This window comes from Phragmites australis, chromosome 8 (genome assembly GCF_958298935.1).
Source record: "Phragmites australis chromosome 8, lpPhrAust1.1, whole genome shotgun sequence".
Classification (NCBI taxonomy): domain Eukaryota; kingdom Viridiplantae; phylum Streptophyta; class Magnoliopsida; order Poales; family Poaceae; genus Phragmites; species Phragmites australis.
The window spans coordinates 8,618,392-8,678,215 of NC_084928.1; the positions used below are offsets into that span (position 1 = coordinate 8,618,392).

General features: G+C 44.0%; 4 protein-coding genes and 1 pseudogene across 5 annotated transcripts; 1 reads left to right on the top strand and 4 right to left on the bottom strand.

Moving 5' to 3' along the window:
- Positions 1 to 5,996: 5,996 nt before the first annotated feature.
- On the bottom strand, positions 5,997 to 7,256 carry LOC133925826 (uncharacterized; annotated as a pseudogene).
- Positions 7,257 to 9,366: 2,110 nt separating this feature from the next.
- LOC133926530 (transcription termination factor MTERF4, chloroplastic-like) lies at positions 9,367 to 10,876 on the bottom strand. The gene has a single exon (XM_062372511.1). The coding sequence runs from the start codon at positions 10,780 to 10,782 to the stop codon at positions 9,568 to 9,570; it is 1,215 nt and encodes a 404-aa protein (XP_062228495.1). The 5' UTR covers positions 10,783 to 10,876; the 3' UTR covers positions 9,367 to 9,567.
- An 18,864-nt stretch (positions 10,877 to 29,740) lies between these two features.
- Positions 29,741 to 32,632, bottom strand: LOC133926531 (uncharacterized). The gene has a single exon (XM_062372512.1). The coding sequence runs from the start codon at positions 32,515 to 32,517 to the stop codon at positions 31,384 to 31,386; it is 1,134 nt and encodes a 377-aa protein (XP_062228496.1). The 5' UTR covers positions 32,518 to 32,632; the 3' UTR covers positions 29,741 to 31,383.
- A 2,785-nt stretch (positions 32,633 to 35,417) lies between these two features.
- On the top strand, positions 35,418 to 36,269 carry LOC133927577 (uncharacterized). The gene has a single exon (XM_062374036.1). The coding sequence runs from the start codon at positions 35,418 to 35,420 to the stop codon at positions 36,267 to 36,269; it is 852 nt and encodes a 283-aa protein (XP_062230020.1).
- A 19,596-nt stretch (positions 36,270 to 55,865) lies between these two features.
- On the bottom strand, positions 55,866 to 58,104 carry LOC133926532 (uncharacterized). 2 transcript variants are annotated; one of them, XM_062372514.1, is made up of 6 exons: positions 57,780 to 58,104; positions 57,206 to 57,264; positions 57,078 to 57,128; positions 56,863 to 56,996; positions 56,282 to 56,373; positions 55,866 to 56,203 (listed from the first exon to the last, which is right to left on the bottom strand). In XM_062372514.1, the coding sequence occupies exons 1-6, from the start codon at positions 57,982 to 57,984 to the stop codon at positions 56,019 to 56,021; spliced, it is 726 nt and encodes a 241-aa protein (XP_062228498.1). In that variant the 5' UTR covers positions 57,985 to 58,104; the 3' UTR covers positions 55,866 to 56,018. The 2 variants fall into 2 exon arrangements, with proteins under 2 accessions (XP_062228498.1, XP_062228497.1); XM_062372513.1 differs by lacking the exon at positions 57,206 to 57,264.
- Between the last annotated feature and the right edge of the window lie 1,720 nt (positions 58,105 to 59,824).

Consider the following 59,824-nt stretch of genomic DNA (forward strand, 5'->3'; position numbering starts at 1 on the left):
AGGACCCTTTCGGTTATGAAGTTGTCCGGCTAGCCGAAGGTAACAAACAACTTGATTTTCCCTAGAGGATTAGCCAAGGAGCCTAGGGTGATCCCAAAGAAGGGTGGAGATGGCCTCAATGAGCTCCTCAAAATCTGTAGGGCGTCCAACGTATTGGCGAAGAGGAGGTTGATTGAGCTCCTCCCGTCGACGAGTACTCGGCCCAGTCGTATGTTCTGCACCATGGGTTCGATCATGATAGGGTAGCAACCAGGGCGTCTGATGCACGCAGGATGGTCGACCTGGATGAAAGTGAGCGGAACCTCCGACCACTTCAGGTGTGGGCTCGGGTCCGATGCGGTCGCCCACACCTACCGGACCATCGATTTGTATTCCCTGTTAGAGGAATATATCACAATGCCTCTAAAGATGTGGTGGACCATGTGATCGGCCTGCTGGTATCCCAGTGCCAACTGGTCGAGGGTGGCCCCGTCCTCATAGTCCTTGTCGTGCTTGTGCTTGCGCTCCCTGAGCTCCTGGTCGATGATACCTCGAACGACCTTGCACTCGGTCAGGTCATCGGTGTTTTGTATGGTGGATCAGGCAGTAGCTCTGACCCTTTTTCCCATCTTTCTTCTTGAAGTGCCAGCGTGTTAGGCCGGTTTGCTCGACCACCAAGACCTCGAGACGTCCGACCTTGTGCTTGCTCTTCTTGTCCTTCCGCCGACCTCTTTGGAAGAGGCGAGCTGGTCGGAATCAGGTCGCGACCTAGCATCAATCTATCGCTCTCGGGTCTCGGTGGCCTATGCACACTTGTTCGTGAGCTCGAAGAGGTCAGTTGTACTTTGGATTACCTAGGTGGTAAGCTTCTGAACTATTTTCTGGTCTTTGACCCCCCGCTTGAATGCTATGATCATAGGTTCTCCCACGATCCTTGGAATGGTGTTCCAGCGTTCGGTGAAATATCGTATAAAGTCTCGCAGTGACTCTCCTTATCAATGTCAGACCTGATATAGGTCATCCTTGACCCCTGGTCGGGCGTAGATCCCCTAGAAGTTGATGACAAACTAGTTGCACAGGTCCTCCTAGGAGTGAACTAACCCGTGGGGGAGGTTTATCAGCCAGGACTAGGAGGAACCGGTCAAGAAGGTAGTGAAGTAGTTGGCCATGACCTTCACATGCCCTCCCGCAGCCTGCACCATGGTGGTGTAGATTTGCAGGAACTCCTACGGGTTAGTCGAGCCATCATACTTCTTGGCTAGGACTGGACGGAACTTGTCTGCACAATGCACCTCCCATAACCGGGTGGATAGGGCGTTGCACCCTGTCCCATAACGGGGAGTCACTAGTTGTTGGGTGGCGGCACGCGTTGGTGTAGAGAGTTGCGTGGGTCGGAAGGTTGGCTGTCCTGACGTGGTGGTGGTCCATGAGTATCCCCTGTGGTTGAGAGAGCATAGGACTTATTCCACCACGGGCCCTGTCGTGACCCTTGGCAACTATGATCCTCACTGGTCTTTGTGATGGGCGCAGTGCATGTTGACACGATCTGGCATCGGGCGGTCTCAGCCAGGAGGGTGAGATCACGCAGCCATGGTGCCACAGGTGAGCCCTCCAGCATAAGTACCAGTGGGTGGCTAAGAAGCACTCGCAGGGTCTGTAAGTTCTGCGCCAGCGCCATGGTCTCGTAGTCGAGACGTTGGGCGCGGAGCGGCGATAAGTCACAAAGGGGGAGCACCCGATGCTTGGGCAGCGCGATGGCCTAGGCGACGATGCCACCGTAGACTACGCCGTGTGTAGTGGCTCCTTGGGACGACGCTGGTGATGTGGGGGCTGTCTCGAAGCACCTGCCTGTCCGGCACTAGACTGGTTTCCCTCTGGGCGTATAGCTAGGGGTTCACTACCAGCACTTAGGACGTGAGGGCCTCCAGCGCCCCCTCCTGCATGATCTGTCATGCAGACCTCACGTTGGGTCTCAGAGCTCTCGGAGTCCGTCTCAATGTCCCATGTCTGGAGCACACTAGGTTCATCCGGGTGGTACCCCATGACAAATACCTCACAACGGTCGGGGTCCTCGAAACAGGACTCAGCGGTTGTCGTGGACCCAGCCATGGGTAACCTAATCAAGTTTTTCAAACTTGATTAAACGATGAAAACACGCCCCCTACCTGGCACGCCAAATGTCGAGGGTTAGTCCCTAACAATAATTTCGGGGTATGCTGGACAGCGGGTGCGTGAACGACGTTTCAAGAATCGATGTGCGCGCATACAATGGACTCAGGGACATAGTGAGTTATACAGGTTCAAACCACCCGGAGGATAATAGCCTTACGTCTTGTGTGTGTTGTGTTATAGAGGATCTCAATTGGTTACAGAGGTTGTCCTAACTGGCTACCAGACTTGATCTCCCTCTTTACAAATGGGGTCATCATCCCTTTATATAGTAGGGAGGAGGAGAACTTACGTATGGGGGCAAACAGAAGACTCTGCTTATACAAATATCTAATCCAAGCTATCATTACGGAGGACCATCCTCGACCACTTGTCTGATCGGCCTGCTAACAACGTCCCATCCATCGTGCGGTGTCACGTCGACCTGCAAAAGTCCCACTCCATAGCATTTAATGCTACGAGATGGGACAAGGCCCCTCTATGCCATCCATTACTTCGTCCACTGGAGTTGGCGCTTGGGGAAGGAAAACACTTGAGTGGATCTCAATAAATACGATTGGATAGGTTGTGTCAGATCCAGCACTGAGATGAGGTGAGGCCGGTCGTGGGTTTATGTGATGGTGCAGAGACACTGGTCATGTATGCCTCGTACTGGTCGTGGGAACTATACCCTGATCGCACGACCGACCAGTTTTAGGAAATATACGCATTCGGCCGTTATATCCCTTGCGGGGCCCGTTTGCGAGGGTACCCTTTTACCTAATACACTGACAATAATATAGATTTTGTAATATACGTAATATAATATGATAAATTATGTAGCTCTTTATACACACAAATGAAAAACGGCTATGGATGCTTATATAGGTTACGAGCATAAATGCATGCATATGAGTAGATGAGTATAACAAGTTTTTTTAAGTGGATCCACGATTTTTTAATAGAAAGTCAATGTATCTAACCAATTATTTCACAAGAATACTACCTGCTGAAGGTGATTTTAGAATAAAAAAATGTGAAGTCAAAATTATTTAGCTTATCCTCTCAATTTAAATTAATCACTGCTTGATTTAGTATATCTAATATGAATTGGCGATCATAATACATATGGATAGAACTTCTAAAAGGTTCTCGAAAAAAGAGATGATTTTTTCTAGGCTTGTATTCTTTTTCTAGGTTCATTAGTATTCTTAGCGGTTGGGGCTTCTAGTTATCTTGGTAAGAATATGATATCCGTAGTTTCATCTCAACAAATTCTATTTTTTCGCAGGGAATCGTGATGTCTTTCTACGGAATCGCATGACTATTCATCAGCTCCTATCTATTGATATTTCATCTCTCAAGTGATTCCATTTTCCTTTTACTAATTTTTTCGTTAATCGAATTTGCAGTCGAGGTATGCCTATTTTGTTGAATCCGTTAGTAATAGACTAGGATACAAGTACTCCTAAGGGAATATGCTTAAGTTATAGATCTAAGCAAAATTTGGTTTTACCTGAATATTTCATCTCAAAATCTACCTTAAGATGATTGCAACCTTATTATGTATTTCCAATGATAATGAGATCATCTACATATACTGAGATGATACAAAATTCAGTTGAGGATTTCTTTATAAACATATATGAGCAAGCATCATTATTTAAGTAATCCTTCTGCATAAGGAACTCATTCAGTCAGCTTGTACCATATTCTTTCTACTATTTTAAGCTATGGAGTGACTTTACACAATACCTGATGCGATTTACTTTGGAATTCAGAATTTCAAGTCAATCAGGGACTTTCGTATAGATTTTCGAATCAAGCAACCAGATTCCGCCAATAATATTAAATCATTGGAACACTGCTCCACTCATAACTAGATGTTATGTTACATCAAAATCGATGTTGAGTCTCTGCGTGAACCCTTGTGTGCTACAAGTCTTGTTTTGTATCTCATCACCTTATTGTTTTCATTCCGTTTACGGATGAAAAACCATTTTGATCCCATTAGGAAGGTATCTTGGGCAGTAGGTATTACTTATAAATACCCCTCTTTTCTTAAGCGAAAATAATTCAGCATCAATTGCATCCTTTCATTTGATCCAGTCTGAGTGCTTCAGGCACTCTACCATGGTCTTTTGTTCTAGATCCACCTTGAGATTTTTGGCTATTTTGAGGAGAAATAAATATCAACAATTATAGTATTTCTCTTGAATAAATATAATTTATAGATATTTTATTTACCCCTTTTAACTCCTTATGATTTCCTACAACAATAGAGTTAAAGTATTCCAATGTTCCAACACTTAAAATAGTGTGCACATTTATGCTGGGTCTTGGATGTAGAGCATCCGTAGGCCTTAGATATTGAGTATTCATAAGGTATCTATCAACTTCAGGTTGATTTGCATTTACTGTTTTGGAAGTTAACTTTCTTTATGTCCGTGTATACTTTTAACAAGCAATATCCCTTGTAACCGTATTTCTCTCCCTCTTATTTTTATTTGAGAGTTAAGTTGTTTTATTAGGTATCTCCATTCCTTCTGGCACATTGAGTGCGGATATATGATTTAGTGACACCTTTATTATTAGTAAATACATCTAGCTGATTATATGAAATGTGTTGCAAATATATGAATCTATGAACTTCTTGTTCAGATTATTTAATACATGGATCTAAGGACTAATTGCCTTTTATGTAAAGACTGAATGTATGTGACATTGCAATCCATTTCCTGGTATTTTTGTGGTACTTATGATCTCCCCATAATGCTTGGAAATTGACCTCATCAGCATACTAGGCTGTGAATAAGTCCCTTGATATAGGCTCGAGGTATTTTATGATTGACTGATAATTATACCTCATATAGATCCCAAATTTCCTGTAAGGGCTCATTGATGTACGATGCGGTGATGATATCGGTACGTATATAGTGTAACCGTTTTTTCACAGATAGAAAATACTTATTTGATTTCCATATACTAACTACAACGGGAAAGCTGTATGATGTGTGCAATTGATCTTATTTGAAGTAAATCTATGTTGTGTAAGACTGCATAACTTCCAACATGAACTAGGTTGGTAAATTACAATTCTAGAGTAATGGTCATACAATTAATTTAATTTTCTTGATGGGAGATTCAACTATACCATTTTGGGCATGTAAACATAAGATATTTAATTCTCCAAATTAATGCCTAAGGACATAAAATATTCATTGAAGGCCCTTGAAGTAAATTCAGTGGCATTGTCCTTTGTAATGTATTTTATCCTATGTCCAGGATAATTTGCTCATAATTTGATAATTTGAGAAATAAATTTGTAGATGCTTCTGTAAGTATCATAAAGTACCTTAATAGTCCATATAATGGTTGAATATGACCGCATATATCTCCTTGAATGCGTTTAAGGAAAATGAGTGGCTCATATTTAATTTTAAGGTAAGAGAGACTTAAAATTAATTTTCTTATGGCACATGTGGTGTGCACAAATCTGATAATTTTGAGAATTTTTGCAACATTGATATTGTGAATAATAGAATTGCTGATAATTTTTCTTACCATCCCTTATTGCGGATGACCAAAGCAATTATGGCAAGTCTTGAATTTATCAAGATTCTGAAAAATTGTCTTAAACGCAACATGTAAAACGGGTTTGATGTATATATAGTACAATCCAGAGGTCAAAGAAGGAATTCGCTCAAGCACTTCCTTGTTATATCCGTTATTTTTTGTGATGAAGAGATATTCATCATTATTGTCATGGGAATGAAATGAAATGAATATGGTTAGGGATAGTCTTAGATGGAATGACACATCATAGAGCACTGCTCTTTGTCACTTCGTAATGATAAGTTAACCACCTGTAGATAAAATGTAAAAACAATGCAAGAATGAACCATGAGGATGACAAACCTTAAAACCATCCTTCAAATACAGTGTCGGTTTTTTCTCTTTTCTTCTGCTGTCTCTCATAGCAGCTCCAACTGGGATTTTCCAGCACAGCAAGAAGCATAACCGGCAGTAAGGCCTCAAACACTCTGCTCATAAGGATGCACGAAACTATGCAGAAATTTCTACTCGCCCATTACAGCAATAGAATATAAGCTATACTCGGCATTCAGCAGCCCCCTTTCCTTGAGAAAATTCATCAACCAATGCCGCGGCAATAACCGACGCTCAACACTACACATCATCAACACCGACCTTTGTGCAATGTACGGTATCTCCAACCGAACCTCCCCCATCAGGAACTCCAAACTTCTTCGAACCCTTCCCTCAGTCAAACCCAGGATATGAGGTGTCCGGTTCACGGCTGATGATATATCATCCCTTGACCATCCAAGCTTCTCAAAAAGTTGCATATTCTTGGTGAGCTTATCACGGCTGAGGATTGCAAATGTTGCAAGCGCACGAGGGCATACCGAAGAGTTCTGCTCAATTCCAAACTCACCAACACGTGCCAAAGCTTCCTGCAGATGGTTAGTGCTCACGGCGACCATCCGAGACATGAACGCGTTGGGAATTTCAGAAATATTTATCCCACATCCCTGAAGGAGTGCCAGATTGAGCTTGGCCACCTTCTCGAGGTCCATGCTGAGGAGACCGTTGCTGACCTTGAGGACATGCAGGAGCTTATCAAGGGAGCCAAAACCTGGAGCCAGAAGTCAACATTGCGGCGGAGCGAGCTGGTGCGGAAGTGCTTTTGAGCGGTCAGGACGAAGCGCGCGATCTCAGGACGCGACAGGCCGAGGTCGCTGAGCACGATGATGCGGGGTGCCATGGTTTTCTCGACGTCGGCGCAGAGTAAGAGCGGGTCGTTGGAGACGACGGTGGCGACGTCGGCGCGGGAGAGGCCGAGGCCGCTGAGGAAGGCGAGGACGGCGTCGGGCTTCGAGGGGGACTTGAGGTGGGAGATCTTCTTGGAGGCCTTGAGGGCCTGCGCCGGGGAGAGGTAGCAGTTGGCGGCGAGGTAATCCTCGGCGGCCAAGGGGTTCCCGGTGGCGGAGAGGAGGCGGTGGAGTGTGCTGAGGGGGTGGAGGGTGGTGGCGGAGGGATGGCATGGGGAGAGGAGATGCGAAATGATGCATTTTCGGAGGCAGAGCATAGTGCTGGCCGGCGGCCGGCAGGGCTGCGGTGGGTAGGAAATACGAACCGGAGCCCCTGTAGGGTTTCTCCCTCCCGCACTCCGTTTTCTCCCGAAGACCGATTACCGGGCCCCGCGATTTCTTCGATATTCACGGTTTTACATAGTAATTTAGTGAAATTCAATAAAAATCGATCAAATTTTGTCAAATTTTTAAATTTTTTGAATTTTGAATTTACATTTAATCAAAAATTGGTCAATTTCTGAATGCGAACCGCAGCGAATTGATCAATAACTGTGAATATCTAGTGGTTACCGACATATTTTAAAACCCTAAGCCCAAGTGGCCTAGCGTGTTACCTCACTGCTGGGTGGGCTCAGCTCGTCCTAGAAATTTACAGATATTTCCACCCATTTATTTTTTTAAAATCCTCTGATTCTGCCCAAAAGAGGTAAATGTTGATAAAATGGAACAAATGGCAAATCCACAAATTGTTTGACCAGCAAACCCTAAAATGCTGGGATCCTGTCAAAATTAACATCTGGAGTGCCACGGAGCTTAAAATTTCATCAAACACACTGAAAATCCAAAATGAGATGGATAATTCTGGATAAAGGGGATGTATGAGATTTACCACGTTCTGTGAGATGTTACAACGATGCACTTCGCATGAATAAATAATTTCATACCGGGTCTAAAAGGCCTCATAATAAAAAAAAAATTCCAACCGAGTATTAACCATTTTCCATCATTCATAACAAAAGTAGTTCAGAGCACATGGATACAGAATAAGAATAGCAAAACCCTGAAGCCCTCTGCCGCCTGGAACCAACAAAGCCAGGAAGAAGACGGCATAAGTATAAACACAAACTGTTACAAACCAGCATAACAAGCATACAACATAAAGAAAGAAGATCAAGCCAAGGTCTCCAGGTATCTTCAGCAGCTGATCCATCTTCATCAGGTGCTGGGAGAGACCCAGTGGAGCAGCAAGAGTGCCCTTAGCTGCTTGCGTTTCCGTCTGGAGGCACTGGATCACCCCTTCACCAAGAATTACTGAGCGGGGTACTTTTTTAGTCCAGCACAAAAGCAAAGAAATCTGCAAGTCAATGATGATGTATCCGTTGAATTCACAATATATCCTGCACAAAAGCGAAGAGAACTGCAAGTTTGGAAGATGAGCTCAAACAGATGCCTATCAGTTTGTTCTCAGAACAGGCTTTGCACTTGCAAATTACCCAACAAATGGCAGTAAGGCCCATATAGTAATCCTCACAATATATTTGTTGAATTAAAAAAGAAAAAGAAAAAAGAAAAGCCTCATACCTCTACAGATGGAAAGACGGTGGATTGATTATTGTGTTAAATCAAATGCTTCCTTATATTTTCTTTTCGAACCAAGGATTGCGAACCCTAGCCACATTGGACGAAATTGGCATCAAAGCGGAACATAGCAAAACTGTTAATGGAAAATAACATAATACTGTTCTTTCTGCTTTGTTCTTTCTTGTTTTACACTGTTCTCGTTTCATCAGCGAATTGCATTACACAAGCCTCCAATCTCTAGTGATCTTAAGCAGAAGCACTCATCTATTCACCGGGAGTGCTCATCTTCTGAGATTTCTGAAAGAAATGAAGCATCAGAGGATGGCAGTGCAAGTGCACAGGGAGAACTCCATATGCCCTCACTCTGTGTCATGATTCATGACATGTCTTTAGCATCATTCTGAAAACTGAGTAAAGTTTATTCTAACTAGGCCCAAAAAGATGGAAACTTCCGAGAAGGCGGCGGCGGCGGCGGCTCTGCATATGCGCCCAACAAACATATCTCAACAACTTTTCAGATTTCAAACACTTATCGGCAGCAGCTCTGTTTCAGAACGGGTGCATGACTGCAAGACCGATAGGCAGGGAGTATGTACACCTAGGAGTATATAAACAATATATATATATATATATATATATATATATATATATATATATATATATATATAGACACACACACACACACGGGATCAACTATAGATCGAGTCATGAGTATATATATAAACTTAAAAATTATAACCAGTACATACTTGTGAAATTGTTAGCAATAATAAAGATGATGAAGGTTTGAGTCAACTTGATTAATACAGAGCACAGAAAAATCTAGTCATGGTCATAACTATGCCAATCTTCTTTACCAGAAGACAAGTCTACAATCAGGATTCAGGAATCAAAAAACCAGTTCCATTGGGTGTTAGCCACAACTGAACCAGCATTTAGCAAACACACTATATTTAGGCAAGAAGACTGAAACATAAGTACCAGCTTACTGCTCAGTGTCAAAACATTGCTGTGCACTAAACAGTTAAACACTTGACAAGCCGAGCATGCTCGATTCCTGAAACATGAATAGAGTGGGCACTTCCCCACTGCAAGCTGCAGCATAGTCTTCAGCGAGGCTTGGTGCAGCTTCCTTGTAAGGACATATGAACTTTTCCATGAAGACATTTTCGCTCACTTGGACAGCGGTATAGTAGCTCCGGTCGTGCTCCAACAATCCATTTGCCTTAAGGAACTTCACAACATAGTGGCGGGGCATGAGACGGCGCTCTAAGCTATATGTAAGCAATGCCGGCCTGTGAGCTATGTACTCTGGCTCCAACCCGACCTGGGTGATCAGGAAATCCGACATGCGGCGCAGCCGGTCCTTGGAGTGCTTCAGCACCAACGGCAGCTTGGAAACCGCAATGCCCACCTCGGCATCCGACCACCGGAATGTCTTCTTCAAGAACTCCACCTTCGCGGCGATCTTCTCCTCGCTGAGGAACGCGACGGCCAGCAGCGCGTGCCTGAACATCCCAGAGCCACGGGGCACACCAACAGCCTCGGCGCGCACTACCATCGCCCGGACGCGTTCCGGATTGGTGGTGAGCAGCCTCGGCACGGGGAGGGACAGCTTGGCAATATCACAAGCATCTAGCCCGCACTCCATCAGGAACGTGACGTTGGGCTTGACCACCCGCTCGAGGTCGGAACTGAGGAGGTAGGAGTTGCTCTTGAGGGCCTGAAGCAGGTTCTCGAAGGAGCCGAAGAGGGGGACGTAGTACTGCAGCTTGGAGACGACGGTGGGGCGGCGGAAGCGGGCGGGGTCGACCAGGACGAGGCGAGCAATCTGGGACGGGGAGAGGCCGAGGTCCCGGAGCTCAGCGAGACGCGGGGCTAGCGTCCGCTCTACCTCGGAGCAGAGGAGTTTCGGGTCGTAGGCGATGGTGGCGGCGATGTCGGTGTCGGAGAGGCCGAGGCCGGAGAGGAAGGCGAGCACGGCGTCGGGCCTGGAGGGGGACTTGAGGTGGGAGAGGACCTTGGACGCCTTGAGGGCCTGCGCCGGGGTGAGGTGGCAGGTGGCGACGAGGTAGTCCTCGACGGCGAAGGGGGCGCGGTTAGCCGAGCTGCCAGCGGCGGCGGTGGTGGTGGAGAGTCGGGTCGTGGGGAGACGGCATTGTTGTCGCAACGAGAGGAGCGCGACCGTCGCACGGGGTGGGACGGAGAGGGGGACGTGTTGTTTCTGGACCAGGAGCATGGCTACCGGCGCCGGCGCCGCCAGGGAAGGGCGCGGCGGGGGCAGCGAGGATGGGACACTGGGAGCGGAGGGCTATGGTCTAGCGGTTACCGCACAAAATGCACACATTTTCATTTTGGATTATAAAAGGAAAAAAGAAGAAAAAACATTTTTTTTCTGGACTAAGAATAACCAGGTTATTGGAAACTTAGGGTAAAATTAGTGATGATAAGAGTAAGATGGGTATGAGTAGTACTTATTCATACTTTGCTCCAGTCGTGAGTATACCCGTAAACACTCGCGGGTGAAGAGAGTGGACCGAGCCTGTTGCCCAATGATATACTTATTTACTCGTCGGCGGTGGGGCGGGGAAGGGCTGGGCGGTGGAGGCAACGCAGGGCGGGGCTCGCAACGGCGATGTGGCTCGGGGTGGGGAGAGACGGGGCTCGACGCTCGGACGACAACTCATGGCCCAATGGGGCTGGGCGCCCGGCAGGGCGGCTCAGGGCAGGGAGGTGCGGCGCTTGGCGGAGCGACTCGGGGTGGGGAGGTGAAAGGATCGAATGGCCTAAGAGGGGGGGTGAATTGGGCGCTAATTAAAATTTCTACTGCTTTCTAAAACAAATAACAACCTTAGCCTATATAAAAGTGAATGCAACTACGTGATTTAAACTAGGACAAAGCAACTAAACAAACAAAATAACTAAGAGAGAGAACGGTAAAGAAAGACTAGCAAGAACAAAGATACTCAAAGTAAAATACGGGAATGTAAATAGTTGGAGAAGAGAACACCAATTTTTTTCCCGAGATTTCGAGAAGTTGGCACTTCCCTCTAGTCCTCGTTGGAGCATCAACCAAGGATGTAGCTCCCCCTTAAGTCACCAAGACTCAAGTGCTCCCTCTTGATTGCCCCTTCTCCGTCTCCGGATTGGCAGGCATCAAACCAAGTACATCATCTCTTCCCGGGGCTCCCACAAGTCCTCCAAAAGCTCACCGAGAACACCTCCGATCACCAAGACCGTCTAGGTGTTGCCAACACCAAGAGTAACAAGCTTCAAGCTTCACTTAACAAAGACCAAGCCTAGACAATAGCTAGCTGCACACTTGTTACTCTCCAAACACTAAAGATGTCCTTAATCTTCAACTAAGAACTTGGAATTAACACAAGTGTTCTCTCTTGCTTCTAAATGACACACCAAGTGTATGAGCTGCTACAGGGTCGCAAGAGCATCATATAAGACTAAATGAGTAGGTATTTATAGGCTAAGGATCAAGAATTAGCTGTTGCCTAACAACCCAGAATTTTTCTTAACGCCGGAAGGTCCGGAGTGAATAACTCTCTCCACGTCGGAATATCCGGTGCTAATACCCCTGACAAAATATCCGTTAACTGTTCCATTAGCCGTTAAAGCTCCGGCGTTTCATCCGGACTAACGCCGGATCATCCGGCGCATTGAAATCGGCCAGATCATAGTTTGCAACCTTTCTGTATAAAATCATCCGGCGTTTATCCTTCAGTACGCCGGACCATCCGGCGTGTAGAATCAAGCCGAGACTGCACTGCAAAGATTGCTCCGACGATCTCACCACTCGAACGCCGGACCATCCGGCGCGGACTTCAACATTTTTTCAACTAAGAACTCTTAGGAAAATGCTACGGTGCTAACAACAATTTTGGCGCCGGACCATCCTGATCAAGCTAAAGAATTCTGCTGACCTCGGCCAAAATAAACTCTGGTGAGTACACTCTTCATACAGAGGATCATCCGGTGTGTTGAATTTTCGCTGAATTTATCCAATTCAAACAATGTTGAGTTCTAACTTCTTGGACACTCAACCAAAAGCTTGTATGAGCTACCTAGCTCTAGAAATTCACAAGTGTGCATCAACTATGTCTAGACTCACCTAGGTCAAGCTACAACTCTTAACCCCCCTTTATAGTACGGTCAAAAGACTAAAAAGAAATAGAACCTATACTACTCTAAGTGTCCTTCATCTTCTTGTGACACTTAGAACTAGAAGATCCTTAATCTTCATGCACTTGTCCTTTGATTGTCCATATAAGCGCTTAAAGGGTCAAGAGAATCAAAGCATCATTGTGAACTAAGTTTTTCTTTTTCTTTGATACCGTTCAAAACACATATGTTAGTCACAATGATACGGTTGTCATTAATCACCGAAACTCTTACCACTTACCTAGGGACCTAGATGCTACAATCTCCCCTTTTTTGGTGATTGATGACAACACATACGAGAAGTAGAGATATGAAATTGAAGAGCACCCTACCAAACTATGCAATTATCGGCATATATCAATTAAGCAAGAGAAAGTGTAGAGCTACAACGACCTGTCATGCTAGTATAAATAAGAATTATGCGCGCATGAAATTAAACATAATGTAATGACAAGCGAAACACATCCAAATACAGAACCAAACAGCCTGTCATTACATCAAAAACCATAAGATCAAACAATCTGAACCTAACTACCCAAAAACCTAAGCTCCCCCTGAATCAAAACCTTACTAGACTCTCCAGCTACTCTCTCTCTACCAACTCCCCCTATCACTAGACTCTCCCCCTTTGGCATCGAAGCACCAAAAAGAGGAAACTAGGACACGACTAAGCATCCGGAGCTAGAGGAGACTGAGGACCCGATGCTGCCGAAGAAGGTGCCACGACGAACTGAGAGCCGTCAACCTCAGAGTCTGAGCTGGACGGACTGTGACCCACAACTGCTGTCACCTCATCAATCTGATGCTGCACTGACTGAAGAGTAGCATCGGGCTCATCAAGTGCAGGCTCAGCGACTGGAGGAGGCACGACTGGCTGCTGCTGCTCGGTAACTGTCGGCTGTGGAGTATCCTCGAAGCGCAGAGGACCAGTGGGCAGAGGTGAAGTCAATGACGGTAACACTGGCCTCTGAGATGTCCCGACAGGCTCTGAGAGAACTCCGGTGGCCAAAAGAGCTGAGAGTGGAAAGCTGGACTCCGGAGTATTGAGCAGACTAGTGCTGCTGCCAGGGAGGGGACTGGGGACTGGAGCTGGTGCTGGAGCTAGTGCTGGCAACTGCTGCCCTAGCTGCTGGAGCAAAAATGAGAATAACCAAGTGTTATTCTCCCTGTCGGCCAACAGAGCCTGCTGCTGCTGCTGCTGAAGGGCTGCAAGCATGGCCTGCTGCTACTGCTGGAGAGACTGGATAATCAGTGTCTGCTGCTCCTAGTGGCGAACGAAATCAGTCTGATACTTCAACTGTCTCTCCTCCTGGGTTGCCTGCTGCTGAAGGATCATCTGCTGCTGCTGTACCAACATCTGCTGCTGCTGCTGCATCTACTGCAAAAACTGAGAAAACTCTGAAGACTGTGCAGCAGGTGGTGGCACTGGGGGGGTCGTCTCAGGAGCTGAAGGAAGAGACACTGAAGGCTGTGCACCCTGAGTAGACCCGCTTGCCTCATGGTCGTGATGACGTGGGAGAGGTGGCAAGAACTCCTAGTCCTTAGAGTCTGAGTCACTGTCAGAGACTATGTCGAAGAATGCCTGTGGTAACTCAGCCACAGCCTCTGCAAGGGCCTCATCCTCAGCAGCCACTCTCTCTCTCTCTCTCCTCAGGTGGGATCTGCTCCTGAGCGTGAGCCATTGCTCGCTGACCACGACACCTGTCAGTAGGAGGAGCTAGAGCATACACCTTGAAGGACCGAGAAGACTCGTAAGCCTCAAAGAACTCTGGGGGTCTGGTGGTTTGAGCAAGTAAGAAAGATATGATATGGGCATATGGCTGCTGTCTGACCATCGTCATCCCATCGGCGATCACATCCTCGATCTCACACATAATGAAGTCCACAATATCAAACGGCTGGTGAGTGAAGATGGATAGAATCAGCCACTGCTGAAGACTGGTGATCGACTCTGCGTTCCCAATCCTCGGTAGCAAGCTATGCCTTAGAGCATTGTGAATGACTCGCACCTCCGGTATTAGCATATCTGGCAGTCTCCGAGAACCGGGAGGGAACGGCGGTCTGAACAGAGGTCGGATCAGGTCATCCATCGGGAAGATCCCTCCAGTCAGACCACGACGAGGAGCGCTGGCTCCTGGATAGACAATCTCGTGCAAACTCCTGTCAGACTCCTGCAGCCTCAAAGCCTCGAGAATGTCGGTCCTGTACAGCCTCTGAAACTCTCCCTGGAACATGAACTGCACAAAGGATCTGTCCTCTGCGATCCAAGCTGTAGCATAGAAGACTCTCACCCAATTCTCAACATTGTGGTCTACATCTGTCAGCAAATCTGTAAGGCCTGGAATCGAGTCAAAGTGGCGCCTCACATCTGCTCCCCCTGCGGCTATCCCCATATACCTCCAGTTGAGCGTCTTGTGAACGCTCAAGCTGACCTTCAGCTTCTGATATGAAACAAAGAAGCTCTCCTGCAGGAGGGTATGGAACCTCGGGTCTGCTCTCTCTTCTCTCTCCTCAGGAAACCACTCGTCATTAGGTACAAACCGCAGCTTCTTGACCTTTCGTGACTTGTAGGAGGTCAAGTCACGCAAACGTCTCTCTGCCCGTGGCTGAGGCTCCCCTGACTGCTGCTGCTCCTCCTCCTCCTCCTCCTCGGGCTCCGGCTCCTGACGAGCCCTCTTCCGGCTGCCTAATTGGCCGGAAGGCGTCGAGCTCACCCCTCTAGCGGAACGGGAGCGGGTGGATCGACGCATAGGAGTAGTGGTGTCTCTGATCTCAAACCCCTGCCCCTGCTGCTGCCTATTGTAGGCATCCATTGCTGCATTTGCTCTCTCCCACTCCTTCTCAGTCGGAGTCCTCTTAGCCTTCTCAACAACCTTGCCCTTGCCCTTGTCAGTGCGCTCACGACCCATCTGAATAGATGAAAGATAATGACGAGATGAGCGAATGCATTGGGTTTATGAAATTTTCAAGAAAAGAGACCCAAACATACCCTAAGCATGTAAAAGATGTGAAAATCAACAAACATGCTAGGATTAGGATTACGACACAAGGGAATTGATCAATTTCTAGAGTATTTGAACCAAATTTGAGCAAATTGATCAAAAAGACAAGAATTTAAGGCAATATTGGATGAACTTGACGAATTTAGCAATTGAAGCTCAAAAATTATGAACATGTCCTCAATTTATGATAATTGAAAGTCAATTGTCACAAATTGCAAGAATTTGACTCGGATTTGCATGAATATAGATGAGATTTCCATGAATTTGCTTGGATTTGCAAGAATTTGACCAAATTTAGCACAAATCGATGAACATGTACTCAATTCATGACAATGAGTGGGAATACAAGCTAATGAAACAAAGTTTGCCTCAGATTGATCAAGATTTGAAAGAAATTTGAGCAAATTTAGACAAAATTGAATTGAATTGATCTAGGGTTTGGCACATTTGAGAAATTTTGATTGAAATTTGTGTTCACCACTACTAAATGGATGTAGAGGCCAGCGGTGAGGAAGGAGCTCGTCGGAGAAGTCGGCCGGCGGAGCTGGACCACGGCGGCGCGGAGAGGAAGGCGGCGCTGGAGCACGGGGGCGCGGCGGCGCCGGAGAGGAAAGCAGCGCTGGAGCACGGCGGCGCGGAGAGGAAGGCGGCGCTGGAGCTCAGCTCATCGGCGAGTCGGCGAGAACGAGCGGCAGCGAGGGAGAAAACAGAGGAGAGGCCGATGGAACGCTCATATGATAGACGGGGCCCGCTCAAATTTGTGAACACCGGAAGATCCGCTGATTTAGGAACTGAACGTTGGAAAGACACCGGATCAAAAATTCCCGAGAGCATTCAACCCTGGTTGTGAACGCCGAATAGTCCGGTGACGAGGGCACTGAACACCGGATAAACGCCAAAACAAATTTTTCAGAGAGCACTCCATACTGCCCAAAAACATCTTCTGCACGCTGGAAGTTCCTCTGAGGCATGTACTGAATGCCGGACCTTCCGGTGCATATCCTTTTGAGCTCGTTTTCATTAAACTGACCGGAAGATCCGGTGATAACTTCAAGCAGACACCGGATCATACGGTGATAAAAAAAAACTGAGCTGAACTAAAATCTCTCACTGCGTCCAAATTTCAAATAACCACTCAACAAAAACACATATTTGGACCAGTTTGAGTGAAAACTTTACCCTCTCAAACACTCATTTGCAAATATATGCCAAAAGGCTTTACCATATATAATTTTTTTTGAAATAGGCAACTAAGGACCAAAGAAAGAGGGAGAAAATTCCAAAGGAAATGTTTGAGTCACATTACCTATGAACTTAAAGATTAAGGCTTTAAATTCATTAGGTCATGACTCAATAGGCATTAAATACTTATATCAATTTAAGCACACTTATAGAGTTGTATGTTCACATCAAGAATGAACAACAAACTCAAAGAGTGATATTTTCCTTTGTGATCTCTCTACCGCCAATGCTTATGCAATGCAAGACATATGCATGAAAGTAAGCATGAGTGTATATTATGTGAATGCGAGGCATAAAATTAATCTATCTTGTCATATTACTTCCCTTCTCAAGCTTCTTCATGGTGAATCCAACAACATACCTTGAGAAAAAACTAGAGAACCATCATCTCAAGCAAAACCCGCGTTCACCACTATCTTGAGAAGGTCAGACAAGCTCCTATCATGAATGCATCTACATGACAAGGCATCACATGACATTCGAAGCATCGATCACATTTAGTTCATTTCGCAATCTACTAAAAGTGGCTTCATCTAGAGGTTTAGTGAAGATATCCGCCAATTGATCTTCCGATCGAACACTACTAAGAGAGATATCATTATTAGCCACATGGTCTCTTAGGAAGTGATGACGGATATCAATGTGCTTTGTGTGAGAGTGTTGAACGGGATTGTTAGCAATTTTTATGGCACTCTCATTGTCACAAAGGAGTGGAACCTTTTCTAGACTAACACCAAAGTCTAACAAGGTTTGCTTCATATAGAGGATTTGAGCACAACATGCTCTGGCGGCAATGTATTCCGCTTCCGCTGTGGACAAGGCTACCGAGTTTTGCTTTTTAGAACTCCAAGAGACTAGGGATCGCCCTAGCAAGTGGCACCCACCCGAAGTACTCTTGCGATCCACACGGCATCCGGCAAAGTCCGAATCCGAGTATCCCAGGAGTAGGAAACTAGCGCCTTTCGGGTACCACAAGCCTATGCTAGGTGTATGCTTTAGGTATCTAAGGATTCTTTTTACCGCCCTAAGATGTGATTCCTTAGGATTAGCTTGAAAGCAAGCGCACATGCATACACTAAACATAATATCGGGCCTAGATGCGGTAAAGTAAAGGAGTGACCCAATCATAGAACGATAGAGTTTTTGGTCAATCGATTTACCCGTTTCATCCAAGTCGAGATGTCCATTTGTAGGCATGGGGGTCTTGATTGGCTTGCAATCATCCATCTTAAACTTCTTGAGGATGTCCCTTGTATACTTCTCCTGATGGATGAATGTCCCTTCCTTCAATTGCTTGATTTGAAATCCAAGGAAGTAATTTAGCTCGCCAATCATCGACATCTTGAACTCCCTAGACATCATGTCACCAAATTCCTTGCAAAACTCTTTGTTAGTTGAACCAAATATTATATCATCAACATAAATTTGACACAAGAAAAGCTCATTGTCGATGAACAATATGGTGTTCACCCTCCCGATCTTGAATCCTTGGTTAATGAGGAAGTCACGTAGGCGTTCATACCAAGCTCGTGGGGCTTGCTTGAGTCCATAAAGCGCCTTGACCAACCTATAAACATGATTAGGATATCTAGGATCTTCGAAACCGGGGGGTTGTTCAACATAAACGAGTTCATTAATAAAGCCATTTAAGAATGCACTCTTCATATCCATTTGATAAAGCTTAATGTTATGATGTGAAGCAAATGCAAGAAGGATACGGATGGCTTCAAACCTTGCCACGGGAGCGAATATTTCGCCAAAATTCAAACCTTCAACTTGTGCAAAACCTTGTGCGACAAGTCTTGCCTTGTTGCGTACCACCACACCATGTTCATCTTACTTGTTGCGGAAGACCCATTTGGTTCCAATCACATTCTTGTCTTGAGGCCTCTCTTTAAGTACCCATACCTCATTGCGGGTGAAGTTGTTAAGTTTTTCTTGCATTGCCAACATCCAATCGGGATCCTTGAGAGCCTCATCTACATGTGTGGGTTCTGAACAAGAGACAAACGAGTAATGTTCACAAAATGAAGCACACTAACGAGAGCGAGTTTGTACTCCCCTAGATGGACTCCCAATGATCAAGTCAATCGGGTGATCCTTGGAAATGTGTGTATGCTTCACTTGTGGTTGTTGAGGTGTATCTTGTAGTGGTCCAACATCTTGAGCTTGAGCTTGAGCTTCCTCTTGAGAGATATAGACGTCATGTGAAGGAAGTGGTTGATCATCCTTATCTTCATTTTTATCAACTTGGGGTGCCATGGAGGTGTGCGAAATTGAAGTAAAGGGTACATCTTCATCATCCTCCTTAGGCTTGATATCCCTAATTGCCATATTCTTCATTGCATCTCTCAAGGGTTCATCACCTACATCATCACAAGAAATACCTTCTCCTTGGGAGCCATTAGATTCATCAAACTCTACATCACAAGTTTCTTCAACAAAACCGGTGGCATTGTTGAATACTCGATATGCTTTGGAGTTCGATGCATAACCAACAAGAAAACCAACATCACAACGTTTTTCAAACTTTCCTAGGCGTTCCTTTTTCTTGTAGATGAAGCACTTACACCCGAACACCCGGAAGTAGGAGACATTGGGTTTTCTCCCAATGAGAAGCTCGTATGGCGTCTTCTTCAATAGTCGGTGGAGGTATACTCGGTTAGATGCATGACACGCCGTATTGATTGCTTCCGCCCAAAACTTCTCCGGTATACCATACTCATCTAACATTGCTCTTGCAAGCGTGATCAAGGTCTTGTTCTTCCTTTCCACCACGCCATTTTGTTGAGGAGTGTAGGTGGATGAAAACTCATGCTTGATGCCTCTATCATCGCAAAAATCTTCAATTTGAGTGTTCTTGAACTCCGTGCCATTGTCACTCCGGATCTTCATAAGTGTGGACTCAAACTCATTTTGAGCCCTCTTTGCGAATTTCTTGAAGATCCCAACGGTCTTGCCCTTATCATCTAGAAAGAAAGTCCAAGTGTATCTTATATAATCATCAACAATGACAAGACAATATAGATTACCACCAAGACTTTTATAGGTAGTTGGTCCGAAGAGGTCCATGTGTAGAAGCTCCAAGGGTCTTGAGACATCATGAACTTGTATGGATGAGAACTTGCAATTTGTTTTCCCGCTTGGCAAGCACTACACAACTTGTCCTTCTCAAAAACCCCGTCCTTCAAACCAACCACCATTCTATTCTTGAATACCTTCTTGAGTTGGCTCATCCCAATGTGTGCAAGTCGACGATGCCAAAGCCAACCTATAGATATCTTGGTGAAGAGGCACGTAGTCAAGCTAGCTTCATTAAAGGAAAAATCCACAAGATATAGATATGCCCATGTCTAAAACCTTTAATGATTAGATCATTATGCTTCTTGCTAGTTATGACAATATCAACATTACTAAATAAGCATGTGAAGCCTAGATCACATAGTTGAGCTACGGAAAGCAAATTGAAGCTAAGCGACTCTACTAAAAGAACATTAGAAATAGAGAGATCATTTGAGATAGCCACCTTACCCAAACCTACCACATTTGCCTTAGAGTTATCACCAAATGTGACTTTATCATGATCAGCCACTTCATCTTCTAGAGAGGTGAACATCGTTACATTGCCGGTCATATGTTGTGTACATCCGCTATCAAGCACCCAATATTTTCCACCGGCTTTGTAGTTCACCTACACACATGGGATCAAGCTTTTTGTTTAGGTACCCAATCAAGTTTGGTACCTTTCATGTGAGACACAAGAGATTTAAGCACCCAAAGTTGCCTAGGAAGTTTAACCTTAGCTTGAGTTCCAATGAATTTTACCATGATTTTACCACTTTTAAGCTTATGCATTAGAAAATGATGATCATTAAACGTGGACTTGTATTTAGAAGGCAAAATAGGAAGGGGTTTAGTAGGAATTGGACACTCCCTCGTGTGGTGTCCGGTGACTTGACAATGTTGGCAATATAAACCAACTTCCTTGATGAAACAATTTTTGATCTCCGGTGTCTTCATGACCCTTTTTACCGGGTTAGGGAAGTATCAAAGTCCTTTCTTGTTGTAGTATAAAGTATTCTTCATGAGAATTTTCTTGTGCTGGTACTCCCCCTTAGTCAACCAGGCCACACAAGACTTGAGACTTGCAACCTCACTCTCAAGCTCTTGCTCCCTTGCATGGTTAGTCTTAGAGGATGATGTAACATCACATGAACAGGAGCATGGTATATCAAGAAGGTCATCACAAGAGGTAGATGCATTGACCTTAACTACATCAATATCAACCAATTCATTCAAGCTACGATCAATGGCATCATAAGCATACTCAAGTTCTTGGTGTTTATATATCAAGCCATTATGCTCAAGTTTTAGCTTGTAGTTACTAGCCTCAAGAGACTTGCTAGATGCAACTACTTCATCATGTTTCTTAAGCAAATTGTTGTATTTAGCTAGCAACTTATTATGACTAGAACTAAGCATAGAATTAGCATTTTCAAGAGACTTGATTTTAAACTTTTGCCTTTTGATAATAGTAGCATAGTCATTCATTAGTTTAGATAGATCATTAGGAGAAAGACCATCATCATCGCTACTATCATCTTCCTCACTACTCACCTTGTTGTTACCTTTTGCCATGAGGCACATAGGTGGTGGAGGTAGAGGTGGATCATCATTGACGATGGCGAGGCCCACGAAGTTGTTATCTTTATTATCACTTGAATCATCACTTGAGCTTTCACCGGAGATCCATTCACCAACAATGTAGGCCTTGCGTCCTCCACCCTTCTTGTTGAAGAGCTTCTTCTTCCTCTTGTCTTGATCATTCTTCTTGTGCTTGTCCTCATCCTCAATTGCATCAAACTTCTTGGACTTGTTCTTGTTTCTCCTGTCGGGATGAGGGAAATCATATGATATGTGGCCAAGGTTACCACAATTGTAGCACTTCTTCTTGTCTCCGCCACCGAACTTGTCAAATTTCTTTGAGCGGAATTTATTCTTCTTGGGATCATAGTTGTAGCCCTTCTTTTGAAACTTAGAGATCATCCTTGTGGTTCTTCTCATGAGAAAAGCAAGCTCGGTGTCGGAGTCATCATTATCATCTTCATCATTATCATCATCTTCATAGCTTTCACTTGATGATGGAAGCTTCATCTTCTTCTTGCTGTTGTCAACCATCTTTGCTTTAAGAGCAAGATTTTTCTTGGATAATGACTCATGATCTCCAAACAAGAACATCTCATGAGCACATATCTTTCCCACGGCATCAGTGATGGTCATGTCATTGATGTCCCTTTCATGAAGAAGAGAGATGACAATGTTGTATTGTGGCTTGGGAAGCACCATCAAGATCCTACGAATAATGTTTCCATCAGACAATTGGGTGAGTTCAAGGGAATTGATTTCTTCCACAAGCATGTTCATACGAGAATACATGTCATTGCATAATTCATTTGGAAACATCTTGAATTGATTAAGAGCATTCATAAGCACATGATATCTTTCCTCACGAATTCTCCTAGAACCCTCATGAATTTCACAAAGAGCGGTCTAAATGTCATGAACGAATTCTTTGCTTCTAACTCTAGAGAAAACTTCTTCACTAATTCCCTCAAATATAGCATTCTTTGCCTTAGCATTCCACCTAACTTCTTGTTCGATAAAAAGGTTGATCAAACACAACAGAGGTGGCTTGCCAACACTCGGGGGAAATAGCCTCAAGATAGCTAGCCATGCGAACTTTCCAATAGGCAAAGTTCTTTCCCTTGAACCTTGGCACGCTACTTCCGCTCCCCGGGGCTATTTATCTAGGATTTTAAGCCTATCAAGAGCACGATACTCTGATACCAATTGAAAGGATCGAATGGCCCAAGAGGGGGGTGAATTGGGCGCTAATTAAAACTTCTACCGCTTTTTAAAACAAATAACAACCTTAGCCTATATAAAAGTGAATGCAACTGCGTGATTTAAACTAGGACAAGACAACTAAACAAACAAAATAACTAAGAGAGAGAATGGTAAAGAAAGACTAGCAAGAACAAAGATACTCAAAGTAAAATACGGGAATGTAAATAGTTGGAGAAGAGAACACCAATTTTTTTCCCGAGGTTTCGAGAAGTTGGCACTTCCCTCTAGTCCTCGTTGGAGCATCCACCAAGGATGTAGCTCCCCCTTGAGTCACCAAGACTCAAGTGCTCCCTCTTGATTGCCTCTTCTCCATCTCCGGATTGGCGGACATCAAACCAAGTACATCATCTCTTCCCGGAGCTCCCACAAATCCTCCAAGAGCTCACCGAGAACACCTCCGATCACCAAGACCGTCTAGGTGTTATCAACACCAAGAGTAACAAGCTTCAAGCTTCACTTGACAAAGACCAAGCCTAGACAATAGCTAGATGCACACTTGTTACTCTCCAAACACTAAAGATGTCCTTAATCTTCAACTAAGAACTTGGAATTAACACAAGTGCTCTCTCTTGCTTCTAAATGACACACCAAGTGTATGAGCTGCTACAGGGTCGCAAGAGCATCATATAAGACCAAATGAGTAGGTATTTATAGGCTAAGGATCAAGAATTAGCCTTTGCCTAACAACCCAGAATTTTTCTTAACGCCGGAAGGTCCGGAGTGAATAACTCTCTCCACGCCGGAATATCCGGTGCTAATACCCCTGACAAAATAGCCGTTAACTGTTCCATTAGCCGTTAAAGCTCCGGCGTTTCATCCGGACTAACGCCGGATCATCCGGCGCATTGAAATCGGCCAGATGATAGTTTGCAACCTTTCTGTATAAAATCATCCGGCGTTTATCCTTCAGTACGCCGGACCATCCGGCGTGTAGAATCAAGCCGAGACTGCACTGCAAAGATTGCTCCGGCAATCTCACCACTCGAACGTCGGACCATCCGGGGCGGACTTCAATAATTTTTCAACTAAGAACTCTTAGGAAAATGCTCCGGTGCTGACAACAATTTTGGCGCCGGACCATCCTGACCAAGCTAAAGAATTCTGCTAACCTCGACCAAAATAAACTCTGGTGAGTACACTCTTCATACAGAGGATCATCCGGTGTGTTGAATTTTCGCTGAATTTATCCAATTCAAACAATGTTGAGTTCTAATTTCTTGGACACTCAACCAAAAGCTTGTATGAGCTACCTAGCTCTAGAAATTCACAAGTGTGCATCAACTATGTCTAGACTCACCTAGGTCAAGCTACAACTCTTAAACCCCCTTTATAGTACGGTCAAAAGATTAAAAAGAAATAGAACCTATACTACTCTAAGTGTCCTTCATCTCCTTGTGACACTTAGAACTAGAAGATCCTTAATCTTCGTGCACTTGTCCTTTGATCGTCCATATAAGTGCTTAAAGGGCCAAGAGAATCAAAGCATCATTGTGAACTAAGTTTTTCTTTTTCTTTGATACCGTTCAAAACACATATGTTAGTCACAATGATATGGTTGTCATTAATCACCGAAACTCTTACCACTTACCTAGGGGCTTAGATGCTATAGGAGGTGTGACATTCGGTGGAGCGGCTTGAGGCGAGGAGTGAGCGCGGGGATATCGGACGGTGGAGGGATGGCAGACGGGCATAGGGGTGGGGTTGCTCGGGTGAATGGGGATTGGGTGTCAAATGGTGGCGGTAGGCATCGGGTGGATGAGGATTAGGGTTAGGGTTGGACTACTCACGACCCATCTGTCATGTGTGTGTATACGACGAGTCTATTTTGCGACTAGGCGCAACGTAATTCACTGTTACGTCACTTCCAATTATTGTTATCACCTTTGCGTCACCCCTCAAGTTGCGACTAAAAAAATAGCCAGTTACAACATCACACATAGTTGGGTTACGATCATATGAAAAAAAGTATATTATTACGAGATGTGCTGTAGTTTACTACGAGGTCACCTCAGTTACGACTAAGAAAATAATCAGTTACGACGACACAGATAGTTGAGTTATGATCATATAATAAAAAGTTAGGTACGATCGTAACTATACTCTTTTGGAATCGTAACTAGAGATGTGCGCTGATGTGAATAATTATGACTAAAGAATGTACCGAGTTACAACCAGATATATTTGTAGTAACTAACATATCTAGTGGATCGCAACTATACTACTTTTAGATCGTAATGGAGTTGTACGCAGAGATGAACAAGTTACGATCATATGACAAAAAAATATATAATTACAAGTAGAGAAGGTGTCGAGTTACGACCATATATATTTGTAGTAACTGATATATCTTCTGAATCGTAACTATATTGCTTTTGGGATCGTAACTGTGGGTGAGCGCAGAGATGAACTACATTGCGTCTACGCACATAATATATATACAATATATAGATATAGATATAGACACAGGTAAATGGATGTCACAAATATGGGTAAACCTTACCCATATATATACCCGTATACCCATCAGGTAGCAATTCGTGCCCACAGATGTGCCCGCGGGCATCAAATAGGGAATAAATCCTACCCTATCAAGGTATTTACCCGTGAGCAAATAGGTAAAGCGGTAAAACTGTGATCCTTAGATAAAAAAAAGTGTGTTTTCTCCGGTAAGCAGAACTTCAGAGGATCAAGTAGGTGACAATCAGTAAGGACTGCGGCGTGGCGCTTCTAATAGATTAGAGAAGCATAAAGGAAGAAGGAACATCCGGGTAATTTACTATTTAATTATTGTCTGTTCAGTGGAGCTCCGGCTTACTTTTTCTCCCTTTGCTCAACAATGTAAGACATATTTTATTTTGAAAAAGGCATTAAAAATAAACTTTAACTATTAATTTCTCTTAAAATACGTTGTCAATTGCTATGAAATTGATATCATATTTAAAATATTTTGAATACAAATTTATTAAAAAAATTGTATACTAAACATACATATAGTTTAACTAATTGTTAGTTAAAATTTATGAAGTTCAACTTTTTTTAAAGCAAAATACGTATTACATTCTTAAATGGAGAGAGTAGAAAGTAGCTTCAAGTTGATTTCGGGGTAAGCCAGAAATATATTTCTCCTCTGTAACTCGTTGTGCAGGAGCCAGACTTTTCTAGCTCTAGCAAAGAAGTCGGGCTTAGAGTTAAGAACAGGGCAAAGGTGCCTAGAAAACATGTTTTCAAGCACTAAGGGTCTATTTAGTACAACTTCAGATCTAAGATCTATATTGTATCTAAAGTTTGTTTAATAAAATAAATTGGTTTAAATTTTTATTTTTAGTTTAAAATCATCCCTCCTTTTTGGCCTATCGAGTTCGGCTAATCACTTACCTAAGTTATGGAAAATTCATAATTCATCGGTTATTTTAGATAATACTAAAAAACAAGATAGAATGAAATACAGAAGTGTAAAAGAAAATCGATTCATCAGATGGGACATGAGTCCCTAATTCCGAATCAAGAGATTTGTTGTGGAATCTGTCAGTTAAGTAAAGTAATAATATTAAGAACTAGATCATATAACCCCATTGAAAAATGAAATTGGATAAACAAAATTTATAGGATTAAAATAAAGTAAAGGTATGCGGGAAATAACCTTATTTATGAAAAGTTTTAAATTGGTGTCACCGTTTGCATTGTATCAAAAATCGCTACTAGGGAAACATTTATTCAATTTTATTATGCCATTAAAAGGAATGGGGGAGAGAATACCAATTTAAGAGTCGTTCAGGACTGCAATTCAAAAAAAAAATATTCTAGTTCTCGATGAGGATAATTAATTCAGTTGTTGTGGTCGGACTCTATTATGGATTTCTGACCACATTCTCCATGTTCCATATTTGAAGCGGGTTGACCTTTATGCATCTCTCATGGTATAATCCTCTTCCCAAAAGTCTTTGTAGACCTCTTTCCGATGAAAAATCTTTTTGTGTAATTCCAAATGTGAAGCAAGTCTCCATCAATGAGATACCACTCTGTAAGAGCTTGGATTCTAACCTTGTGTCAGACCTGCGGGCTAAGGGACAGTCTCAGGTAGATAGTTTCTCTGAGGCGTAGGCCTCAAACCGTTTCGTTTTTGTAGGATGGTCCAGCCTATTGCTCTTTCCTTGTGCTCTTTCTGTTCTTTGGAAAAATCGAACATACGATGCTTCTATTTCTTTATTCCGTTATGAGTCGTATGCTTGCGACAATAACAACAAAAAATTCTTAATTCTAATTGTCCACCTGATTACCTGCGACACCAGACGCATTCCCCCCAAGGGTGTCCTAAAATTCCTCCACCAAATTGTAATACGGAATCTGATGGTTAGAATCCTTCTATTTATTCTTTTGTTTGTTAATGATGTTAGTGATGCAATCATCGGTTGATTTAAAGCCCCCGAGTCTCATCAAGAACTCTTTGTACTTTGAAAACAGACATATGTATGCGTTTTTGTGCTTTGAAAACCAGTTCGAACTTAAGTAGACAATCGGTTGAAACTTTTCTTGCGAGTTTCCTTAGCTCGTTCTTCTTCTTCTTTATCCTAGGGTATACTTTACCAAAGGAAACTTGGGCATTTATTACCTAGATCATATTTGCAATTTATTTACACAGTAGAAAAAAAATCCAAATTGGAAGGGTGCGAATTCAGCACTTGTAGCTTCGATAGGATTTCTTATAATTTGGATATGCTATTTTGGTATCAATTTGTTAGGAAGCCAACTCTATTTTCTCAGGTACCAGAGAAAGAGTAAGAACACCTACGTTCCAGTATACCATCCTTCCATCTTCCATGCAGTAGTAACCCCTCTAAAAAAGTAAGTTGAGATTTCATTACTTTCATGGTAGTGCCCCGTGGCGCTAGTGAACTTTCTAGTTCTCATATATAAATAAAAAACGAATTCATTCAGTGATTTTAATAAAAATTAGATGGTTTAACTAAATATTCTCAATCTACCTATAACTTCAGATTTAAGATTTCTTCTAAGTTAATTATATCTAGAACTATACTAAACAGGACCTAAATAGGATGTGCCAACGTGCGTCAAGGTTTTGGGAATTTTCATGTAAGAGAGTTGGCGCTAATGGGTAATGCTCACCAGTAGAGCGCATGGTCGAAGGGCACATTTGCCATGGCAATACAGGTGCAAGTTTTGTAGCTTCAAGGTATATTTCTAAACAAATATTATAATCATCACCACGACCGCGTAGCTATGCAACCTACAATTGTGATAGAAAAATGCATGACATGGCCAACGAGCACAGTCTCCAAATGTACAAATGAATCCTCGTTTAGACAAATTGCTAGCTCCTCGAACCTGAAGTACATATTTGACAGAGGGACGCAATTGCACTCTACAATTGTCTTGTTCGACAAAATGATGCCAAAAATTATATTTATGAAATAGCTAATAAAGTGCTACAATATACGAGAGGATAGAAACTTGACAAAAAAACGCATTATATTTTTTTCATAATCAACATAGTGACGCATGCAAAAGACAAATGCATAACTTCTGTAATAAATTCAATATTCAGACTCAGCTGAACGAACACTGCTACCTATCATCCCGCGTCACCAGCGCCACCGGATCCTGCAAGTATTAATTCCTTAAGCAACAAAGCATTTTTCTTAGAAAGCAATTGAGCCTGAATAAATCCTATTAAGAGATTTTCACATGGGAGAAAATCTGAAACCTTGTTCATTTTGCATCGCAACCTGGTTCGGCCAGTCCAAACAATATTGATGAAAGATAGGGAAATTGAAAACTGAAAATGATGATAAGAGCACATGAATGCCTAAGCTCTACATGAAAACTGTGCACATTAAATGGCAACTGATTAATACACTGTTCTCCAAAGCTGCACCAGTCCAATTGTTCAGGAAACATCGAAAAAAGAATTGGATTGATCATAAGAAAACAAGAAGCAATTTGGATTGATCATATTAACCAAATATGATCATGAAAATGCCACTTTTTTTTGGGTGGGGGGGGGGGGGCAAATAATTTGTTATATTTATCAATGTATGGGCATAGCATAATTTAGAGGTTACTAAATTACCCATTTTTACTTTCTAAAAGAGCATTAGAGCACCCTAATTATCCAACGATAACTACATGCCCAAAGACAGTAGTGTGGGTCACCTTTATGAAGAACTATGCTGGCAATTGAGCAATCAACGGAGGCAATTTTGTATAACACCATGGATGCAAAGAAGCAACAAAAAAGTAATCTAAGCCAATCTAAAAAATGTGCTCCTATATTTCTTCCGCAAGGCCTTATGAAACAAAATAAACTCTTCAGATTATATGCAACCAGTACATATTACTTCAGTTCAACAATATAGCTGAGGAACGCAAATCTAAGTGCTTCCTAAAACATTTCTTTTTCCAGGCATAAACTAATTTGGCACATAGTATCACGAAAGAGCAACAGCATCAACAAATACCAAAAGCTTTTGTAAACGAGCACCTAGCAATTGCACGAGATGATCCAGTCGGGTGTCACAGCAGCAGCAGCAGCGCTGTTGTACACCTCACTCCACAGCGTTTCCATGGACCCCTGACTACGCTACTCCCTGTCGTCTCCTTCTAGTCGGGTGCTGAGAATGGCTTCATGTAATAAAAGCAGATGTATATTTTCCATGTGTTAAATAAACGGATATCATATCAGCATGCTAATTACAAACATGCTGAAGAAAAGCTGCAAATGGCAAACAAACTTGACCATGTACCTATTTTCAACTAACCTGAAATAGTTGCTTGCTCCCAACAAATAAGAAATCTCAAATTAAGTACCAAAGGCATGTCTTTGTATTTTCAAGGACAGTGGATGAAGCGGAAATGTACTCCAAAAAGTTGTGCTGAAAGTACTTTATAAATATATCTTACGAAATATTTACATATACTCGCAACAAGCACTTCTTAGCCCCGTTATCCCTTTCTAAAAATAATTCAGTAAATCCTGCTCCAATAACTGTTGCTACACAAAAGCAACTGTCCACAATTATATCAAAACAGTTATTTGTAACCTAGTTAATTGTCTGAAAAGACCAGCCTTACAGGTGAATAATGAACCTAATATGCAACTGCATGCACCAATTAACGTCCATACAAAAAATAACAAGGCCAGGCTGGCTGCCTGGAATCCTATCTGCTCCACCTTCAGTTGCCCAGCGGCGCTCCAACAAAAATACTTGTATGCAACAAAAAAACTCCGCAGGGTAAATCCGTTAGAAAAGGGCAAATTTTAGCAGAGGGAGCAGATACAGTTGGTGGGGAACTTGCTTCAGGAAAAAAACATATTAGTAGCTTATACTATACCAGAATATTTAACGTAAGAATCAGCGCACAGTGTAGCAGACTTTGACCAGATGAAAAGAAAAATCACAAAACTAACAGATCAATCAGTGCTATTCAATATACCAAATAGCACCTTAGAATCAGATATCCATGCACAAAAAATGTTGTCATGGTCTGCATGTTCAACAAAATTTTCATGAAACAAATGATTGATTGAAGATTGCAGTCAAGACTAGAGGGAAAAGATGACAAATCATGTGCTCTATTATTTTTCCTCCTGAGATGGTGTGGACTACAGCAGAAAATAAATGATACCAGTATTTTATCTCAAACGCTAACTCGGTCAAGATTTGGACTTTTTAACGCCATCATGTACTTCATAGTGAGTTGAAATAAAAGTTATAAAAAAGTGAAGGTTGCATTGTTTTATTAAATGAGGAGCTAGAACTGGCAGCTTCACACAATTTATTAGCACCTGCAATGCAAAGAGAGAATGTTAAATGGAAATAAATATCTAAACATTTAAGCAGTTAACAGATTCAAGTTAGTCAAACGAAGTAAGGAGAAAAATTACAAAATTATCTTGAGGACTAAAACTCGATTCAGAAAACCAAAGGCAAGACCAAGATCTAAGACACTTCATTTCTTGTATATTTTAGAATGTTCAGAATACTAAACTATCAAAAACTTCGATAGTATACCGACATTCTAATGATGCTAATACCACCAAACTGTTGAAATTAAACCACCATATCAACTGCCCAGTTGCACCTAGCATCCAACATCGAAACGTTACAACAATACATTAGTTATTTTGTCCCCCAACTAAACAATGCTATCCATCGAACCAATACACCCTTATCAGCAACATGATTAGTACAGAGCACAGATAAATATAGTCATGGTCACAAACAAATGCGTGAAATGTGTGTGAACATGACATGAGTATGATCCTTTTACAACTATGACACAATTTTACTTCTCCACCAGAAGTCTCCATACCGGGGTGGAGGAATCAAAATGTCAGTTTCATTAGGCATCAGCAACAGCTCGTCTAGCATGTAATGGACACACTACAGTTAGGTGATGAACACTGAAACAGGATCATCAGTTCACCACTAACAGTCAAACCTCGCTGTGCAATACACAGTTATTGAGTTACACACTTGCCAAGCAATTCTTAGTTCTTACAACATGAATCTAGAGGGCACTTCCCCTCTGCAAGAAGCAGCATAGTCTTCAGCAAGGTGTGGTGCAGCTTCCTTGTAAGGGCATATGAACTTCTCCAAGAAGACCTTCTCGCTCACCGAAACTGCGCTATAGTAGCTCCGGTCATGCGCCAACAATCTATTTGCCTTAAGAAGCTTCACAACATGGTGCCGGGGAATCAGGCGGCCCTCCAGGCTATACTTGATCAATGCCGGTGTGCTAGCAATGTACTTTGGATCCAACCCAACCTCCGAGATCAGGAACTCCGACACGCGGAATGCCCTGTCTTTGGAGACCGTCAAAATCCACGGGTCCCTGGACACCGCAAAACGCACCTCAGCTTCTGACCATCGGAATGACTCCTTCAAGAATTCCAGTTTCTCAGTGATAAACTCATCGCTGCGGGACGCGACACACCGCAGCGCATACATGAACATCGTGCTGCTGCGTGGTACGCCCATGCCTTCAGCGCGCACCACCATCGCCTGGACGCGTTCCGGTCTGGCGTAGAGCAGCCTCGGCGCATTGCGGCATATCTTGGAAATATCAGGTTCACCTAGCCCGCACTCACGCAGGCACGAGACGTTGGGCTTGACCACACTCTCCAGATCAGCGCCGAGGAGGTAAGAGCTTTTCTTCAGCACATTGAGGAGGTCGTCGAAGGAGCCGAAGAGACCGACGTAGTACTTGAGCTTCGAGATGATGGAGCGTTGGAGGAAGCCGGAGGGGTTCAGCAGGACGAGGCGGGCGATCTGGGAGGCGGAGAGGCCGTGGTCTTGGAGTGCAGCGAGGCGCGTGGAGAGGGTCTTGTCGACTTTGCAGCAGAGGAATTTCGGGGCGCGGACGACGACGGAGGCGATGTCAGGGGGCGAGAGGCCGAGGCCGGAGAGGAAGGCGAGCACGGCGTCGGGATTGGAAGGGGACTTGAGGTGGGAGAGCGCCTTGGAGGCCTTGAGGGCCTGGTTCTGGGTGAGGTGGCAGGAGGCGACGAGATAGTCCTCTACGGCGAACGGGGCGGGGTCAGCGGCGGACGCGGTGGCGGCGAATCGGGTGACGGAGAGGAGCCATTGGTGGCGGAAGGAGAGAGGGATGTGTTTCTGGAGGTGGAGCATGGCCGATGCGGGAGGCCGTGGCGGATGACCGGAGGAGGGCACGGCGGTGGCGGCGGCGGCGGCGGCGGCGGCGGCGGCGAGGATGGGGGCGAAAACTGAAAGCCGCACAGCGAGGCACCAGGGGAAACCTTTTCTTTTGAGATGGAGGTGAAATTCTTTTTAGGCCCCTTCTACACAGTACTCGGGTGATTCTCAACCTTTCCTCCCTCGAATTTTCCAGCCGTGCGATCTTAATCCTAGCGCTCACCTTCTTTCTTCCTCCTTCAGCCGTTCCTCTTCTTTTCTTCATCTCCAGACCTTCCTTCCCCATCGCTCCTCACTGTCAGACTCCGTTTTTAGGTTCCACTATGCCTCTGAAAGAGTTCAACAATGGAAGTGATAGATAAGCACAGTGTCTAAAGGCAATTTGGGTGTGATGGTGCAATAGTTTTCTGATACTATTTCAAAGAGTTGATAGTTGTAAGGATATGTTCGAGGAATAAGGTCGTATGGCTTAGTTTAATCACAAAGCAGGTTTTGATAAAGTTATTTAGGTGTAACACTTTGATTAAACCATTTGATCAGTAAATCTAAATTTTACAGCAAGATTAAAGGGTTGGTAGAGGAGGCATATCTATCCTTGCAATGCTCACCTTTTATGGTGGTGGATATCAAGTCCTAATTAGTTTGTGTTTGGTTCGTGATATAAGGCTAGATGGGATTATCTCGTCTAAGTTTTTAAACTCATTTAGGTGTTTAGTTGATGGTACAGAATAGATGCTGGATTGTCCTATTCCGAAAAAAAGCCGGACAAGGCCGCTTGCTTCGGTCCACTCGTCCCGTGGCTCTTCAGCTTCGCGTTCCTATCACCTCTGTGCCACTCCCACCTCCTTGAGTTCCTATCTCCTCTGGCCTCCCTCCTCCGTAGCAGGGGCTTCACCGATCGCCTCCCTCTTCTATCGCTGGTCCCCTCCCACCCTCGAAGGATTGGGCCTCTCCGTTGCCCGTAGATCCCACAACCGCCACCAAGGTTCAACTCTCCCAGGTGAGCACGTGGAGCTCCGATTGAGCCTCCAAGGTGGCACTTTGGATTTGACAGATTTTGGTCTCAATTGGTTGCAGGTCTTGCATCGAATACTAGCTCCATCCGGATGCACGCGAGGGGCGCTACAGTACCGTGAAACCAAAACTGTAGCATCATACTGTTTATGAAAATATTGTCGATTTTACTGCTGTCGGTGACATAGGAACCGGGGGTCTCCGAGTTCCGAGGCCAGAATAGCAGAGTACCACGTGACGCCCTCTCTCGAGGGGGGTATCTCCCCGAGGTACGAGAAGACTAAGTTCCGGGAGATGGTGCTCGAGGCCACGAATAGTGGTCCCCGAGTACCCGAGTTCCCCGATGACTCAAGAAGACCAAGTACCGGGAAGAGAGTGCTCGGGACTGCGAACAGTGGCCCCCGAGCACCAAGTTCCCCGATGATAAAGAAAATCTAAGTTCCGGGAGAGAGTGCTCGGGGCCGCCGAACAGTGGCCCCCCAAGCACTTGGTTCCCCTAGGATCTGAACAGTTAGATCCGGGAGAGAGTGCTCAGGGCCATGAACAGTGGCCCCCGAGCACTCGGTTCCTCGAGGACCTAAAAAGCCAAGTTCCGGGAGAGAGTGCTTAGTGCCTTGAACAGTAGCCCACGAGCACTCGATTCCCTGAGGACCAAGAGAGGGCATATCCGGGAGAGAGCGCTCGGGGCTGCGAACAGTAACCCCCGAGCACTCACAGTTCCCCGAGGGCCCAAGAAGTCCTTCGCCGGTGGTTCCCGCAAGGGCCCAGCGGTGAGGTGTCAGCTGGTGAGAGGCCCGATGCTGCAGTTAAGAGGGTGCGTGGCTTGTCACTTCCAACTACTCCCCCCACGCTTGCTGTCAGCCCCTGCCACGGCCTGGCAGGGAGGCGTGGGGACATTTAATGCATGGGTCCTATCGCGCGTCATTCGACGCGTCTCGGGATAACGTCGCAGAGCTCGAAGTGCCCCGCTTGCCGCCCTACTGTGTCAGGTTTGCTCTGACCGGGCGGGCACGCCGGGCTGCTCGGTGGCTACCCGATAGGCCCTCCCCATGGCGCCCGTTGAAAAACGGCATGATGATGAACAAGACCGGACGGGGGTGCGTTTTCAACCCTCCCTGTCACCTCGCGTAGCAGCCCATGATGGTTGCTTTCCATTTATGGTGCCTCGGAACTCGCGCCATCCTTTCTGGGCACACTACCGCCCCAGCAGGTATATAAGCAAAGCGGGCTCCCCAGAGAAAGGGGGTCGAGTCGAGTTGAGTGAATCAGGGTTTAGAGTTCAGTTCGACCGGCTCAGATCGAGACGTCCAAAATCAAGACGACCGAAGCACAGAAGACAGTCCAACCGAAGAACAAGGAGCACGAAGCTCTATACTTAGACAAATATTCTTGTAACCCAGCAGATCCTCAGAGAGACATTCTCAGAGCATTTATAGCATACACACAGGAGTAGGGTGTTACGCTCAGTGCTGCCCGAACCTGTTTAAAAATCCTCTGAGCATTTACTACTTCCTGCATCCAATCATTCCACCCTCCACCCGCGTCTCATTTACTCCCATTCATTTCACCTACGAAGCGGATTCAGAATCACCCCCCCGGCCGAATCTCAAAGGGGTCCCTCCGGATCACCCTCTGACAACTGCTTACTAGATGATGTAGCATTAAATCCTATTCGTTCATTTGCAATCCAACGGCTCCGTCTGCCGTCCCCGCCTGAACTCCTCAAGGGCGCTGACGCCCATCTTCTTGCCAATCGCCGTCGCCGTCGCCACTGAAGCCCCTCAAGAAATCGCCTTTTCTGGCTTTAACCGCCAACGTAGCCACCGCGGCGCCCTCCTCCGATCAAGCCTCCCGCGGTGACAATGCTACACCTCCAGAAACATCTCAGCATCTCCTTCCGTCAACAGTGGCTCTTCTCCGTCACCCGATTTGCGACCGCCGGGTCCACCACAGCCTCCCCTGACCCCTCCTCGTTCGCCGTCGAGGACTACCTCGTTGCCTCCTGCCACCTCACCAGGGGCAAGGCCCTCAAGGCCTCCAAAGCGCTCACCAATCTCAAGTCCCCTTCCAAGCTCGACGCCGTGCTCACCTTCCTCTCCGGCGTCGGCCTCTCGCCCGCTGATATCACCACCGTCGTCGTCCGCCACCCGAGGCTCCTCTGCTGCAAGGTCGACAATACCCTCACCCCGCGCCTTGCCGAGCTCCGTGATTTGGACCTCTCCCCCACCCAAATCTGCCGCCTCGTGCTGCTGAACCCCGCCGGCTTCCGCCACTCCGCCATCGTCTCGAAGCTCAAGTATTATGCCTTGCTCTTTGGCTCCTTCGACAAGGTCCTTTATGCGCTCAAGAGAAGCTCCTTCTTCCTTAACTGTGATATAGAGAGGGTTGTCAAGCCCAATGTCTCACTGCTGCGTGAGTGGGGGCTAGGTGAACTTGGCATCTCCAAGATATGCCGCAATGTGCCGAGGCTGCTCTCCGCCAAACTAGAACGCGTCCAGGCGATGGTGGTGCGCGCTGAAGGCATCGGTGTACCACGCGGCACTCCAATGCACTTCATGTGGAGAAGTTCATATGTCCTTACAAGGAAGCTGCGCCGCACCTCGCTGAAGACTATGCTGCTGCTTGCAGAGGGGAAGTGCTCGATAGATTCAGATTGCAGGAACCGGGAACTGGATTGGAAAGTGTGTAACTGTGTATTGCACTGCCAAGCTTGACAGTTAGTAGTAAGCTGGTGATCCTGTTTCAGTGCTCGTCGCTTAACTATAGTGTATCCATCACATGCTAGTTCGTCTGTTGCTAATGCCCGATGAAACTGGCACTTTGGTTCCTGAATCTGATATGTAGACTTTGTCTTCTGGTACAGAAGTAGCGGTGTGTCTTAGTTATAAACTCGTTCATACCCATGTCATGTTGACACAGTTGTTTGCGACCATGACTAAATTTTATCTGCTCCATTGCTCCGTGCTAATCAAGTTGGCCTTTAGCATCTTTATTATGTATGAACAGCTTCACAAGTATTTATTGTTTCTCATTGTAATTTCAATTTGCTTTCGTGTTCTTGCACCTTGTTAGTATAAACTATGACACTACCTTTCCGGCCTGACTCCAAAGACATGTCATGACAGTGTGACACACTCTGAGGGCATAGGTGGACTTCTCGCAGTGCACTTATATTGATCGGATTTACTTGATATGGGTTAAATATTTGGTGCCGTTGAGTATTATGATGATATTTAGACTTGTTATTCACATGGCGTGAGGTTGGAAGTTCTGCATTTTCAATCATATAACGCGCCGAAAAGAACTTGCAGAAACTTCAACGTGAAGTATACATTTTTTTCCTGTGAATTTTGAGTTAACTGATGTGAAAATTGTATTTAAATATATAAATTATTGTTGCTTCATTGTTCTCAAAATCATTGCAAACATGGAATACATTTTATATCAGATCTATATTGTGCCCAATGCTCTAGATTTCAACAAAGAATATAAGATGATTTGTGATTGTGAATAAATGTCCTTACGGCGATCCATATCTTGTCAAGTTTGCTGAAGCATAACTTCGATTCCGTTTTTCATTTGTGTGTGTATTATTAGTTTGCAAATGCATAAAGTCAGAAACCTTTTGTTTCTGTGTTTTCTTTTTTTCCCTTACGAGAACTACTATTTGTGTTCACCAGTAGGGGTGGATCCACCCTAGGGGCAAGCAGGGGCATAGGCGCCCTAGGTCCCTGGGCGGTACCTATTGTACCCTGCTCACTGCCGAATCCAGTGCCCTGCCCAGTCCACCTCTCGTGGGCTCATCGCTACAGCCCACCGGCCCAATGCCTAAGCGCTAAGGTCTGTGTGCGCGTAAGGGGCCGAATTGCTGAGAGGCGAAACTCAAGAGCTGAGTCCCGAGCAGGACAACAGGTGGCAGTGGCCCAGCGAGCTGGCGCCCATCCGTGGTCTGCTAGTCCGCCCGAGCCCTGAGCAGTAGTCTATCGGTCCTCCTGACTGCATGAGCCCTGAGCCCATCTAGCATCCGTGACCCCATGACTCCCGTCTGTGGTCCACCCGAGTAGGTTGCAGTGGCATAGCGTGGCATGACGCCGAGCAGCTGAGTGCCCGACAACGATGCCCCAAGCCCTCAACGAATTAGCGACGGTGAGGAGCTCAGACATTGCACTACCCGATGCCACCCGATGCCCTACACCTAATGTCCCGTCCTCCCTCACCGGCGCCGTAATCGGTAAGTTTTCCCAAATTAGCAGCAATAGAAGTTGACTAATGTCGTTGTACCACTTCACATGGGAAACTAACTAGCGCCTTATATTCAAAGTCTGACCAGCTCTCAAATTCATAACTAATGTGGATGCCATCAAATCATCCTACAAAAATTAGCCTAGAATGAACAAATAGATTATGCAAATCACAATCTTTGCTTACTTTCCTTCTCACGATGAGTATTAAGTGTGCAGTGAGTATTGATCTATACAAATAGATGCAAATCACAATATGTTGGATGGCACGGTGGACAAGAATCAAGATTAGCCATACTAATTATTAAAGTAGTATGATTTACTGTCTCTATGCCATGTTCTATATTTTTGGGACTTTTTTTACGTAGATCTTGTAAGATTGAACATGATTTGAATCATTACTTGTATTGAATGTTGAGTGCATCATGCCTTCCTAATTTCTAAGTTAAAAGTTCTTCCCTGCTACCTAAAATTCTCGAATCCACCACTGTTCATCAGGGTTGCTATCTTATGAAGGCTGCATATCTGCATGCTTGATGTTCTTTTCATCCATTCAATCCATGTTGTTATGCCGGTCCATTTGCTGCAATTTTTGATGTGGGGTAGGTGACTGCTATTGATGTATGCATGTTAACCATTTTCAAACCTGTAAAAGTCTTGTTATGATTTGCTCCGCCACCTACAACAATGGCATGTGGATACACTATAGAACCTCTTTAGAGTATACAATGGCATGTGGATACACTACAGAAACTCCTTAGAGTATAAAATAATTATAATAGTCATGTCAACGGTCATGGACACGTAAAGTTCCAGCCACATAATGATTAGACCCATTGTGCGTGTATCTCTTTTTTTTTAGATAAAGGGAGTTTTATTTCATCAAGCAAATGAAAATATCTTGGTCTCTACACCAAAACATGCATTTGACTAACTATTACAACCAGTTTGGCTAAGATGTAGATTCCGTCTACCACACAAGCCACCAACATAAACAAAAGGTAGGAAATTTAAATAAAAAACATATGTTCTTTTTAAACACTTAATCTATTGCTAAACCTCCACCTAAATTTTGCAAAGATGTCCATCGTTGTAGTCTCCAATAGACAATATCCCGATTGCATTGTTGTACGGATCTCCTCCTTTTGAAGCAACGACCAAAATATGATCCAATACGTACTCCTATAGATAACCTGCATAGAAGAGTGCATATTTGTCTTGTCAAAAACCACATCTTTCCGACTAAGCCACATCGCCCAACAAATAGCAGCGGCTCCAACAAAAATTGTCTCTTAAGCCTCTTCCCTATTCCATTTAGCCAAGTTCCAAACATATTGGAGACACTACTAGGGGGTTGAAGGCCAAAAGTAACTCAAAATGTTCTCCAAATAAACTTAGCAAAATTGCAATCAAAGAAAAGATGTTGAATTGTCTCATTACAGTTGCAAAAACAACATTTTTCATTCCCTTGCCAATTTCTTTTCACTAAGTTATCTTTAGTTAAGATGACTCTTTTGATTAAGAACCAAAGGAAGATCTTGATCTTTAAAGAAAGCTTTAATTTCCATAAAAAACAATTATCATCTATGATGTTATCATTGAGTATAGCCCTGCACATTGTGTTTACTGAGAATTGACCACTTAGAGTTAAAGAGCCATCTGAAACCATCATATTCATCACTTATCTCGGTATCTGTTACTTTTGCCACCAGGTCATTCCAAGCCTCAAGCTTATCTACCACTAACATTCTACGGAAAGCAATATTTGGAGGGTCATAACTAAGGACATCAGCTATAGTCGCATGCTTTCTGTATGTAATGTTATATAATACTGGGTATTGCTCGCTTAAAGTAGTTGTTCCTAACCATTTGTCTTCCCAGAATCTTATTTGAGTAGCACTCTGTAGTCTAAATTCTCCAAAACTTAGGAACTGATCTTTGATACTCAATAATCCTGATTAGAACTGGGAATATGTAGGTCTCCTTTTTCACTTGAGCAATTGTTTTATTACCTAGATTTTTCCTCCTAATCAATTGTTGTCATGTTCCATCCTCATTGATTAATTTGAATAACCGTTTACCAAGTAGACTTTTATTTTGGATGTCTAGGTCTTGTATATCCAAACCATCCTGATCTTTTGGTCTACATAGTATACTCTATTTAGCTAATCTATATTTCTTTTTATGATCTTCATCTTGCCAGAAAAATCTAGATCGGTAATAATCTAACTTCTAGAGAACACCCCTTGGTACCTCAAAGAATGAGAACATAAACATCGTCATACTACTTAAAACAGAGTTAATGAGTACTAGTCTCCCCCCGTACAACAAGTGTTTGTCATTCTAGCTACTCAATTTCTTCTCAAATCTGTCATCGATCATCTTCCAGTCATTTTTACTAATTCTATTGTGATGCATTGGGATTCCCAAGTGTCTAAAAGGATAATTCTTCATATCACACCCAAAAAGTTGAGTATATGATCAGCATAGTCCTTTGCCTCTCCATAACAGAATAATTCACCTTTATGCAAATTAGGCCAGACAGTTGCTCAAAAGCACATAGCAAGGGTTTAAGGTTTTAGCCTGTTCAAGATCATGTTCCATAAAAAGTATTATATCATCTGCGTACTGTAGAATTGAAAAACTATTATCAATGAGATGAGGAACTACCCCCTTAAATTGACCATCCATCTTCCCTCTAGCTATTAAAATAGTTAACATATCAACTACTAAATTGAATAAAATCAGGGATAACAGATCTCCTTATCTTAACCCTTTTTTGTTTTGAAAGAAACGTCCAACTTTATCATTTACCTTAATTCCAACACTTCCTCTTATTACAAATTGTTCTACCCAGGAACATCATTGCCCAGAAAAGCTTTCCATCATTTGTTGTAAAAACGACCATTTGTCCTTGTCATAAGCCTTTTTAACACCAAGTTTAAGGATGACCTCATTTAGCTTTTTCCTTTGCATATCATGGATGGTTTCATGGAGAATAACCACACCTTCCAATATATTTCTTCCTGGCATAAAAGCAGTTTGTGATGGTCTAATCAAATTCTACGTAACCCCAGTTAGTCTATTTAACCCCACCTTTGTGAAGGTTTTAAAACCCATATTTAGTAGGCAAATAGGCATAAACTGTTGAATTTGTGAAGCGTCTTTTTTCTTTGGTACCAATGTGATGATTCCAAAATTGAGGCTAAACAGAGGTAAAGTTCCTTTATGAAACTCGTGAAAGAGCGCCATCAAGTCCTATTTGATGACCTCCCAAAAGACATGATAAAACTTTGTAGGGAATCCATCCGGTCTATGTGCTTTGTTATGTTTTATTTGGAAAATTACCTCTTTCACCTCTTTTTTCGTAAATATATCTATCAACATCTCGTTATCAATATGTGAAACTTGGGCGATATCACCAATACGGTTTCAATCATAGAAAAATCCACACCATCTAAAGGTCCCAACAAACCTTGATAATCGTGGGTTATATATGATTTTAATTGCTCCTCTCCTCTGATAATTTCATCACCATATTCTAACTGAAAATATGAGTCTTTCAATGCTTCCCATTTGCTACCAAATGAAAGTATTTTGTATTGAAATCACCTTCTAATAAATCTATTGTTTTAGCCCATTGGCACCATTTAACTTCCTCCTCACGCAATAGTTGGAATAATCTTTCTTTCAAGCAAAGCTTTAAATCTACCTCATGTGGCTATAATACATTTGCTTCAGCCTTTTTATCTAAGTCATTCACCTTCTCAAGGAGCTCTTGCTTTTCTTTTTTGTTGGTATCACTAATGTTCTTCGCCCATCCTCTCAAGAACTGGTGAAGACGATGTATTTTATTCTGCCATCTTTGCATTGGAGAATTCCCCCTATTTTCATTTCGCCAAACCTTAGCCACTAACTCGTAAAAACCTTCTCGGGTAAACCAGCCAAGTTCAAACTTGAACATATTATGTTTGTTACCACGGGATGCATAGCCCAAGTAAAGTAGTAGTGGTGTATGATCGGAAATGTCTCTTATTAGGGGCTCCACTATTACATTAGGAAACTTCAGCTCCCATTCTATTCTTACCAAAATTCTATCTAACTTTTCATAAGTTGAGACTAGCATTGCACTTGCCTATGTGTATCTTCGGCCCGAGAACTCAAGTTCTCTTAAATCTAACTCGTTTATTACAGCGTTAAATAAAGAGGGTCATCTATTGTCATGCCTATCCTTACTCTTTTCATCCGGGTTTCTGATAATATTAAAATCTCCTCCGACTAAAAAAGGTTCCGATTCTAATCGACATGTATGGACAAGTTCAGTTAAGAAGCATTCCTTATACTGTGGTTGTGCAGGATCATAGACAACCACCAGAACCCACTCAAAATCATCATCTCTATTCTTAGCATAAACTTCACATAGAAGTCGCCATGAGAGATGGTCCTAATGTGAAAAACATCCAAATTAACTCTCAATAAAATACCTCCTGATCTATCATGTGAGTTTATCCATCTTCATAAAAAAATTTACCGTTACAAATATGGTTATGTTCAGCATATGAGAAATTTTTTATAGCAATAAAATCTAGTTATTGTTCAATTGTGGATTATGGTGTCAGCTAGAAATCTAAATTTAACCTAGTCATGAATACCTCTACTGTTTCAAAAGATTCCTTCTATTTTAAACTAGATTGGCTTATCTCTTAATGTATGAGTAGGCTGGGTGCGGTGCTTCATTAGGCTTTGGATGCTGCTGTTGTTTGCTTACATCACCCGGACGCTCTCATGTCGATTTTTTTTATTTTTATATTTTCAATTAAAAATTTAAATAAATAGATTTCTCGTGGCAAGAATTGCAAAAGTAGACGCCTACCGCCCTCTCATAGGGCTACAACCCTCTCAGAGGGCGGTAAGGATTCCTAACCGCCCCCTAAGAGAGCGGCAAGGGGCCTAACCACCCTCTCAGAGGGCGGGTAGGGGCTTCTCGCCTGCGCCCCGCCCCCCCTTACCGCCCCCTGAGAAGGCGGTTAGGCCCCTTGCCGCTCTCTCAGGGGGCGGTAAGGACGTAGCCCCGCCCCGCTTCCCCTTCTTCCCTTCTCTATAAAAGGGTGAAAAATAAGGATAAATCCTCATTTTAATCCGAAAAAAGAAAAAACTCTGAAAAAGAGAGGAAAGGGGAAGAGAGGAGAGGAGAGGAGAGGAAGAGAGCGCGGAGAAGCCCTGTTGTTTTTTATCGACTGATTTGAAGAGCACTTTCCGGTAATTTCTTTTATACTTATATTGTTCTCAATAAGTAAAGTAGCACCGTATGACATAGGGTTTAGACATATATGACTTAGGATTTAGGATTTAGAAAGTGTTGTATTTAGTAGAATATTATCAATATTAATTATGACATGGTAGGATAGCAATTAAATACACAGTAGTATTTATAGTATGGTAGTTTCGAATATGTAGATTATATAGAGTAATAATTGTAGGTTAGTTTGGTTAGGGTAGCATTGTGTGACATAGGTTTTAGTACTGTATGACCTAGGGTTTAGTGGTATGATCTAGGGTTTAGGGTTTAGAAAATATTGTATTTAGTATAATATTGTTAATATTAATTACGACATGGTAGGATAGTCACTAAATACATAGTAGTATTTTTTCTATGGTAGTTTCGAATATGTAAACTGTATAGAGTAATAATTGTAGGTTAGTTTGGTTATGGTAGCACTATATGACATAGGGTTTAGCATTGTATGACCTAGGGTTTAGCGGTATGTGAAAGTGCATCTAGGCCCCCTAAGTGAGTTTTGGTGATTAATGACAAACGATTAAGGGACTAATGCGTTTATTGACATTATGAACATGATTTAGTCCCATTGGTGAATTTAATGGACGATGGCATCCCTCAAAAAGAAAAGAGAAGCGGATTGTAGTCGCTCAATAGTTTTTAATTAATTTTATCTTTTGGATTTGAGTTTAGAAATACCGTACTATCAAGGGGGATTCGTTTGATAGTCTTGTAGGTGTCTCAATGCTCAAAGTGTCTTTTTAGGACCAAAAGATAAGAGACACAATCACCCACGGACACCGGAAAAAAGGGCTGAGTTGCATGAGTTCGGAGTCTCCGGGTTGGGCCAGATACTCCGAAGTCTGGCATTTTTTGTCAGAGTCTTCGGGTGAGACTCCGCTAGAGAGTCTCGGTTAGTCCTTAAAATATTTAATGTCGGAGTCTCCGAGTGATACTGGATACTCCGGGATTTGGTGTTTTTGCCGGAGTCTCCGAGTAAGACTCCGCCAGAGCCTTTCGGTTTGGGTTTAAATATTTAAGGTCGGAGTCTCCGGGCAAGACCGGAGTCTCTGGGGTCAGTTCAAATTTCGCCGTAACGGCTAGTTTCTGACAGCGTTCTGTGCATGAGTCTCTGTGCTGGCCAGAGTCTCCGGGTAAGACTGGATACTTCGATAAAAGTCAATCAGCACAGTAACGGCTAGTTTTTGGAGGGAAGGGTATAAATACCTCCTCTCCCCCCTCCAATCGAATGTTGTTGCTTTTGTTGAGCTACTTGTGGACAAACACCTTCAAAGCATTGATGAGCCCTCCCAAACCCCATCTAGAGCTTTGTTTCTTTCTAGATTTGAGATTTAGGGTTTGGTGAGTGTGATTAAGAGCTTGAGAGCAAAAGGCAAATCTTTGAGTATTTGAGTCATAGTCAAGCTTTCAATTTGCAATCTTTTACTCTTGGAGCTTCGTGCTCCTAGACAGCAAGACATTGCCCGTAGAGCATCTAAGATTTGTGGAGTGCCACGGGAAGTTTGTAATCCACCATCAAGTTGAGTAAGAATCCCTAGCTTGATCTTTGTGGTCGCTAGGAGAGGATAGGGTTGAAAGAGATCCGGCTCTTTGTGACCTCCTCAACGGAGACGTAGGCACTTCTTTGTGGAGTGGCCGAACTTCGGGATAAATTCCTTTTCTCTTTTACATTCTTGCAAAGTTACTTTGTTCAAGTTGATTTTGAGGATTTTCCCGATCTTTGTGCTTGTGAGTCTCTAGCTGTAGGTTCTTGTTGAAAAGAAGCTTATACACCTGATAGAACTTGTGGTAACCTTTAGATCATTTAGAACTTCTCTCAACTTACTTTGATTCACACTCCTGTATAGGTTGGATAATCCGGGTTAGATCGAATACTCTGGACCTCAGAGTATCCGGATTCGACCGGAGTATCCAGGTCTGTTTTAATCCGCTGCGAAGTTTTAAATTTCAGGAACACCTATTCACCCCCCCCTCTAGGCGACATCTAGTACATTCAGTATGACCTAGGGTTTAAGGTTTAAAAAATGCTAGTATATTATCAATATTAATTCCGACATGGTAGGATAGCTATTAAATATATAGTAGTATTTTTAGTTAGTAGTTTCGAATATGTAGATTGTACAGAGTAATAATTGTAGGTTAGTTTGGTTAGGGGTATTATTGAAGAACCTATTGTTAGGCATTAAACGGTGTCGGTAATTTTTTTAGTTCTGATACTCATAAATATAGTTTGCTGATCTTAACATTGGTTATATTTGCGGATGTTTCCAGTGATGGCAGATAAATTAATTTTTCAGATATATTATGGTGAGGGTGAAATTAGTTATGGTCATAACGGTGTAGATCTGTCTGGGTTTCATCATGTCATGAAGAGTCTTAGTAAAGCCAATGAGAGGACCATTGCGGGTGTGTGCAAGTGGCTAATGCAGTTTTTTCAACTCGATCCGCAACAACATGATCTTAAGCTGAAAGCTGTCCTCAGCCATGCTAGTTAGGGATACTTTGGCGAGCTTGTCTCGATCGAAGCCACATCTATTTGGAGGCAGTATATAGATATATCATGTGAACGTGGGGCTGCCTCTGATTTTGTAAGCTGAGGCGTACCAGAAGGATCAAACAGAGGTAAACTCTGCGGAAGCAGTAGCGGGATCAAGTAAGGCAGTGGAAGATGAATCAGACCCGGTAAATGTCGGGACCAGGGTAGATGTTGGGGATATTCCTGAGATGCAACCGGTGGGTGTAACCGATGAGGGGGAGCACATCCCTAGCATAAGTGAAGACATGGAGTTGGAGGATCAAGAGCTGGAGGAAGCTATTGCCGATGAGGATTCATCTAACGAGGAGGGTAATGCTCCAGTGCCTGCAGAGTGGAGGGTTCATGAATTTTCAAAGCTGGTGGTTAGTGAGGCTGATCAGACACCGTGGGAGTATCATGAGAACGAGGTGTCTCAGGGTGTTATGTACCCTACAAAGGAGGTTGTTATTGATGTAGTTAAATTCTGGTGGTTGTCTCTTCGAAGGCAGTTCAAGGTTGTTAAATCCAGTAAAAGGGAGTACGATGTGAAGTGTTTGGTGCCTCAATGTCCTTAGCGGGTGCACGCATTCAGGAGGAAATGGGTAGACTACTGGCACTGCTCAATGAGGGAGCATAATTGTCACATTGAGGAAATAGAGTTCGCCCACCGGAACCTGTCATCTTCTTTTATTGCTAATATTATGTATGGGAAGATTATGGATAACCTGAAGTATGAGCCACGATCAATAATCCATGCTATTGAGCAAATGTTTCAGTATACAATAAACTATGCGAAGGCATGGAGGGCAAAATAGAAGGCTATTGAGATGAGGTTCGGAACATATGAAGATTCATATCACAATCTACCTCGTCAATTAGCCACAATATGTGGAAGGAACCCAGGCAGTTACTATGATATCAAGCATTACCCCTCGACTGATATGGAGTACAGCAGGAAACGAGTATTGCAGCGTGCTTTTTTTGCATTCGCTGCAACCATCAAAGCATTTCGGTACTGTCGACCCATCATTTGCCTGGACGGGACATTATTGACTGGGAAGTATAAATGACAGATATTGTCTGCAATTGGGGTCTATGGTAACAACCAAGTCCTGCCACTGGGGTTTGCTTTCGTGGAGAGTGAGAACGGGAACAGCTGGTATTGGTTTCTTGAGCGGGTGAAGCATGCTATTGTTCTGGACCGAACAGATGTGTGTCTGATTTATGATAGACATGCAAGGTTGTTGCAGGTTTTGCTGGATATGCAATATGTGAGTGTTCGACGGGGTGTTGCAGTAAAGTGACCTGACTTAAAGAGCAGGTGGTGCTTGCGCCATATGGGTGCGAACTTCTACAGACAGTTTAAAAACAAAGAGTTGATGAAGCTTTTCAAAAAATTGTGCAGTCAAAACCAGCAACGGAAGTTCAATGCTCTTCGTGCAAGACTGGATGAACTAACTCTGAAACAGACAGCTGAGGTTGCAGCCACAGTGATGAACCGATAGCTCTTGGACCTCTCACAATAAATACTCCTCAGATTGTAAGGAGGTCAGGGTCAGCTATTAGGAGCTTTTTCACAGTGGATACGTAATGAGCTAAATGAAAAATGGGCTTTGCTGTACGACAGTGGTGGGGCAATGTATGGAATAATGACAACAAATCTTGCTGAGGTTTATAACTAGGTCATACGAGGAATGAGGTCCCTCCCACTCGTTGGAATTGTAGAAGGTATTTTGCATGGAACTTGTAAATACTTTATTGATCGGTACGCAGCTACTTCCAAGGTAATGGAAGATAATCATATGCTTTATGGACATATGCTATGTGAGTATATGAAGAAGGCCACAAAGAAGGCACACATGCATCGCGCTAATCAAGAGGGGACTGCGGAGCACATGTTCAGTGTCATGTGCCGGGATAAGGGTCGTAAGGGTGGAAGACGTGAGCGGCATGTGCAAGAGTGCGTGCTTAGGAGTGGGACATGCATTTGTACTTGCCAGAAGCCACAATTACTTCACAAACCTTGTACACACGTCATAACTGCGTGTGCGAAGCACAATATGCTTCCCAGGCAATATGTTTCAAAGTATTTCATGAAGGATCAGATACTGAACACATGGAATCATGAGCTGTATGGTTACGACATTGTTGATATTTTTACAAGTAATCCAGACCCTTCACGAATCTATGTGCCTGATTTGGAAAAGATGAAGAATGCACCGGGTCGTCGACAAACTCGCCGGATTCGCAACGATATGGATGAATCCAAGGCGGATCCAAGGGTCAAGCGATGCAGTCAGTGCAATGAAACAGGTCACACGTACAAGTATTGTCCTAAAAATGCACCTGTTGTGTAGATGAGTATTGTAGCGTGTTCTAGTGTGATTGTATTTAGCGTACCTTGCTGTTATATTTGTACTTCGCTCTCTAACATTTTAACCTTACATTTGTAAGTACATGTCGCAATATATTCATGTTACATATAGTTGCAATGTAAATTTCCATTCAATATATATTGTTTTTGTCTACATGTTGCAATATATTAATGTACATGTTGTTTTAATGCAGATATGGTGCACCCTCCGACCCCCGAGCTTCTTGACTCTGCAGTGGACAAGAGGCACCGCAGCTTCTTGTCCGCCGTGCACTAGACGGAGTTAGAAGTATTTCGACCACGTGGCCCTGGAGAGCTACTTATGGTCGACGATCGGTGGAAGCACAGGTAAGTCGATACTTTTATACGCATGTGCCGATTCATTTATGTATTGCATCCCCCAGTTTATTTATATTCGCAATTGTGCAGGTTGGCAGCAGCGGGACTCCTACCGCTTTGTCGTTTGGTGGAGGCCCGATCGACAAAGAACCCCGAGGTAGCGGCGTGTCGATTCTATTTTAACCGCTCACTGATAGCAGCCCTGGTTGACCGATGGAGGCCTGAGACACATACTTTCTACCTCCCCTGCGGCGAGATGACTCCGACCTTGCAGGACGTAGCCTACCCCTTAGGCTTACCTTGCGCGGGAGCTGCGGTTGGAGTCATCGACATGGATGCTGACTGGATGAACGTCATGCATCAGCGTTTTGGCCCGGTTCAGCGGACAGACGACGCACCCCCCTACATGCCTGAGTTCTTGTCCGATCCACGAGGGCTCACGAAGAAGTGGATCTTACAGTTCCAAGTACCGTACAATGCAACTTCTCATTTACTTTTCGAGTATTTAGTTCCGTTCCTTATTATCACTTGCCATACTTGCAGTCGGCGTACATGCACCCGGAGGCCAACATGTACTCGGTGTCCAGGCATTTGGAGGCCTCTCTGCTTTGGCTATTTTGCTGGGTTATGTTCATAAACGGCTAAGGCCACCTGGTGGCAAGGACCCTTGTTCCGTATGCGAGATTGATAGCGGATGCTGTTGGCGAGGAGGTACCATAGTTCAGTTGGGCATCTGCTGTCCTTGCTGCGACATATCGCGCGCTGTACAACACGTGCACGAAGAAGGAGCTAAAGATGGCCAAATGGGCCGTGCTTACTGGGCCGGCCCGAGGCACGGAACTGTAGGCACAGCCCAGGCACGGCCCGGCCCGAGCCGAGATGGGCCGGGCCAGCACGGCACGAGGCCACGGGCCGTGCCTGGGCCGAGCGCGCGGCACGGCGGGCCGGCACGGCACGGCCCGACCGAGTCGGGCTGGCACGGGCACGGCCCGGCCCACGGGTGGCACGGGCACGGCACGGCCCGGCTCAGGTGGCCCGGCCCACGGGTGGCACGGGTGGCACGGGCACGGCACGCGGCGACCCATCACGGCACGGCACGGCCCACCGCGGGGGGCACGGCCCACCGCGGGGGGCACGGCCCGGCCGGCATGTGGGGCACGATGGGCCGGCGGGGGCACGCGGGTTAACGGGTTAAACGGGCCGTTGCCGGGAACGGCCCGTTTAACCCGTTAACCCGATATTTTTGAATTTTATAGCCGTTTTGTGACCGTTTGAGCTCCAAAAAATTCGAAAAAAATTGCAAAAATCACCATTTTTCACCTATAAATAGAGGAGCACCTTGCCCTTCCATTCCACACCAGCAACATCATTTTCTCTCTTGTTTACTCCTCTCATTCTTGTCTCAAAGTTCGTGAGAATTAGCGATAATTTGGCAAAATTAGTTTGAATTGTTGCAAAAAAATCTGAGCAATTCCAAAATCGTCATCCTGCTGATTTGCTATCTTGAAGTTGAAGAAATCTTGGTGATTTTTTTGCATCGTTGTTGAGTCTTATTTTATTATTAGTTTTATTATTTGATTATTTCTAACTCTGAATATTTGCAATTTTTGTAGTGTCATTCGACATTGATCATGGATGCCGGTGATCATGATACATCCATAGATCATGATTTTTTTCTCCAAGGACTCACAGGGGACTATGGCCCCTTTGATACTAGTGCTGCAGGTGATGATGGACCCGACGGTGAACCTCCGGTTGGTTCACATCCAGATCCAGGTGATGCAGCAGGAGTGCCATCGTCAGGCTCTACAAGTGCGCACACATTAGCAAGCAGCGGGTCTAAAATATCAAGAGCCGGTACTTCCGAAGTTTGGCAAGACTTTGAAAGGATCTACAAAGAGGAAGATGGGGTAAGTGTCAGGTATGCTAAGTGTTATATTTGTAAAAATGAATTATCTGCAAAGCCCTCGGGTGGAACGGGGCACTTGAAGAGGCACGCCATAAGTTGCAAGCGAAAGAGTGGAGCAACCATGAAGCAGACGGTGTTGCAGTACAACCCCGACGGCTCTGTTCATCATTGGGAGTACGACTCTGCCAATGCTCGAAAAGAGCTATGTCGCTTCATTGCAAGAGCGGATCTACCACTCAATATTGGTGAGTCTGCTGCATTTGAAGATTACATTAAGCAAGCTCATAATCCTAGATTCACGCATGTTTCTAGACAGACAACTAGTAGGGATATGGTAAAATACTACAATACGTGTCGTAGCAAACTTAAAGAAATGTTGCAAACATGTACATTTTCAGTTGCTTTGACCTCGGACATATGGGCAGGTAGGGCTAGAGAGGATTATCTTAGTGTGGTTGCTCATTTTGTTAATAATGATTGGGAATTAGAAAAGAGAATAATAGGTTTTCGCTTGATTGACAACATGCATACCGGTGAAAATATTGCTGAAAAAATATCTCAAGTAGTTGCAGACTTTGGCCTCACGAATAAAATATTTTCTATCACTTTAGATAATGCCGGTGCAAATTCTAGAGCAATGGATACTCTTACTCCGTTGTTTAGTACTTATGCTGAATCTTTCTTGTTACATCAACGTTGTGCTTGTCATATTATCAATCTTATAGTAAAATCCGGTTTGAAGAGGTTATCGCGATACTTAGAAGATTTTCGTACTGCAATATCTTTTGTGAACTCCTCTAACCAACGAATTGCAGCATATAAACAATATTATGTTGCAATGGGTGTGTGTCCACGTAAGTTTGCTCTGGACATGCCGGTGAGATGGAACTCTACTTTCTTGATGCTTAAAAATATTATACCATATAAGAGCACATTTGGTGTGTTTATTCATACACATTACCATCAGCATGGGGGTCAAACTTTACTCACGGAAGCGCATTGGTATGTTGCTGAAAGGATACTGGAGTTTCTTGAATTTTTTTATGATTCAACTGTGAGTTTATCAGGAGTTTATTATCCAACATCTTGTTTAGTAGTGCATAATATTGTTGAAATTGCTACTCATTTAAACAACTATGAAAATGACAATCTTTTAAGAGATTGTGTAGTTCCTATGAAATCTAAATTCTTAAAGTATTGGAAAGAAATTCCTTTGTTATACGCTTTTGCCTTTATTTTAGATCCTAGAGCTAAAATTGCAGCTTTCTGTAGAGTTCTCGCAATTCTAGGTGATGCTCTTGGCCATGATTATTCTAATTGTTATACTAATGTTCGTTCTAAGTTATTCGAAGTTTATAGTAAATATGAAACAAAGTATGGCGAAGTTCGCCTGCAACGACCTCCACTAGCACCCACAACAAGTAAGAAGACGACAATGTGGGGGAAAATATTTGGTGCAGGTTCTTCATCAAGAAGTTCAGACTCTTCGTCACGATCGTCTACGGGCACCGGAATTCCAACATCCGGAGGGGAGCTAACTACCTTCATCGACAGTGACGTTATCAGCCACGAACAAGAAAACTTCAACATACTGCAATGGTGGCATGAGCACACGACGAATTATCCAGTCCTTTCACTGTTAGCGCGAGATTTGTTAACGGTTCCTGTATCTACAGTTTCTTCTGAGGCTACCTTCAGTCTTACAGGAAGGATAATCGAAGAGAGAAGAACAAATCTGTCAAGTGAGATGGTTGAAATACTCACCATAGTAAAGGATTGAGAACAAGCTGAAGCACGAATGCAACACACTGCAGAAAATACTGAGCTTGAAGAATCATTCCAAAATTTGTATCTAGATGCTGATGAGAACGTGTAATTTTAAATTTTCTGAGCTAGGTTGTACTCTTTTTTCCTTTGCTAGAAAGGTTTTTAATGAGGCAACCTATCGATAAAGCTCATTTTTAGAATTAATCATGTGCCCCTATTATTTCTAAGTTTTTTTTATTCATATTTTTTGTTTATTTTTTTAAAATACCCCCCGCGGCCCCACCCCCACCTACCTCTCCTCTCATCGTGGCCTATAAATACCATCTACTCCATCTCAAACTCCATGTATTCTCATTGCCCACCATGCCCACCCATCTCTCTTTTCCTATTTGCTAGCCAAGTAGCCAGTATTCACTTCACATCAAGAAACTAATTCCATATTTCAATTCATGGATCAAGACGCCGAGAACTCAGGTGCATGGTCCCAAGTGTGGCAACATTTTGAAAAGGTCTTCAAAGAAATTAACGGGGAACAGGTAAGATTTGCTAAGTGTAATATATGCAGTATAGAAATAGGTGCCAGATCTTCACATGGAACGGGACACTTGAGGAAGCATATTAAAAATTGCAAGCAAAATTCTGGGGTTTCTAATAAAACCATGTAATTTTCGGAGCATAATCATTGGTTGTACTCTTTTTTCCTTCTAGTAGAAAGGTTTTTAACGAGGCAACCAATCAATAAAGATGTTATGTATTTATTTTCCATATTTTTTTATTGTTTTTTGGATTTTTTTAGCTATTATTTTTGATTTTTTTCTATTTTTTGAGTGCTAACGGGCCCAACGTGCCTCCACCGTGCCGGCCGGGCCCGTCGTGCCTTCCCGTGCCCGACCTAGCCCATCGTGCCTCCACCGTGCCGGTCGGGCCCGTCGTGCCAAACGGGCCTATCGTGCCTCCACCGTGCCGAACGGGCCTATCGTGCCGAACGGGCCCATCGTGCCGGCCGGGCCCATCGTGCCGACCGTGCCGTGGGCCGGCCCGGCACGGCACGGTGATAGTTGGGCCGTGCCGTGGGCCGACGGCTCGGCACGCGGGCCGGCACGGCACGCGGGCCGGCACGGCACGGCCCGTAACAGTAAATGGGCCAATCGGGCCGTGCCGATTTTGGGCCGTGCCGAGATGGGCCCGTGCCGGGCCGGCCCGATTGGCCCATTTGGCCATCTTTAGAAGGAGCCACTTGCCACTTTTGCTGGGTGCCCACTACTACTGTAGCTATGGTCCTACGAGCGGTTCGCCATAGGCCGGTCAGTGATGGACCGCTCCCCGTACCCTGAGGAATGGTACGAAGAGCCCGAGGAGGACGCGCCTACCATGGCCTCGCTTTGGTGTCGACGCCGGGTGCGTACTTTTTTTAATACTTTAATTGTCACATGTTATTGTTATGGTTGTAGATCATGTTTCTCACATGTATTTGTTATGAATTCTGACTATGTTTGTCGCACAGCCACACTGGGCGCATGAGCAGGCTCACAACGCTTATGAGTTTTTTCGGTCGCAGTTTGACCGGCTACGTCCGAACGACGTGGTATGGACACCATACAGCTTTTTGGCCATCCAAGGCCGTGCGGGTTTGGGCCTGTCTCCGTTGTGTACCCGTGACGAGGAGTACTGGCTTACGAAGACACCACTTGTCTTCAACATCTACGTCGAGGAGTACTCACCGCACCGCGTCCTGCAATAGTTCGGCCGCCACCAGGCTTTCCCTCTCGTCCACATTCGCACTGTTCCAGTGCACGTCCACAAGTAAATATAGTAAAGTGAATAATTCGTAACATTCGTCTTACTGTCATTCTATTTAACGTGGTTCACTTGCAGGTATACACGCAAGGAACAACCGGCTGGCAACCTCTGGGCAGATCGCTTGGCCCCGTACGTCTCAGCATGGGCCCAAGCCCTTCAGGATGTGGAGGAGGCACGTCCGTTCGACGAGCGGAGCTTCGAGGACTACCTACGGTGGTACGGGCCACGTACACGTACACAGGTCACCTACACCCCAGAGGGTGTCCGGCCCCACGTCACGTCGACTACGGAGGCCTACCCGGGCCATTGGGACGAGGACGCTGCATTAGCGGTATGTGTAATTTACATCTCATTTCAGTACCACATACTCGCGTAACAACGACTATAAATTGAAATTGTTATTTCTTGTTTGTTTCTACAGGCCGATATCATTTATGATATCTATAGGGACGCAGCTAGTACTATGGACCGCCTCAGACAAAGGGTGCACCTCAGTGCGTCAGATGTAGCGGGGTTCGTCAAGCGGATTTTCGATAAGACCACGCGGGTCTTGAAGCTTACCTCTTGTCGGTCCATCGCAGACGTCACAGGAGCACCTCCTAGGTCGAGTGAGGTCCACACCGAGTCGTCCAGGAGGTTTGATGTGTATCGCCGTTCATCGGTGTCGGCACCCACACGGCCTCCTGTACTACGACATGCAGGCTCAGACCCAATAGATACGGATTTTTCAATCGCACGGCGTTTAAATATATTCGTTCCTTACTGGTGCATTGATTTTAAACAAATATTAGGTGCACCTACACACGTCTCGACGCTACCACCTAGACCGAGCCCCGTGCCAACACCCTCACCACTCGCAGGCTACTCAGGTACTGGGTGACACTACATTCCCATACTTAATATATTCAATAGTTAAAATTATTTTATATGAATTGACTGAATAGTCTACTAAACATGGCTTCCTCATAGGCACCACAATCCAATGTAGACAAGCAAATAGTATCCGATAAACGTACACAAATTGAATCGAATAACACAAAACTGAAGCATCCACATACCTGCCATGGGCGAGCAGTGGCAGAGCCAGAATCTGAAGGATAGATATTTGAAGTTTCTCAGAAAAAAATGTTCAATAGCAATAAAAAAATATGAAAGATTATAACAGCAAGAGTCCAAATATAAAATGTTTGACATAGTGATGATATCATAAGATTTCAAAATAGTAAAACGTTAGCGTTGTCGAACTAATCGTTAGCGTTGTCAAAGATGTGCTCGCCACTCGCTTTGGCGGCAGTATCGCGGCAGGTTATCGGCGTCTCGGCGAACTTTGGTGGCTTAGGAATTTCTCTCGGCGCTTTTCCGTGGCTACGTGCGGTGTGCGCCGTCACCGTAGAAAGACCCAAATAGGAAATAGCCTCTGGTTGACTAGTCGCACGTAACTACACGAACGAGAACTGACATCTTACAAAGAAGCCAAATAGCTAATAGCCCAACCAGCCAATACGATGTAAATGAATGGCAAAATGGACCTTGTGGCTTGCTAATCCTCAACGTCAAATAGGTTAGGTATACAAGGCCCTCTCATGGCAGAAACACATGCCACCAAGTTAGCTTGTAAGGTGATCAAAGCTCTCTGTATGAACCAGGTGATATATATCTCAGACAATCAATTCCTAGTGACAACTTTTCAAAAAGGAGACATAATTACTGCTCCAAGCCATTAGAACCTAAGACCACATCTAGCTGACTTTATAAAGAATAATCAAAGAATTCATTTTGAGATGTGCAAAATCAACAAGGAGATAAACAAAATTTCTCATAGCCTAGATAGAGCTGACCTGTTTACACTTGTAATCATATATTCTATGGTGTTCAATGCACTATTCTTGAGGCGTTGAAGAACCAGACTTTCACTTTCACCCGTGTAAAGTTTTTGCGTGTGAATGAAAATCCGGTGTTTATCAAAAAAGAAAAAAAGTTGTGGGTTATTGCCAATTAGTCTACTTCACATACTTTTCAATTATAAAAATACATAGTATATATATAATTTTTTTGGCCAAAAAATAGGTATTCAACTGAATAACTATGAATCACTGTAGCTCCGCCCTGGGGCGAGGCTGTTTGCTTGTCTGTTACGGGTGGAAGTTACGTCCAGCAGTCATTAGCGTGTTGTAGCAACAGTAACAAGACTAGTTCAACTGACATCAACATTCATTTCACTATGAGCGATTCTTACGGCGCTTTGAACCAAAGTTTGACGCCCACACAAAAAGGCTGACGATGCCGGACGCTGCTCCAAATCCTGAACGGATGTCTGCAACCAACTCTCGCAGATCTCTCACGGTGCTAGCCAGCAATGACTCCCCCAACACTTTCTTCTGATTAGACATCCTCTGTGCAGTTCCTAGAAAAATTCAGGCAAAAATCAGGATCCAATTGCCTCGATTATCTCATAAGTTAATGCCATCAAACTGGAGATCACCTGCAAGGGCTGAGGGTGCCGGCTGGCCAAGTTGAGCCTCGGCTGTGTGAACAATGCCCATGGAACTTTTTACACCCTTTGTCAATTCTTGACTGATATACACAATGATGGCATTAGTGGTTTTGTTCACAAACATGAACAAGAAAGTATAGAAAGGGGCAAGTGATGCCGAACCACTACACCAAGTCATCAACTTCATGAAAGCGCTCCAATAAGGAAATAATTTGTGGTAAAATTGCATGCTTGCGTATATTACAGAAGTTGGTTAATTTTGTGCGCAATGACACATCCAATTTACCACAATAGATGTTTTTTTTTGTGAAAATCACAATAAATGTTTGATGCACATTAGACTACTGGAGAATGGTGGATACAACAATCTATCTCCTCCATTCTAGGTTATCACCATTGCCAAGAATATTGCTACGTTTTCCTCAACAGATATATTGCTACATTATGTACCTTGTGAAGCATCAATTTACAGGGAGTCAAGTTGAACAATTGCATAATATGGATACGATCGAAAGATACTCTGATAACCAACAACTGAAGAAGAACAAGTGAGAAGTATCACTACTCACCTTAGATCACTAAGATCCACGGCCAAGTCACTGACCTCCCTTCCAACTAGTCTCACTGAAGCCATAGTTTCAGGAAGCTTCTCTCTTGCTGAATCGAAGTATTTTTCAAGAAACTCAGCTGCCCTCTTACATGCCTGAAATGGTTGACATATGCTCATCAATAGTAGTTACCTTACCTTCCCCGTATGAGAAGTTGCGGCGAATAGGCAACATACCAGCATGGAGCGAATTGCCGAAAAGAATATCATGCACGCAGATACAGCGACCTACAGAAGATAGATAGCATCTGTAATACAGAAACTGTAATCTTCTCAAATTATGCATATGCAAAATAAGAGTATACATACAAATGAAGAATGCAGTCCAAATTATGCGTCAGCAGACTTGGCAAGATGTGGATCTCTATGAGAATATTCACTCAGAATCCCAAACAGTTCAGTCAGATAAAAATGGTAGATTGGATATAAAATACATTTCATGATTGCAGCGAGTTTAAATATGATGCAGCAACAAGCGTGCAAACATTTCTCCATGAGTAAGAATATAGCTGAAACTATCAAATAAAATTCATCAGTGTCTCAGCGATGTTGAGTTTTCTGCAACTTAATTTTCCACATGTTATTAAAGTTGGAATTGCAGAACTGAGAACTTCCAGCCTCGTGTTTTGTGAATAACAAGTCCAAATATTCACATTGATACTAATAAAGGCGCCAAAGTCGAGAAAATCCAGCCTCGTGTTATGAACTTGAGCATAAATTGACTAGAAAATCGCCTCCATAAGCCTTTCACGCACAATAGGATCCCGCCTTCAAATTTCAATTTAGCGCCCACATAATTGCTGAGTCGCTAGTACCACCGCGGCCGAGGGCACTCGCTGGATTAGGAGCGTGAAGTGAGACGGGAGCACGGGGCCATACCGCGGAAGCAGCGACGGCGAGGACGACGAGGCCGCCGGCTGAACACCGTGGGGAGGTGGAGGGGGAGGCTGCCACGGAGTAGTGGGAGCACGAGAGCCCCGGGGAGGCGACCGCGGCCACGGCCACGTGAGGCGTCGCGGCGGTGGCGGCTACGGATGAGCCGCGGACGAGGAGGAGACTGCCACGCGGGCGGCGGCGGAGGCATGCGGGGGCGGTGGTCGGCAGCGTGGGAGTCTGCGCGTGACGAGGGAGCGGAGACGACATGGGTGGGAGGGGTGGTGCGCTGCGAGCCTGCGACCTCTGCTCAGGATTGGAAGGCTGGCGAGTGGAGGCCGACTCGCTCTCAGGCCCTATGTTTTTTTATTACGGATTCTACCTAAAAACAAATAGTTACAATATAAAAATTGATTATTACAATCCACAAGTTATACTATAAAATCTTACGATCTATAATTTGATGAAAATAAGCTTTCATTTATTTTACATAATAGACTGAATTCTCACAATCTGAAACGAAAACAAAGAGGTCCTAAGTCACAACGTCATCCTCTCTGTCTCTTGAGAAACTAGCTAAGTATATATGTGTTACAACAAAACAGAAATATTAGATGTGTTAACATCAATCACAAAATCAGAATATGGAGATGTAGATGTGTCGTCGCCGAACGAATACGTCGGGAGTGATGCCGTAGTTTAATTTTAAATAGGATTAAAAAATGAGGATGAGATTATTCGCTAATTTTTCTTCTAATTTATTTATTTATTTTTATTATTAGTGAAAGTCCAAATTACTCTCATGAACTATGTTTGTTGTCCAAATAACCATCAGAACTTTAAAACTGTTTATTTAACCTCTAAGATTATTGTTTTTGATCACTTTTAATCCTAGGTTGTTTTGAACTCCGATTTAGCTAACATGGAAGCTAGTTTTCACCTTCCTGTCTAGGTCAGCATGCCGACATGAAGGGCCCGAATCGGTGCACAAAACCCTCGGCCCCCACCCTCCCGTGGGTTAGGGATTTGTCCGTTGTGGTTGAGGATTAGTTCGCCGTGGTTGGGGATTTGTTTGCCGGTGTCAAGCTAGGGTTAGGGATTTATGCCGTGGATCGGGCATGGAGGAGAGGAGCTTGACGACATCATGGCCATAGGGTTTGTCTGCGAGCAGTAGGTGGCGTGCCTCCGGAGCGGTCGAGTCTTCGGTTCTTTACCAACATAAGTTGCTGGACTACGAACCACCCGCGTGGTGCCTGTGTTCGAGGAAGGCGACGATATGGATAGCTTGGAGTGATTCGAACCTAGAAAGAAGGTATTTGACTTGCACAAATCGTTGGATAAGGAGTCCCCCTTTGTTTGATTAGGTCCAAATTGATTGTTTTTTTGTTTGATTTCTTCGATTTTGTTAGAGTGAAGGGTGTGGGTACTGGTGTTGGCATGATTCAGAGCCGAGCCCATTCATGAGGCAATTGACTATGGATCTATATGATTCAGTGTATGAATTGAAGACAGAGAATGCATTTTTGCACAATACCATCCTGAAAGCTAAGAAGAAAGGTGGGCACATTGCAGAATTGTAGGCAAAGGAAAAAAGAACTGGGGACTAAGGATGAAGAAGTACAAGCAATGCATGCAGAACTGAAGAAGAAGGGGAAGGGGAAGATCTGGACAGTGTTGGTCATGTTGCTGTTGTCGGGTGTGGTTATGTCACTTCAGCAGTAGTGTATAGAATTGTATGACTCTGATTATCATGTTTGTGTTCCAAAATTGTATTCCTATGATGACCTAGAACAATGTGATGTTGAATGAAAATCTATGTTTGTGACAGTGTTATGTAGTACATTGTGCATTTCATTTTGACTGAAACTAATAGGAAGTGAATATGAAACTGAAACTGATAGGAAGTGACTAAAACTCATTGAAACCGAACTAAACATATATTACAGGGGATGAATTCATATATTACAGGACAATAACTCAACCTTACTCAACTAAGTTGCACAGTCATAGACTTATATTACAAGTTCAACTAGCAAAAGAACCCTAATTGA

Bases quoted from the DNA above. Each gene is read 5' to 3' on its own strand.
- LOC133926530 (XM_062372511.1), bottom strand. From the start codon at position 10,782: ATGCTCCTGGTCCAGAAACAACACGTCCCCCTCTCCGTCCCACCCCGT.
- LOC133926531 (XM_062372512.1), bottom strand. From the start codon at position 32,517: ATGCTCCACCTCCAGAAACACATCCCTCTCTCCTTCCGCCACCAATGG.
- LOC133927577 (XM_062374036.1), top strand. From the start codon at position 35,418: ATGCTACACCTCCAGAAACATCTCAGCATCTCCTTCCGTCAACAGTGG.
- LOC133926532 (XM_062372513.1), bottom strand. From the start codon at position 58,043: ATGTCGTCTCCGCTCCCTCGTCACGCGCAGACTCCCACGCTGCCGACC. The intron at 56,997-57,077 runs GTATGTTGCCTA...CAACCATTTCAG, and splicing joins CGGCAATTCGCTCCATGCTG to GCATGTAAGAGGGCAGCTGA. The intron at 56,374-56,862 runs GTGAGTAGTGAT...TGTGTATATCAG, and splicing joins GTGGATCTTAGTGATCTAAG to TCAAGAATTGACAAAGGGTG.